The following is a 71,582-nucleotide window of genomic DNA, read 5'->3' on the forward strand; positions in this document are numbered from 1 at the left end:
CCAGAGGCCAACGGGAGCTGTTCGAAAGGTCGGCATGGCAGAACAGGGAGCCAGCAGGACCTGAAGACCAAGTGTGCCCATCTCACAGCTGTGCCTGGCACCGGCCTTCGGAGACAAGCAGGTGAAGTGCCTGCAGGCTTGTTAATGTGCCCAGTATCTTCAGGTCCCTTGCAAGTCCTGGGACTCGCTCAGATCTCATCAGGGTCTCAGTCTCAGGCTGGCGCCCAATGCCCTGATGTTTGCTTTCTCAGAGCCAGATTCCCTGAATCCCATTGGGCCCTTCCCCAGCTAATGTCCCGAAGAGCCTCTGGCCATGTAGGCCCCACTAGGCAGCTCCTCTCTCTCTCTCTGTCTCTGTCTCTCTCTCTCTCTTTCCAATGTGGAAAGAGACCTGGGCAAGGAGTCCAGGTTTAGTCAGGCCCAGGGACAAGCCAGCACCTGTGTCTGGGCTTCCATGTCCTCCATGAGGAAAATGGGAGGCATGGCCCTGCCTATGTCACAGGGTGCTTTCGGATGGAACGAGGTAAATGCACGGGAAAGCTCTTTGGAAACTTCCACATGTTGTGAAGGGTTATTTTGATTATTATTCATGTCTGATTTCGCCGCCTCCGTGGAGCCCCAGCTCAACTTTGTGCCTATGCGATGCCAAAAGAACCAGTCAAATCCATCAAAAAGTCACTCAATTGAGTGGGAAAAAATGCAGGCGGCTCTGATACATGCTATCGAAAAAAATAAAGCCACGAGCAGATCACTGGTGTTTTTGAGAACTGGCAGTGTGCTGTTCTAGGCGCTGTTTTTGAGTTTTTCTAGGGCTTTCACCTCCTGTGAACCAAAAAACTGATGACGGAAAAGACCAAGCCCCTCCATTGTTTCCCAGGAATGAGTACAGGTTCCGGATGCCAGGCTTAGGGGAGGGCGGGGAGACAGAAATCTTTGCAGGGGAGGGCCTGTGTCACTGCTGACCCCTCACGCATGCCAGGTCTTAGGCCAACGGACTGTCTTCTGTTGGCAAGGTCACCTTTTCCAGCTGAGAAGCAACTTTGAGAGGTCCCCACATTGGTTAGGGAGAAAGGAGATACCTGAACGGTTTGCAGAACCAGCAGAGGCTGAAGGAGCCGTGGCTCTGACCCCAGGGGCTGGCACCCAGACGAAGGAGACCGGGGGAGGAGGAGTTGGCATCCGGGGAGAGAGAAGATTCTGAGATAAGAAGATGTTTTTAAAACATAAATATCCCAAGAGAGTTGCTTCAGAGTGACAAGCAACTCAAGTCAGTTCGTTTTGCTCCATGCGAGCAGTTCCACTAAGCATTTTGCTGGGGGGGAAGATAAAATCTAATTTGAAGAAAAGCCTTGGCTATCAGCCGAGAGTTTTATTTATGTAGGCCTCCCCAGCACACCGTTCTCATCCGGAGGTATCTGCCTCTAAAATGAAGCTTCTGGATGGAAATGGGAATATATATGAGCAAAAAACAAAGGCACAGTCAGAATTTAAGGCTATCAATTAACAAGTCCTTCCCGAGCATCCATGCATTCCCAATCCCTTGCTAAAGACGGGTAGGAGGAGGGGAGGGGAGGGGGAGAGAAGTCTCAGGAAGAGCAAGCATGGGAAGGCTAAACCAGGGCTATGCTATGGGTGATAGGAGTTCAGGGTCAAGTGTGGGCTCCACGGACAAAGCAGGTCTTGAGATAATATTTGGAAAAGAGATTTGGGGACACATTAAAATATCTTTTGATGATTATTAGCATACTGTTTGAAATAGGACTTGAAAAATGGTTAATATAACAGATACTGTCAGTGCTCCACCTGTATCCCCTTGGGACCACTATTTCCATAACTTCCACCTGCCAGCATCTGCAACTCTCTTTTCCTGGGGGACCCCTTGGGCTGCTGGAGCTCTCCCTGCATGAGTAGGGGGCAAGCTACAAGGGACAGGGAATTAACACCCACCCCCAGCAGCTACAGCAAATGACTGATGGGAACAGGAGTATAGATACCCTACCTCCCTCCCCTCACTGATGGGATAACTCCGAGGTCCCTGTTCTTCACAGTCACCCAGAGCTGGCCAGTGGGGTCAAACCCCAGTTGCCCACAGTGGTAACTGGCTTGTTGTTAATCCACCTTTACTGGCTTCCTTGCCTTCTCTGTCTCACTTCCCTACTCCTCAACTAATGTTTCCTGGGATCACCTCCCAATCAACTACTTGTACTTGAATCGTTGTCTCAGGGTCTACTTCTGGGGGAACTCAAATTGAAATTCTACATATATTTTTGTCATCCTTTCAAGTTTAATCTTATATTTTTTAATCCCGTTTAATCCTCCAGCAGGCTTAGGAAGTAGAAATTATTCCCATTTTTCAGATGATGGAATTGAGACCCTGAAAGTTAAGATAACCAGCTGAAGATCACATAACAAGTAACTGATATACACCTTGGGTTGTATTTAACATCCAATTTTCTGACTCCTGTTCTGGTACTCTTTCCATCACACCCCACTGCCTCTGGTCATCCCCATCTCTAAATAAACTCTGCACAAAAGTTTAGCCTTAGAGTTCATGTCGGCAGTGTCCTTACAGGAGGGGTGTATGGAAGGATACATTTTCTAAAACTTTACATATTTAGGCTATAAAGAACATATTCCTGTTACTTTTACATATGAACACTTTGGGGAGCCAAGGATTCTTGGGTCACAATCCTAGAACTCTGCTGCTAAATAATTCCCAAAGTAGTGTATACAAGACACTTTTCTATGGATATTAATAGAGGCATAACATTTGTTGTTGGGAACTATGGGTAAACAAATATAAATAATTTATTTTTCACTAAATTAATGGGCTTTATAAATTTCGAAAGGAAGTATATAGTCTATAGCACTTCCCAAGCATGCGTCTTTCTTTCAGAGCATACCCATCCCAGTTTCCCAAGACAACGATGGACATAACATCTGCTTAAGAAATGATGCTGTTGCATTTACTCCACTTTCTTTATCAGGGAGAAATCTGAGTCCAGACTGAATTTCTTTTCTCAGTATACCTGAATATGGAATCTTCACCAGGATGCATTGAAATATCAGATTCTTTGTTATTATTTTTTTACTGAAACATGATTCAGCTCTTTTGATCGTCATCATTTCTCATCTTAGAAAAGCAATACTTAGTGCCTTTGATTATTGCTTCCATTCCATTTTTTTGATGGGCTCCATGGTTTCTCTTCAGAGTTGCCATCCTCTCTCTCATCAACTTCATCTCTTTGATCTGTTGTCAAGGCATTCCAGAAGATTTCCCTAAGTTTGCCCTCTCCGTCACTAATTTTATTTTCTGCAATGTCATTTAGGTTCTTTACTACTTTCAACATGTATTTTATGCTATTGAGTTTTTGTCTTGCTTGACTAGATAATACATGCACAGGATGCAAAGCTGAAAAGGGAAAATGGCAAACAGTGGAAAGTAGCTCTCCTTTCCAACCCTGCCCCTGAGGCGTTTCTCTCCACAAAGGCAAACATTGTTACCAGTTTCGTAGAACCCTGTTAGAGATAATCTATATGCAAGTGTATACACACAGACACATCTGTCTATCTGTCTATCTCTTTACATGTTTTTAGTGACAAACACCTATACAGTTGGTAATATGTCTGACAAATGAGTACATTTCCCAACCTCTTCCAGGCTCATAGTGTCAGTTATGACTCTCATGGATGCAAAAAAACAGATAGCCCAACTCACAATAGTATATAAGGACATTAATTGTTTCTCATGAGAACATGGCAGCTTTGGGACTGATCGACTCAGCAGCTTGCACAATCATCAAGAACCCAGACTCCTTCCATCTTTTTGTTCTGTCAGCCCCAGCGTATCAGCTTGTTAATGAGGCTTCATGGTCCCAAGATGGCTACAGGAGTTCCAAGAATTACACCAGAAACAATAACTTCTTGAAGCAGAAGAGTGGCTATCTTATCATTGTGTGATTCATGAAGAATGAGAAAATAATTCCCAGAAGACACCAGAAGATATCCTCTTGCTTCCCATTGGACACAACTGAGTCACATGCCTACATCTGAACCAAACTTTGGGTATGAAAACAGAATTTCCCTGATGGCTTTAACCAGTTAGGACCCACTCCCTAGGTCTAGGAAAGGGACGAGTGCAAGGCTTGAAGATAGATAGTGAAACCGCCTCAAGGCTCTTCTGGGAAGGAGAAATGGGAGCAGGGGGTTACAGCGGGGGATGGATGTTGGGTAATCAGCCAACCGTGTCTCTACACCACACATTCTTAATCATATCAGTTACCATCAGTCCTCCTGGCTCCCTCCCTGAGCTCCCAAGTCCTCAGCTCAAAGCCTCTCTGTGCTTTCCTTTCGGTGACGCAAACCACCACCTCCCTCCCCCCAAACACTTCCGGTTGTCCTCCCACCCCGTGAGAAGCACTCCTGCACTATGAAGCTCCTCTCAGGACATTCCACAAACCTCTTGCCTTACCGGAATCTAGCTGGCCCCTAGGACGCTCTTCCCTTTAGGCCCTCTCTAGTGGTCGCCTGTTTCACCGCTTATATCCCCAGAATCTCATTGCTAAGGACTGAATGTTTGTGTTCCCCCCCAAATTCCTAGGTTACAATCCTAATCCCCAATGTGATGGCATTAGAAGATGGGGCCTTTGGAGGTCATTAGGGGAAATGTAGAGCCCTCATGAATGGGATTAGTGCCCTTGTAAGAAGAGACACAGAGAGCTTGCTTCCTTTCCCTCTGCTCTCCACCATGTGACAATACAATGAGAAGCTGGCCATCTGCAAACCAGGAAGCAATCTCTCACCAGACACAAGGTCTGCTGGCACTGTGGTCTTGGATTCCCCAGCCTCCAGAACTATGAGAAAGAAGTGTTTGCTGTCACCAGTCTATGCGAATTGAACAGTAGTCCTCTATGCTTCCTGACCCTGATCTCCCCATTCTTGTTGAAACTCCAGATCCTTTGAGATTGATGTCATATGGCTTTGCCACCCTTGCCCACTCCTCACTGCTGCCGTCCATCAGCCTCCTAGTCACTCCTCTCATTTGCTAACAATTCTGGCATCTAATGACAGTCCTCCACTCGTTTCCAGTTCTGATTTCAACATCCACATGTATGGCCCCACTCAAAACCCTCATCTTAACTGTGACACTTTCTTCTCCTTCACGCCTCTTCACCCAACTCTCCCTAAGGTCACGCTCTGGACTTCGGCATCATGCAAATAATCTCTGAGAACTACCTATTTTTTTAAAAGCTGTCATCCGACAATACCGAGGAAAATTCATATACGCATTTACTTTCTGATGCAGCAATCTCACTTCTAGGAATCCCAACGCTGCACCAGCAAAAATATAAAAAGATTTATGAATAAAGCTAGTCATGGCAGCAGTATTATTTATAACATTAAAAGACTGGAAACAATCCAAAATCCAACAATAGGGAAGTGGTTAGATTAGTCAGAGTTCATCTGTACAGTGGACTGCTATGCCACTGTAAAAAGCAACTAGGAAGATCTCCATATACAATTAAAAGTGATCTTCAAAATATTTTAAGTTAAAAAAAGAAGCAAGGTATGAGATAATGTGTATAGTTTTCTTTCTATCTTTGTATAAGAAAGGAAACAAAGTGTGTGTGTGTGTGTGTGTGTGTACACGTGTGTGTGTGTTTGTCCAAAAGGAAGGAATCTTGGTTTGGACTGCCATAACAAAATACCATCGACTGGGTGGCTTAAGCAATGAACATTTATTTCTCATAGTTCTGGAGGCTGGAAAGCCCAAGATCAAGGCGCTGGCAGAGCCAGTGTCTGGTGAGAGCCCACTTCCTGGTTTGTAGACAGCTGCCCTCTTGCTGTCTCCTCACATGGCTGAGAGAGAGAGGAAGTAAGCTCTTGCAAGTCTCTTCTTATAAGAGCACTAACCCCATAGTGATAGCTCTGCCTCATGACCTCCCAAAGGCCCCATCTCCAAATATCATCACATTGGGGATTACGATTTCAATGCATGAATTTGAGGATAACTGAACATTCATAGCAGAAGGTAAACCAAAAACCAATTTTTACAATGGTCAACAGTAAGGGGAAAGAGAGAACTTGGGAGATGGAATGGAATTTGGGAATCATGTAAATGTTTCACATACTTTTTTGAAAAAAATAAGTAAGTTAATTCAAAAAGAAAACAAAAGCATCTCTAAAAGTAAAAAATAAGCTGAAATAAATGAGTTGAATATATATAAAGTTGGTGGAATAACCATACACAGGATAACTATTTCAAATGACTTAGAAACATAGTATTTTGACCATGCATGCCTGGTGAGTTATATTCTAAGGACAAAATGAACCACAGAGAAATGGTGGGCTGCACACAGTAGTCTTACTATGAGCAATAGTCACTGTACTTGTTTCCTATTGCTGCTGTAACAAGTAACCACAAATCTAGTGGTTTAAAACAACACAAATGTATAATCTTATACTTCTGGAGGTCAGAAGTCTGAAATGGGTCTCACTGGGTTAAAAGCAATGCGTTGGCAGGGTTGTGTTCATTTCTGAAGGCTCTAAGAAAGAATTTATTTTCTTATCTTTTCCAGCGTCTAGGGGCTGCCCATATTTCTTGGCTTGTGGGCCCCTTCCATCTTCAAAGCCAGCAATAAGCAGCCTAGTTTTTCTGCCGTCTCTCTTGCTCTGACTCTTCTGCCTTCCTCATCCCGGTTAAAGGATGCTTGGGATTGCATCAGTCCCACTTGGATAATCCAGGATACTCTCCTTGTTTTAAGGTCAGCTGATTAGCAAATTTAATTCTCCTCTGCAGACTTGATTTTCTTTTGCCATGTAATATATTTACAGGTTCTAGGGACAAGACATGGACATCTTTGGAGGGCCATTGTCCTGCCTACCACAGTCTGCACACTGGCCCCCAAATAGTCACATCTGTCTCACACGCAAAATGCATTCATTCCATCCCAAGGTCCCAAAAGTCTCGACTCATTATAGCATCAAGTCCAAAATTTCATCTCAGTCTCATTAGTCCAAAAATTCCAAATCTCATCTTCTAAATCAGATTTGGGTAAGGCTCTGGCAATAATGCATCTGAGACACAATTATCCTCCATCTGTGAACCTGTGAAACTCAAGAAACAAGTTATCTGCTCCCAAAGTACAATGGTGGGATAGGCATAGGATACTAATTATAGACATTTGGTTTAAAGAAGAAAATGGAAGTAAAAACTTTCAGCCAGGAAAATTCCATTTGGTTCCATAGTCTGGGAATAACCCTCTCTGGCTCAAGTCTCCATCCTTACAGGCATCCTCTCTTTCTTTTATGAAGTGTACCACACATTTGCATCTGAGTAGTTTTATCAGCTTGTTTCTTGCCTATAGAATTTTAGGGGTCCAGCAGCTTTCTTTCATTTTGTCCTCTCTCTGTACCTTTTGGTCCAAGCTGGCAGTGTTTCTGCTGGCATAAAGTTCCCAAGAGCCCTGTGGATCTCCTGTGTATATCTCAGGGATTCACTCCATTAGACAAGAGGCTCCCATACGGAAATTTTCTAGATAATCCCATCTCATGTGGCTTCTGCTGAGAAAGCTGAGGGATCCGTGAGTCACACACCTTTATAGAGCCCTTTATAAGACTAAATACTCTGAACTTTGATCCTTCCAAGGCACTAATGAAAGGTTATCCATCCACACTTTTAGATTTCTCTCCAGAGCATGCTTTCCTGACATTGAATCTCCTAATTTTAGCTTCTTTTGCAATCTGGATAAGCTAAGAATTTCACAAATCATCAAATTCTGGTTCCTTTTTACTTAACAATTCTTTCCTCAACCAATCTCTTTCTCTCACATTTTATTATAAGAAGCAAGAAGAAAACAGGCCACACAGTTAACACCTTGCTTGGAAATCTAAGCTAAATATCAAATTCATCATTTACAAGTTTTTCTTTCCACATAACTGCAGAACACAATTCAGTAAGCTTTCAGCTAATCTTTCCACCAGTTTCCAATAACATGTTTCTCATTTCCATCTGAGCCCTCCCCAGCAGTACTTCTAATGTCCAGATTTCTGTCAATAGTCTGTTCAGGATGATTTAAGTATCCTCTAAGGCAACTGAGGTTTCCTCCACCATGCTTCTCACTTCCTTCTGAGTCATCACAAAAAGAGTCATTAACATCCATATTTCTAACAATCTATTCAGCAATCTAGGTTTTTTTCTATCATGCTCCTAAAAATTCTTCCAGCCTGCTGTATTTGTTTCAGCAGCACCTTGCCTCCAGGCACCAAAATCTGTATTAGCTTCCTATTGCTGCTCTAACGAATTACTGCAAATTTAGCGGCTTAAAACAATGCAAATTTATTATCTTACAGTTCCGGAGGTCAGAAGTCCAAAATGGGCCTCATTGGATTTAAAACCAAGGCTTTGGCAGAGTTTCATTCCCTTCTAGAAGTTCTAGGGAGAATCTAGTTTCTTGAAATATCCAGCTTCTAGAAGTTGCCCACATTCCTTGACTCATGGGTCCCTTCCATCTTCACAGCCAGCAGTGGCCAGTCTAGTCTTTCTCATGATGCTGTCTCTCTGGCTGTGACTCTTCTGCCTCCCTCCTCACCATTTAAGGACTCTTGTGATTACATTGGGCCCATCTGGATAACCCAGGATGCTCTCCTTGGTTTAAGGTCAGTGGATTAGTAAACTTAACTCTTTCTAAAACTTTAATTTCCCTTTGCCATAAAACATAAAAAATTCACAGGTTCTCAGGATTAGGACATGGACGTCTTTGGAGGGTCATTATTCTGCCTAATGTAGTTGGTACTGTGGTTATGTAATTTACTCACACATACATATATATATATTACAATAAAGCAAATGAGTAATTATAAGGTTATAAGGAATCAAACTGATTTTCAGCATATGATAAAAGACGCACAAATATAAAATCACATAAAGTTAAGTAAAAACCTTGTAATCTCTAAATTGAATTGGAAGTGCTACATTAAACTTATGATTAATTTTCTCTTTCTAATGCATACATATGCATTTTCTAACTCTGTCTACTGCAAAGGCAGTATGGTGGTCTTAAAACATGTCCACAAGGTCTTGAGGGAATTACGTTAAGTGAAATAAGCCAGATAGAGAAGGACAATCTCTGTATGACTCCACTCATATGAGGAATTTAAACATGTGGACAAAAAGAACAGATTAGCGGCTACCGGGGAAAGGGGGGGTTGGGGGGCACAAAGGGTGAAGGGGTGCACCTACAACACGAGTGGCAACAATAATGTACAACTGAAATTTCACAAGATTGTAAACTACCATAAACTCAATAAAAATTAACTTAAAAACAAAAACAAAAACATGTCCACAAGGTAAATAAACGTCAAATTACTATGTTGTACACCTGAAACTAAAAAAAAAAAAAGTGTGCAAATTCCTTGACACTCCTTTCATCATGACACAGAGTTTATGTCCCCTCCCTTTGAACCTGGGTAGGGGGTGTGACTCTCTCCAAGAATAGAGTACAATGGAGGTGATGCTTCATGACTTTCAAGGCTAAGTTAGAAAATACCGTATAGCTTCTGCCCATTTCTCTTGGAACACCTGCTCTGGGATCCTTCAGTGACCATATAAGAAGTCCAGATATGCTGAGGCGGCCAGGTATAAAGAGCGCAGAGAGGGTGGGAAAGAGAGAGATGCCTGTGGAACCTCAGCCATTCTGACCCCCAGAAGTTTAAGTCATTCCAGTCCAGACATTGGACATGTAAGTGAACAAGTCTTTGACAAGCGCCCGGACACAGGAACTAACTGCAATCACATGAGAGACAGCCCCCTAAGTGGGAACTACCAGAGTCCGGGTCAACTGCTGGAACCATTATAAAAGGTAATAATAATAAATTATTGTTATTATTTTAAGCTTCAGCCTTGGGGTGGTTTGTTACACAGAAAAAGATAATCAGAACAAGCAGTTAGCACCTATACTGTGATCTTTAAAATTAAACCAAATCAAGATTCCTTGGAGAAACAGCTGAGCCCAGGGCTAAGGCTGGAAGCGTCCATGATGGTCCTGGGATATGTGGTGCTTGAAAGCTCCATAGGACTAAGCTGGCACAGGAGCCACTTAAACGATCCTCACAACTGGCCAAGGGGAGGACAATGACTGCAGCGGATTGAAACACACCAAAAACATAAAATTCCATGGGTACTTAAGGATTTTTTTTAAAAGGACTAATGGAATTGGATGGCACATCATCTCATTACTCTGAAAGCTGATAAAGTAAAAGAATGAAGCTTTGCATAAAGACACACAAACAGACCAATGAAATGGAATAGAGAGCCCAGAAATAAACCCTCACATATATGACCAAGTGATCTTCAACAAGGGTGTCAAGACCACTCAATGGGGGAAGGACAGTCTCTTCAATAAATAGTGTTGGGAAAACTGGGTATCCACATGCAAAAGGATGAAGTTGTACCCTTATATAACCCTATATATAAAAATTAACTCTTCTTCACAAAAATAGAACAAATAACAAATAATCATCCTAATGGGGATGGCTACTATTTTGAAAAGCCAGAAAATAACAAGTGTTTATGAGGATGTGGAGAAATTGGAACCCTTGTGCACCGTTGGTGGCATTGTAAAATGGTGCCACTACTATGAAAAACAGTATGGGGGTTTCCCAAAAAATTGAAAATTGAACTTCCATATGATCCAGCAATCCCACTTCTGGCACATATCCGAAAGAACTGAAAGCAGATCGTGAAGAAATATTTGCACACCCATGTTCATAGCAGCACTATTCACAATAGCTAAGAGTGAGAAGCTACCCAAATATCCATCAACAGATGAGTTGATAAACAAATGTAGTATATACATACAATGAATATTATTCAGCCTTTAAAAAAGAAGGAAATCCTGTCACACGCTACAACATGGATGAACCTTGAGGACACTATGTTAAATGAAATGAGACAGTCATAAGAATACAAATGCTACATAATTCTGTGTATATGAAGTTTCTAAAGTAGTCAAATTCATAGAAACAGAAAGTAGAATGGTGGTTACCAGCGGCTGGCGGCGGGAGGGAAGTGTAGTTGTTGTTTAATGAGTATAGAGTTTCAGATTTGCAAGATAAAAAGTCCTGGATTTCTGATTCAATGTGAATATACTTAACACTACTGAACTATGCACTAGCAAATGGTTAAGAAGGTAAAGTTTACATTGTGTGTTTATCACAATAAAAAAATTTTTAAGCATTAAGTTTCTATCCTTCTTTTCTTGTATAACTATATTTCAGAATAACTAAATAATTGATGAGGAAAGGTTCTTGAATCACAGCTAATGAATGCAGAATTAATGACAGATTTAGAAATTCACAATTTCACAACCACTGAAGAAATGATGAATCTAGGCAATAAATGGCTACACAAACCATTAAGTGGAGTTTGTGAGGAAGCTTTATAACAGAGAGACCAAGCTGACAACTCCTGAACCAATAATTTATTCTTAACATCCCCAAAATGTGACAACTACATGTTATAGAATTCCTAATGTGATGTGATAGGTAATATACGACACAACCTGCATCGTGCCCTCGCTAAAGAAAAGCAAAGAAAACAAAAACAGAAAAATAAAATAAAACAAAAATCTAAAAATATCCAGATGACTATGTTAAACAACATCATGAGGAGGTGGTATCAGCAAAAATGGCAGAGTAAGGATCTCTGAAAATTCTGTCCTTCATAAAAGCAAAAGTCAAGAGGATCAGCTTTTTCAGAACTCTGGAAGTTAATCAGTTTATTATTAACAGAGCATTTATTCAAAAAAAAGAAGAAAATGACTGAATCTCATTAAGAACAGCCATCTTTGTGGCATTTTAACTTGCTCTCATTCCATCCCCCACTCTCCAGCGCCACACTAGTCTTAAAAACAACTAGCCTACACTTGCAGTGAAAAGTAGCAGCCTGGCAGCCGCCGCAAGAAGCAGAACAGGACGGAACTCCTTCCAAACTACAATTCTAAAGAATTGTCATTATCTGACCTGTCTGGTGATTCCTTGAAAGATCCCACTTGCAAGACCATCTGTATTTGACCTGACTCAGTGCTTTCCCAGTATGATAAGCCCTGGGGGACATCAAAAACAATTAAAGGCAAATGTTTAACTTCACTACCTAAGTGACACCAGGTGGAGCAAACGTTAGACTAACCAAAAAGCTTAAGAGGAAAAGCTGAGGAATGTGATATCCATAGAGACTTTGAAAATCCTGGGAATCTAGAAGACCAGGTGCATGCGTAGGGCTGTGCACAGGCTCAGAAAAAGCCTGAGAAGGCCCTAAGCTCTCACCCATGACTGACTTCAAGGACGCACACAAGCAAGAGAAGGCTAGGGAAGGTGTGTCAGTTTCCTGGCTGAGTGTTGGGAATGTGCCCTAAGAGGAACACAGAGCCCCTTGGCAAGGACTGGGAGACTTACTGGTTCCAGGCACTAAAGGAAATCTCTGCTCATTCACTAGCTGCCAACTGAACTAACCAAGCAGACACTTCAGTGGCCACACGAGACAAAGAACACAGACTTTACAGAATTAGTTCAGAAAAGCCATTAAACAAACAAAAACAATATCTACAACAAACAGTAACAACAACAAACCCTGGAGTGATGGGGGGAAGAATCTGATTTCTAGACTTGCTATATTGCATTATTTTAAAATGTACAGATTTCAACAAAAAATTAAGAGACATGCAAAGAAACAGGAAAGTATGACCCACACATGGGAAAAAAAGCAATAAGTAGAAACTGTCCCCAAGAAACCCAGATGATGACCTAACTAGACAAAGACTTTAAATCAGCTGCTTCAAATGGAATGGAATAATATTCAGCCGTAAAAAGGAACGAAGTATTGAAACATGCTAAAACATGGATGAATCTTGAAAATGTTATGCTAAGTAAAAGAAGCCAGTCACAGAAGACCATAGATTATATGATTGCATTTATATGGAATGTCCAGAATAGGCAAATCTATAGAGATAGAAAGTAGATTAGTGATTGCCTAGGACTAGGGAGGGTGGGTGTGGGGGAATGGGGAGTGTCTGCTTATGGGTAGGGTTTTTTGGAGGAAAAGGGGATAATGAAAATGTTCTAAAAATGACTTTGGTGATGGTTGCACATATCTATGAATCCACTAAAAACCATTGAATTGTATTCATTAAATGAGTGAATTGTATGGTATATGAACTATGTCAGTAAAGCTGTAATTTAAAAAACAATAAAACTAGACCTAAGCAAAGAAGAACAGCCAGGTACGGCCATACGAGGAAGAGCCACTCCTTTGCCGAATGCTGCTCAGCCAGCTTCTCCACACTCAAAGAGACTCTAGAAGAAATTGTAATTACAGGCCCACGTCTACTTTAACTTTGCTCTTCAAGAAATTGACTGCTGGTGGCCACAATAAGCCTCTGCTCCCATTCCGTTTCAGCCTTGATGATTTAGATGCAGGTGTACTGAGAGGGGGTCACTCGCTGGCTTAAGCGCTGCATGGAATTAAAATGAGAACCAGCTAATATACATTTCTTTACTATGTATTTGTTGGACACTTGAAAACTCTTGCAACCAGGCCACAGGTGGAGTGGCGAGCTCATAGTCAGAGGAGTGGCCTCTACCTTGGATGGTCAGTAGGTCAGTGATGAGTGACCCAAGCCCAGAGTGGGGACCCAAGGATGAGCAGAACAGACACGTTCCTGCCCTCAGGGAGCCTCAAGTCTAGTGGGAGAGGCAACTATGAACCAAGTCATCAGCCCAGGTGAGGACCTGAAGGAAAGGTGACCATCCTGCAGGAGCTCCTAAGCAAGAGGCCACACCACGACCAGGTAGTTGAGAAGGTCCAGATGCACACTGGGAGTCTCCACTGGGACAAGAGTGGGGTAACATTCTGTTTCTTGGTTTGGGTGATGGTTACACAGGTGTATTTACTCTACGAAAATTCAGCAAGCTGCTTGCCTATGATTTGTGCATTTTTCTCTGTATATGTTATACTCTAATAAAAACTTTACTTGAAAATATTCCACTGTGTGGAATGTTTGAAATCAAACACAGACACCTTTCTGCATCTCTGTGCGGCCCCCAGCTTCCTATAGCTGTAATTCACACCCTCAGTCCATATTCTCTAGGCTCAAAACTCACCAGCCTTCATTTGGGGCCAGGAGTGCCGAGATTTTCCTGATCTAAGACTTTCCTACATGTTTTTATTTGGCCTGAGGTATGTGTGCCTGCTCTTCACAAACCTGGTATTTCTAAACCTCCAACCTCTATTGAAATGCCACCCTCTCCCGGAGGCCTGCCCTCACCACTCCGCCTGAGTTGCCTGGCGCCCTCCATGATCCTGTCACGGTGTTTGCGTTCATTGCACTAGATTCGCTGCACTTCTGTTTTTAAACATCTGTCTCCCATGATAGACTCTGAGATCCATGAAAGTCAAGGCTATGTCTTATGCCACATTTTATCCCCAGTGAGCAGCAAAGTGCTTGACACATAGTGTAGACTTGTAATACATTTCTGTGGAATGAATGAATGAAGAAATGGAAGGCAATGCTCAACCCCAAAGAGTTATATGGAGCAATAATGTGGCCTTTCAGGCATGGTGGCAAGACAGTGGGTGAGGTTTTATTGGCAGAATCTTGTGGCCCCCATTCAACCATCCTAGATAAGCAATAACTAAAGATTACAGATTATAATTACTCCCGAGCCAGTCTTTTAAGGAGAAGGAAATTCTTGGAACAGCACAATGAAAGGAACAAAGTCCCTATCATTCCTGCCATCTCCTCACCCCTACCAACCCAGGAGATCTGTAGTGTCACAGCATATTGATTCTTAAGACAATGGCACAGGGGTAGTTCTGGCTCCTCAAAGGATGTGACTATCAAAGCATCTTTGTGAGCAGGCGTGATGACGCTTTTCTCATGCAGCAGGGAGAGACTTCAGGCTGTAATTTTACCCGAGGCCCCTATTATCAAAGCCATACCACCTCCTCCCCAACCTTAGAATGTACCTAAAAGTACTCCCTCAAAGGTACCAGGTGCAGCTGGGGAAGGTCTGTTAGTGTCAAAGGAGATGTTAGGAAAGTAGGACGAGCTTAAATCAGAGCTGGTCAGAGATGGGGCCAGCATCACTGAGTCAGCCCTATGTTGGTAACCTACCCTCACAAAGAAGCCTCTGGCCAACCTCCTTGTCCTGCTCTGACCAGTCACCTGCCCACAGCCCAACCCCTCACCCGAGTACAGCCCAATGCTCACTCCAACCACAGCCTGACCCTCACTCTACCAATAGCCTTACCCCTCAGCCTGGCCTCAGATGGACCCCCTAATCCCAGGCATAACCACTCTTGTCCTTGAATGCACATCTTATGTCTTTACCCAGACAGTGAACTTTCTGGAGCAAGTCACCAATATCCTCTCGGAGACTGAATATACAAACGGACAATGGCCAGACCATATCTGACAATAGAACTCTGACCCACAATCTGTAGGAACCAACCAAGGAAGCCACAAGCCTGCAGCAATCAGCCCAGAATGGTCAGGAACTGGTCAATGACTTCCAGCTTCTTTATTTTTTGTACCTCCTTCCAACTCAGGACTAACCAGAGAAAGCCAAATATGCTTCCAACCAATCACAGAAGATGCCCCCCTTCTAGTCAGGCCCCCTCCCACATCCCAGGCAAAGAACCTCCAATCACAGCACACCTGGAGCCTCCCTTCCTTTTTTCACCGTAAAGTTTTCCCACTCCCCCTGCCTGCTTTGAGTCCCTCCCTGCCAAACATAAGCGATGGTGGCCGACTCCCGTGCTATAGCAGGCTCTAAATAAATAGCTTCTGTTTGTTCTTATTTGGGTGGTCTCCATTTATTTTCACAGCTTTCCTGGATGTCCCACTAAGATACAGTCTGCACTGTATCTTATCTTATCCATCGCTACAGACCCCAGCCTTTGGCCAGGTGCGTCATCTGTAGATGCTACATGAGCCCCTGTGCCTTGCTGCTCATGGCTCGTCAATCCACGCCAACGTGTAAGTCAGCACTGGGTCTGAACTTCCTTCCCTCTGCATTGAGTTCTTAGCTACTTATTAGCAGTTTAGTGCCCAGGCTTTGTTGTTGGTTCCCATTTGTTTGCATCCTTCGTGGAGTTAGGCCATTCCTTTTCATCTCTTTGGCTGACTTTGTGCTTCCATTTTGTGTCGTGCTGTCAAAACTGTTGTTTGTCACGAGAAGGAGAGTCACAGAGTAGAACACAGGCATAGGCCCTGTAGGCCTGTAGACGAAGCCAGCCTCGTAGAACAGCGAGTCTCTGGTTCTCACTGGACCAGGATCCATTCAGACAAACTTTGCTGTGCGTCACCAATAAAGCTGGATAATGTTCTTCTTCCATCCCAAGACTCTGTCCAGAGACAGCCTTCTCTCTGGTTTTTATAGGGAGCAAATTGTCAGGTCTGCTTTTGGAGACAGCCAACTGTCAGGCCGAGGGCCCAAGACACAAGGTGCCCAAGCGTCACATTTCTGCTGACCGTTGCCAGCTCTCACGGGGACATCCACATATAAGTCCTCTCCTCGTCCAGGAAAAACTCCTGCTTCTTATATACATTCTCATTGGAATCCTAATTCTCTCTCTAAACAGCCCAACTTCACCAACGGTCATTTGGACCTTCAATGGCCACTCTGGGGAGCATGTGACTTGAACAAAATTGTTCATTTGAGAGGTGCTTTAGAAAACAAAGAGAATGAGTTGTTTTGATCCGTATGCAGTCTAGACTCATTTTCCTAGTAAATCCTTTCCTTCCTTGTCCTCCAGTTACTTCCCTAGATCCAGTCCTGCCTCTTCCCCCTCCTCCTTCCAACTCCTCCCCCTCCACCCCTTCATTGACTCCTCCCTCCTCTTCCCCTGTCCAGTCCCCTCGCCTTTCCCAGCAACTCCTAAGATCCTTAAGTGCCAGTTGCCTCTAAAGATACATCGCTCCCACAAGGCAGAGATGCAGACAACTGCAGAATTTAAACCTTGGGGGCTGGCCCAGTAGTGCAGGAGTTAAGTTCACACATTCCGCTTCTCAGCAGCCCGCAGTTCACCAGTTCGGATCCCAGGTGTGGACATGGCACTTCTTGGCAAAAGCCATGCTGTGGTAGGCATCCCATGTATAAACTAGAGGAAGATGGGCACGAATGTTAGCTCAGGGCCAGTCTTCCTCAGCAAGAAGAGGAGGATTGGCAGTAGTTAGCTCAGGGCTAATCTTCCTCAAAAACAAAAAACCTTGGACCAGAGCTGAGCTAATAACTGTAATTAAGGATTTCCCTAAACCCTGACAAAACCAGCAACTGTTCATGGAGGAGTTTAGAATCCTTTTGGAGGACATGTGACCCAGGGTTACCTAACCTTATATCAATTTTACACATGCTGGTCAGAACCTCAGATGCTAAATCTTGGATGACAAAAGCTGATTGGATTGACCTGTATCTCTCTTTCCACAATAAAACTGAAGATCAGAAACAGGCCCAAAAAGTGGGGCAAAAATCTCCTAAAAGCCATACATGAAACATTTCTAATAAAAATCTATTGGACCATAATGCAATGATACAAAAGAAGAAGAGCTAAGCTATGGTGCCCTGTTGTTTGGTCAAACCCTAACCAGGATATTGCTGTGAAGGTATTTCGTAGATGTGATTAACATCTGTAATCAGTCAACCATAAACAAAGATTGCCCTCAATAACGTGGATGGGCCTCATCCAAGCAGTTGAAGGCCTCAGAAGCACAACTGAGGTTTCTTGAAGAAGGAATTCTGCCTCAAGACTGTACGATAGAAATCCTACCTGAGTTTCCAGGCTGCTGGCCTGCCCTACAGATTTCAGACTCAAGACTGCAATGTCAACTCTACCTGAATTTTCAGCCTGCACTACAGATTTTGGACTTGCCAACCCCCGGAACTGAGTCACCCAATTCCTTAAAATAAAACTTAAAAATATACATACATACATATATATATATATGTACATATATATACTCACACATACACATATCTCCTATTGGTTCTGTTTCTCTGGACAACCTGACTGGTACAGCCCTGCAGATCAAACAGCTAGATGGCTCCCTTCCCAACTGACCACCTTTATTAACAAGGACACACATAGATATTGTAAACAGAAGGCACACTGGTAAAAGATCATCCTATCTGACAAAAGAAAAACCAAGACGAAGAAAAGCCCCTCAATTTAGGTCAATGAGGGCACTCCAAGGAAGGAAAAAGCATTCAATATCCTGCCTTACCTGTACACCTCCAAGGTAAATTAACTATGAATATAAATTATCATCTTCATCAATTCCTCGTAGATATGGGTGCTGGTATTTCTACAATAACCCCCACTGTGTTCAACTTCTTCCTCGGAGTAAACATACCACACAGGTGACAGATATTTCAAATGGCACACAGAATTTCCCTCTCTCCCAGCCCATCACTTTAACCCTTGAGCCCTTGACTGAAAAACTTTCCTTCCTGCTCTGTGATACCACCCCTACCAATTTCAAAAGAAAAGACTGACTTCGCAAATGGGATTGTAATATTAAATGTACACCAGAGGGACTATTTTCTTGAGGTTCCAGAGGACTTTTCTATTCATAATGAAGTTGTGTCTGCTCTGCATATCCTTTCCCCTTCTCCATTATATTTGATCCATACACCAGAACAACTTCCTGACATCATTTGTGATTCTCTAAAAGAAATGCTTTGGCAGATATTTCACCAAGCGATCTCAGTGAAGGTGTGTTAGTTTCCTGTGGGTTCTGTAACAAATTAATACAATACCATAGCTCAAAACAACAGAAATCCATTCTCTCACAGTTCTGAGGCCACAAGTACAAAATTCAAGGCATTGGCAGGGACACACTCCCTCCAAAGGCTCTGGGGAGGGGGATCCATTCCTTGCCTCTTCCAGCTTCTGGTGGCTGCTGGCAATCCTTGGCTTGTAGTCACCTTATCCAGCCTCTGCCTCTGTCTTCACATTGCTTTCTCCTCTGCATGTCTGTGTCTCATCTCCCTCTGGCTCACTCTTCTAAGGATACTTGTTATTGCATTCAGGGTCCACCTGGATAATCTCCTCATCTCAAGATCCTCAACTTAATTACATCTGCAGAGACTCTTTTTCTAAATAATGTAACATTCACCGGTTCTAGGAGTTAGGGTGTGGACCTATCTTTTGGGGGCCACCATTCAACCCAGTACACAAAGTTATGATCCTAACCAAACCACCAGAGAATAGACCTCTGGAGGGATTCCAAGAGGCCATTATAAAACACCAACATTTAGCCTCTGATTTTGAAAAGGAAGGATGGAAAAAATCGGGTTGTAACCTTTACTCACATAATCTCTGGTACTCTGAAGGTGGCCAGTTGGTGGAACCAGATGATTTCAAATGGATATTAGTTGAACGAGTCAACAATGCTATACAGCTACAGACCCAGAGAAGCCTTCTTCCCAGATCAGAGCAGTCTCTGGGTCCTGCAGTGTCCAATGACCACCTTCCTTCAAAGGCCTGAGGCCCTAGACAACAGCCCAAGCCAAGAATTATAGGTACCTATTGGGCACATCCCAATCATGGGCCCTCCTTTTCCCTCACTGGGAGCAGGCGCATGTACCACTCTCATCCAGCTCCCTGGCGGTGCCTCTCAGAAGCACTCCTCCTAGGAGAAAGGTGCCCACTGCCACCCGGGACAGACCAGCCTCCCTGGAATGTGTGAAAGCCCTCCCTAGCCATCTCTCACAAAAAGCTGGCATTCTGAGACAGAGACATACTCTAACCCTCAGGAACACTTGGAGGCGCACGGTCCTTCATGCTTTCATCCATTCATTCATTCATGCATTTGTTGATTCATGCTTTCATCTATTGTCTCACAAACTTCCACTGAGCAACTTCAAGAAGGCCAGCACTAGCCTCTGAGCAAAAAGACAAATATGTCACAGTCACTGAAAAGCTCAAGAAGGTCACTATCTCCAGATACCACAGGTAAATAATGAAACTACAAAACACTACTCTACAAAGGAATAAATCAAAGACAATGGGGACCCAGAGAAGGAGGTAAATGGGATTTTTGCAAACCGTCCCCATGTGGGACAGAGTTATTAGCACTATTTTACACTTACGGAGAAACGGAGGATCAGAGAAAGTACGTGACTAGTCTGCAGAGAAGAGAGGAAGGGAGAAGGCATGAGAACACTAAAGTAGGGGAAGCCAGTCTTGCTTCCTAATTTTTTTCCTGATACTTGGGATTTTTTGCTTCCTCCATCTTTCCATTCCTCCAGGGTTCATTATCAAGGGAAATCCCCCTTTCTTCACTGTCTTCTCCAGAGATTGAATCTTGGCCAAGGAGAAAGGAAATGGAAAATGGCGTTGGGCCATCTTATTTGTGAGCTGGAAGGTTGACATCCCAGCAGAAATTGTCTCTGCCTCCCTAACTGGGATTGGAGTCATGCAGCCCTGCCTGGCCTCTCAAATTGATCATAGGCCACTTCCTCTGAGTTGACTGGCCTGTTTTAATTCGTTGTTAGGAAATATCCCTTATTAGCACGTTATTGCTCCATTTAGGAGTGAGAATTTGTCAGGGTAGCAAAGTTTATCCCCGGAACTTTCTCATCTTCCTTTTCATGACCATAGAATATCCCTATGGAACGTCTTCCCCACTCCTCCCATGACCCACAATGGGTAATCAGATCTCAGGGCTGGAGATAGTAACCTTGTATGTCACTTCTACTAGGAAGTAAAAAGAATTTGTGATGTAATGAGAAACACTGGTTCTTGGAGTTGGAAGACCAGACTATAAGGGTGGAATTCCAGGCACTGATAAAAGAAGGTGAGACATTCTACTAGAGACAGATTGCTTACTCTCCATGAAGGTTAAAGTAATGCTAGCTGAGTCCCCGCTGCCCACCTTAATTTTCCTTTTGCATTCCCAGGGCAGAATGAGTTGGAATTGTCACTATCATCAACTCATTCCAAAATGGCATTGCCAACTCTAACCCTTTTTTAGTAAGCCGTGTGGAAATGTGCGTGTTGGGCCTGGTCTAGAAGGAATAGCCAGATAAAAAGTCACAAAAGTGTCCAGTGGGCCTCAAAGAGTGTTAGCTGGGGGTTCAGAGCAGCCAATCTATCTGCTCTTTTCACAATTCATCCATCGGGCATTGCCTAGATAATACCCAAATCGAGTCTTTCTGGGGCTCTTGCTGTCCTGTAGCATAGACAGTCTGGATGGTCATTAAATCCGTTTCCTTTTCCTGGTCATTTGGCTGAACCACATTTCTCCCTTGAATCTAAGTGGGGCCATGGGCTTGGACACAAGACCTAAAATGTCCACGTTAGCCCCCACACTCCCTCTTTGTTCTTTGGGCAGCTGGATGTAGACAATCTAGAAGAGATCTCCAGGACCTTGGAGAATTCCCAGGCTCTAGGAAACATTGGAGCTACGCATTGGAAGGAGCCTGGATCCCTGAGTCTCCCCATGGTGATCTGTCCATGAGAGCTGCCCAGCCAAGTACGTTCACATTGCACAGAGAGTAAAAGAGAAATAAAGTTTCACTGTGCTAAGCCACTGAAATTTGGGGGTTGTTGATTACAGCTTTTAACCTACTGTAATTAGTCTCTGCCCCACTGAGAATTTTCCACCCTCGTGAATCTTCCAACTTTGTCCAATACCCTGCTTCCCAGCTTATTTCCTCTCCCGAAGAAAATTAAAAGAAACAAAAGAATATCTCTTAAGAGCAGAAGCAAACACAGCTGCAAAGCAAACAGCCACCCCAAGCGTCCCCAGAGCAGTGGGCTGCTTGCCAGGCTCCGAATAGGAATATCATTCCATTGCCGCCCACCCCCACCCTCTACCATGTCCACTGTGATGGGAGATGTCGCTAATTTCCAACTTCATTAATTTTAGGCAAGTATTAGCATAAATAGTCAAATCATAACTGGCCTCAAGCCCCTGCAGCCTCTGTTGACACAGGGATGGGCTGGGAGGATGCGTTACTCAGTATTTCCTTCCTGCAGAAACAACATCCTTTCCCCAGATACTCCCTAACCCATCACCACTGAGAGGTGGCCAGTCCTGAGCACCAAACTCTGCTGTTGTGAGGGTGGGAGAGGGTGACACTGAGCCCTCAGCTCTTCACCCAGTGCCCCTGCTGACCACAGTATGTACCTGGGGTGAATGACACAATTAGGAGGATCAGGAAGGCTTAGGTTGTGGACCAGTCAGCATTACGGGTCAGCGTGTAGCCAGGAGTAGGGCCAAGCCATGGTAAGCTTAAAGGACAGCCCAGTGCTAGAGATCCATTTGGAGCTGACAAATAGAATGGATGTCCATGTTGTTCATAGGACCGATCCCAAGAAGTGGCAGCTTCAGCCAAGTCTTCCAATGACATGCATGCATTTGCACTCTTATAGGCTCCCATGCTATTCTGAACTGGGGAAGTTTTGGAAAAGAGCGCCATTGAATTTGTATTTTCTTTGAAGATTTAAATGAAAAGAGTCTCCAGGACCCAGATATCAAACCCAGAGAAAACTTTTGTCCGTAGCAATGGCAAAGCTCTCCCCCTAACTCTTCTGGGTAGCACTTTCTGCCATTGACTGTAAGCCCCAGGATGGCAGGGACTTTGCTTTATTCATCATCTTATCCCCAGTGCCAGGAACAGTTCCTGGAATATAGCTGGTGATTAGTTAACTTGTGTTGAATGAACGAAAAAGATTGCCCAGGCTTGGTGGGGTGGGAGGGAACTGGAGGTTGACTGGCCAGTCCCCACAAACAGGGTATCTGTCAGAAATATGGCTTCTCCATCAGCATTCTCTCCCATTCAGCATCCTGACTCTGAAAGTGATAATCACCCTGCACCATCTTCATGAAAGAGGGGTAGGTCCAGATCTCCTCAAACCATTCATGACCTCTTGTAGAGTTCCTTCAAGATGCCTCTTTAGGGGCTAGAGTCCAGGTTTATCGGCCCAGGGGTTAACTTCTCAGTTGTGAGATGAACCTTTCCTTTTTCTTTATTCTCATAAAGGAGCAGAGATAAACACAGGTGCTTAGGTTTCCATCTTAAATAGAAGCCCTGCCGCTGGATTACAAAGAACCCAAGGGCAAGCAGGGTCTCCAGGTCTCACTGCTCCAGCAATTTGAAGCCTTCCTATATTTGAGCATCTGATGAGCTGGTAGAGGAAACTCACAGACAATCTCACAATTCCTGCCCTTCCACATTCTTTTCCTTAGAGCTCTGGAATCTCTGAAATCCTCTTGCAGACCTTCTGAGGCCTGCCAAACTCTGAAATGGGGAGAGCCTGCCCCATCTTCTTCTAGGCATCCTATCCCACAATTCCTCATCACCAGTACTTGCCAGCAAGTCCAGCTGGCCTTCTTTCGGCTTTAGATCAGTATCAGGCACAGAATGTGACACCTGTCAAGTAGCACCCTACCACCCCAGCCCCAGCTTAAGTTTAACCGTTTCCTATTCCCAGTCATCCTTGAAAACTGAGCAAGCCTAGAATCAGATGTACTCTACACGGTTACCCCATCCCACAGTGTGAGACGGCAGCCAGTCATGGACACAGAGCCTGCTATCCAATACTCCCAGGTGAGGAGCTCCTGGTCTGTCCTTCCAGAGCCCTCTGCCCCTTTCCTTCAAAGAAGAAGCCCAAACCCAAGATTTTGCTTTTGGTCAGCTGCCAAGTCATCCTTACAAACCACCTTGCTTTCATTTCATCTCTCCATGGTAAGTTCCCAAAGATCCAAGTAAAAGATGGAAGATGTGAGGGGAAAGCTGAGGGCCTTAGAAGAGTTGTTTCTAAGCTATGACTATAACAGCTTTGATTTCCTGGGCTGGAGAGAGGGGTGTGAGTGGAGGTTATCCATCTCAGCATTTCTCCCATGTTCTGCTTCTTCTCCAAAGCACCTTCTCATCTAGGACCCCGAGACATCCAGCCCCTATGTCATTCACAGTCAGTGGGCACCAAGGCCATGAGTTCTCTGCCCCCTCCCAGACATCTCTCCAAACAGGCCCTAATCTCCTTGGCATGGCTCAAGACTTCCTCATGCCACACCTATATGGTGGCATCAGCCTCCCTGCTATCCCTCCTTTCTCTGCCACCCAGTGTCCAGCATGGTGTCTGCCACGTGACAGCAGCCTGGTTACTATTTCCATGTTGGCCAAATGAATGCTCTTTTTCTCTCTCCCTACCCAGGCCTGCTGGTCTGCAAGAGGCTCCTCAAACCCTCCCATCCACCTGTGTCCCCAGTTTCACACCTGGTCTGCTCTCTTTCCTCCTGGTTCAAATCCTGCCCTGCCAAGCCCCAGTCAGCTAACAAAAGCAGGCACTGCTCTGGGGCCTCAACACATGTAACTCATCTAGCCTTCATGCCACTAGGTAGACACTACTCTTAGCCTCGTTTTATGAGGAGGAACTGAGGCACAAAGAAGTCAATCAGCTAATACCGGGTGGAGTCTAGCCTTGGAGCCACACTGTCTGCCCCCGGCCTTAACTATCCCAGCCAAAGGGCCTTTCCCACCCTCCAGCACTTAAAAAAACCTCCCTCCCCAGAACAAGGCCACTTATTTAGTGCGGTAGGGAAGTTTTATTCCGACATCTGATATGGAGAATATGCAGTAACAGTGCAGAAGTCGGTGTATGCAAACCTATGTGTCGTGGGGAGGGTCCCAAGGCTGTAACCACATCCTGTCTTGTCCCTTCGCCCATCACAGGCCAGCTCAGGCATCTGACCCCTTCCAGGGCTCTCTCCACGCCACCGCATGGAACAGAGGTGTTTGAGACCCTCCTCTGGCCAGTGGCCTGAGAGAAGGAAGAAGTTGCTGCAGATCCATCCAGGCAGTCCCAGGAGCCGACCCGCCGCGGCACTGCGCGGTCCAGTCCGCAGTCCGCAGATCCCAGGCGCTTGCTGCTCTCTGGCGGCCAGAGCCAGGAGCCCGGGGACCCGGAGATCGCGCCTTCTACGCTCCGCGCACCCAAGGGCACCAGCGAGTGACCCAGAGGCTGGGGAAAGGGCGGGAGGAAGGGGGACGCAGCTGAAGGAAAAGGGAGAGGGGGCCCGGGAGGGGAGCGGGAAGGAGCGCGGAGCGGACCGCGAAGGGAGAGGGCGGCCGTGGGCACCCGCGGCGAGGCAAGGGTGGCTGCCGTGGGACCGGAGTGCGCTCCAGTGCCGCGGCCCCTCCATACCTCGGAACGCCCGCTTGCCGGCGCGCAGAGCCCCTTCTCCCAGCCAGGGTGGCGCCCCCTCCCTCGGCGCTGGTCGCCCCCTCCTCCTTCCCGGCGCTGCCCCTCCTCCGTCCCGCCCCCCGCGCCCAGTTGAGAGCGCCGCAGTGGCCGCTGCCTGCACCGCCCGGTCCCGAGCCGCCGCTTTGCCCGCTCGCCCGGGCACACTCAGAGAGCGGCGCGCGTCGCCGGCCCCAGCTCTTCGGGCCGACTCCACGGCCGGCCTCCGGGAGCCCCTGCAGCCGCCCCGGCCAGCCGCGCTCGGCTCGCGGGCAGCCGCGCTCCGCGTCATAGGAACTTGAGCAGGACCCCGACGGGACCAGCGCGCAGGGCTGTCCCCGGAGCTCCGCGGCTATGCCCAGTGCCCCTCTCCCTGCCAGTGGCTCGTCCAGCGCCCGGGCCCGGCCCCCGACGGCCGCGCTTTGAGATGACTTTCCGAGACCTCCTAAGCGTCAGTTTCGAGGGACCCCGCCCGGACTGCAGCGCCGGGGGCTCCAGCGCGGGCGGCGGCGGGGGCGGCCCGGGCGGCCCGGCCGCCTCGGAGGGCCCGGCGGTGGGCGGCGTGCCGGGGGCCGCGGGCGGCGGCGGCGGCGTGGTGGGCGCGGGCAGCGGCGAGGAGAACCGGAGCTCCGCCGGGGAGCCGGGGGGCGCGGGCACTGGCGGCGAAGTGAATGGCACGGCGGCCGTCGAGGGGCTGGTGGTGAGCGCGCAGGGCGTGGGCGTGGGCGTCTTCCTGGCCGCCTTCATCCTAACGGCCGTGGCGGGCAACTTGCTTGTCATCCTCTCGGTGGCCTGCAACCGCCACCTGCAGACGGTCACCAACTATTTCATTGTGAACCTGGCCGTAGCCGACCTGCTGCTGAGCGCCACGGTGCTGCCGTTCTCGGCCACCATGGAGGTTCTAGGCTTCTGGGCCTTCGGCCGGGCCTTCTGTGACGTGTGGGCCGCCGTGGACGTGCTGTGCTGCACGGCCTCCATCCTCAGCCTCTGCACCATCTCGGTGGACCGGTACGTGGGCGTGCGCCACTCGCTAAAGTACCCTGCCATCATGACGGAGCGCAAGGCGGCCGCCATCCTGGCGCTGCTCTGGGCCGTAGCCCTCGTGGTGTCCGTCGGGCCGCTGCTGGGCTGGAAGGAGCCGGTGCCCCCTGACGAACGCTTCTGCGGCATCACAGAGGAGGCGGGCTATGCCGTCTTCTCCTCCGTGTGCTCTTTCTACCTGCCCATGGCCGTCATCGTGGTCATGTACTGCCGCGTGTACGTCGTGGCGCGAAGCACCACGCGCAGCCTCGAGGCGGGCGTCAAGCGCGAGCGGGGCAAGGCCTCCGAGGTGGTGCTGCGCATCCACTGTCGCGGAGCCAGCCTGGGCGCAGACGGGGCACACGGGATGCGCAGCGCCAAGGGCCACACCTTCCGCAGCTCACTGTCCGTGCGCCTGCTCAAGTTCTCGCGCGAGAAGAAGGCGGCCAAGACGCTGGCCATCGTCGTGGGTGTCTTCGTGCTCTGCTGGTTCCCCTTCTTCTTCGTCCTGCCCCTCGGTGAGTGACCCCTCTCCCACCAGCCCCGTCCCTTCCTTCCTGACCTTGTGGCTGTGCCTTCCTGGCACGCGGGCTTGGATGGCCCTCCCAGGTGGAGGGTGACTCTCCACCTGAACATAGAAGGTTGACTTAGTGACCTCCCTGGCCTCTTAGGCAGGTGTGCGTGCGCCACTTCGCGCGGGACAGACCAGGGGTTCTCCATGCTTGCGGGATTTGTTTTACAGGCTTCTAACTTTTCTGTCCTTCCTCCTTTTCATTACCATTACGAGCCCCAGGCTTGTTTTAGGCTCCTGACCCTTCTAAATATAAAATGTCTGGAAATCTGTGTGCCCATGGTATGTGGTCAGCAGTGTATGTGCTGTCTACATAGTACCCCGTCCTGAGCCCCTAGATATAAACGCCAACCCCCAGAGGTCGGTGCAGAGAGTGGGTGGGCCTCCATTCGTTCTTGGCCTGCAAGCCCCGGCCTGTGAACATGCACATCGGCAGACATCAGGGGCCCGGCCAGCTTTCTCCCAGCACTCATTCAGTTTGGAAGCCACCCCAACTCGGAGACCCTCCCCAGTCGGTATCTGTAAATGCCCTGGGCTCTCAGTTCTGAAATCTCCTCTTGGAGGTGGGGGACTCTGTGGCGACAAGAAGGAAAGGGATGGGGCAAATTATCAAATGGACAGTTAATACTGTTCCTCGTCGTTTCTTAAATTTACCGAGTCCTCTAGCTCTTCTGGTGAACTCTTCTATTTCTTTTACAAGCATCCCCGCAGTGCTGGGAGGGGGGCAGCTGTTCTCAGGGGCTTCCTCCCACCCCTTGAGGCCCCTCCTGGATGCCTTGGGGCTGGGTCAGCACAGGGAGGTGAAGGGGGACAGCATCTCTAGGGACGCATTTGCCCTGAGTCACTTCACCCACGGCTGCAACCTTAGCAGGGCCGAGCTGGGTCCTCCCCTGCCTTTCCCAGGCCTCGCTGCTTCTACACTCTGCGGCTGAGTCAGAAAAGAGACAATAGCCTCCCTCCTGCGCCCCTGCAGGCCCTCTCCACGCGGCAGCCAGAGTGACCTTTATACATTATAAATTCGAGTGTCACTCTCTGCGAAAACCCCTCAATGCTTTCCCCCTGCCCTGGGAGCAAAGTCCAGACTCTCCTCCATGGCCTGTGAGAGGGTCACCTTCAAATTTGTTATGGTCTAAACCAAAATGAGACACCGTGAATATTTATGCTGGGACCACAGGCACAAACCAGGACAGTGGGGCAAACCTGACATGTGGTCCCCTTCCTGTAAGGAGGGCCCTAAGTGACCTGTAAGGCCCTGAGTGACCTGTAAGGAGGCCTCCTCCCCTCTGGCCTCATGGCCTTGCTGCCCTCCCCGTTGCTCACTGCTCGGGCCCTTCTGAGCCTCTTCTGGTCCCTTGTCCACCCCAAGCTCAGGCCCTTGCCCTCGCTCTCCCCTCTCTCTGGCCAGCTCCCCCCCCCCCATCCCCCACTAGCTAACTCCCCATCCTTTAGGTCTCGGTTTAAACGTCCCCTCTCCAGAGAGGCCTTCCCTTCTGCCTCAGTCTCAGTGTGTCTTTCCCTGCTTTTTCTCCCCCGGGGGACAGGCTCTCTTCCTTTACTGGCTCCTTATCTGTAATGTGGTGTCCTTATCAAATGTGGGTGTCACTTGGTTTGGTGTCTGATTTCCCCCACCAGCCAGGAAGCTCTGCTAGGGCAAGGCTGTGTTGTCCCAGAATCCACAGTGCCTGGCATATGAGGAGCAATAGAACACAGCAGGAGGACCCCAGGCTCTGGCACCAGATAGCCTAGGTTCGAATCCCACCTCCACCCCTTACTAGCTGTGTAACTGCCAGCAAATTCCTGACCCTCCCTGTGCCTCTGTTTCCTCATCTATAAAATGGGGATGGCGGTGATGATAATCATGCCCACCCGTAGGGCTGTCATGAGACTGCAGGGAGGCATTATATGTGACTATAACTGTGGCCCGTGGTGAGTGCCGTGTGAGCTCTTGCTTATATAGTAGATGCTCAACAGGAGGTAAGGAATGAATAGATCACGGGCTTGAAAATCGTTCAGCTGGAGGCTGCTGCGGGGGCCAGCGGAGAGATGGAGGGGGTAGGGGACAGCCAATAGGCTGGCAGGAGGAAGTCAGCGTGCCCCCCTTTAGAAGCCCACCCACCCAGGATTTAGAATCCCCAAGCCCACCACCCAGGCTCCTTTCCCCACCAACCATCCCCTGCCGTGGCCTGGCCCAGCTGTGCCCAGTCCCAGGTGCCCTCATGGCCACCCCCCTCCCCCGCCCCCTGGTTCACCCTGGTCCCCTGTGGGGAATGATCAACCTCTGTGTAGAATGCCACCTCCCTGTGTGGTCTTTCAACTTCTTTTAAGATTTCTAGTTACAGAATAATGCACAGATAAGGAGAAAATAATATAACAAGTGCCATGGACCCTAATTCCCCATGTTAAACAGATGTTAACATTTTGCCACATTCGCCTCAGGTCCCTTCCTCTTTTCAGTAGAACACAGCCGAAACTAAGCTGCCTCCTCCTGTGCTTCCTCCTTTTCTCCCTCCCTCCCCGGAGGAGAATCTGGTGTTTGTCACTCCCATTCATATGTTTATACTCTTACCACAAACATCTGTATCCATAATAATATATAGTACTGTTTTATGTGTCTTTAGGATTGATATAAATGGCACCATGCTGTGCATATCAGTCTTCAATTTGCCTTTTGCCTCCAGCGTTTTGGGTTGAGATTGCCCCATGCCGGTTCATTCTAGCAACAGTATCATGTTCTATTTGAGAGGCTCATGGGGAGCATTGATGCGGTCTCCTGCTGGACGTTCGATTTTTCTAATTTTTCACTGTTACAGTCGAGACTGCGAAAGGCTGCTGTTGTACTGAGGTCCAGAGCACATGCCCTCCTCTTCCAGGAAGTCATCCCTAACTTCCCATGGCCTTTGCCCCTTGCTGGCACACACTGCTCTTTCTCAATCCCTGCATCTCTGCTGCTCCTCCTCATACCTGGCCTGGGGACCAGGGGGTGCCCTTGCCTCCTCCTTCCTGGCAGTCTGTGCTGTGCCCAGCCTCCCAGGGCACCTCATCAAGCCCCGGAACAGAGCCCAAGGCCACTGGTGGAGCTGAATTGAGTGAAATCTGGCAATAATGAGTAAGCAGGACAGAGGCCAAGCAGGGAAACAATATTCTGATCTGACGTGATGTGGTGTGGAGGCCAGGACAGCAAAGAGAACAGGAGGGCAGAGCCTGCAATGGGGGCAGGAGGGGCCTGAGGGCTGTGCAGAATGGAAGAGAGCCAAGAGATCCTGACACCTCACAGCCCTTGGCCCAGGCCTAGGAGGAGGGAGGTTCCTTTGAAGGAACAAGGAACATTCTAAGCGGCAACTTTTTGGGTGAATGTGGAATCCAAGGGGCCGGCATATCATGGTAGGAGGTGCCTGTATGTGGTGGGGGGTGGAGGCCATTGGACCTTAGATAAGAGGGCCAAGGATGGCGCTGTTGCAGAAGCAGGAGCGTGGGGTTCAGTCTCTCAGAAAGAAGATGGAGGAACAAAGAGAAGAGAGGGGCTGGGGATGGAGCCTTGGGACCACCCACTTTGAAAGAAGCAGAGGAGGCAGAGAAGTGGGCAAGCAAGAGGAGTGGCACCTCCCTCCTCCCAGCCCTGGTCCCCACGCCAGCTGTGAGGAGCATCAACGGTGGAGGGATTGAGAAAGAGCTGTGTGTGCCAGCAAGGGCCATAGGCCATGGAAATGAAGGCACCCAGTAGGGCCACAACTTGCAGGTTGTGGAGCAGACCCGGCTGCCCCTCACCCACACCTCTGTACACAAAGCCGGGTGGAAGAAGCAGCCTCAGACGCTGCAGGGACACAGCCAGTGAGCAACTCCAACAGCCCAGAGGGCATCTAGAGCCTTAGGAAGGGGGCCCAGGACCCCAGAGGGACTTTGGCACAGGGGGCTGGGGACTGCCTTCTATAAACTTGAAATGCTGTGGGTCAGGCCAGAGTGGCAGCAGAGAGAGACATAGATGGGGTGTCCTGAACCGTGAGACCTCTGGGGGCCCAGGTCGCTGGCCAGGAGAGACTAGGACACGGATGCCACCCACTTAAAACCTTTAGGGGCCCAGAGAGAGGCTGTGGATCATCCGCACACCTCCGGCTGCCCCCTTTCTCCTTGAGGAGCAACTGCAGGGCCTGTGGCAGGCAGGCAGAGGGCCAGCTCAATGAACCCAAGATGTCACGTGTCCGACCCAGCGATTCCTGGTAGCAAGGCCAGGGAGGTCAGCGCCGACTCCTCCAGGGCACCCGGGGAGTCACATGTGGACACAGGAAGTGCCATTTGCCCCCGTGAGAAGGCGCCCACCTGCCTGACGTTTTTCTGTGCTGATGCCCCGCTGAGCCGCCTGCTCCGTGCAGAGTGACCGTGCATCCTGGTTTGCCCAGGACGGGCCCAGTTTATGCCTGTTGACCAGCGTGGTTGCTAGGAGTGCTTCCTTTACTCTCAGAGGTGTTCCAGTCTGGATGATAGAGTATATGGTCACCAATCCTTGGTGCCTTTGGAGGAGGGGCTCTTGGCAGCCCTGCCCATGACAGATACGTGCCGTACCCCGTGTTCTCACCCCCACAAGCTGGCACCGTTCCGGGTGCCTTGGAAAATCACAAGACATTATGTAAAGGTCCCTCCCTACAGGGGTCCTTTAGCCCCATGTCTAGAGGAGTCCAAACTTGCAGAGTGCGTATGGGAGGGGCCGTAGTTAGGGCCTGCTGCCTGAAGCCTTTTGTGGAGAACCCCTGAGCAAGGGGACACTGCACAGGGTGGACCCAGCTGGAAATCGCCTGATTAAAACTCTGCCCCCCGACACTTAGTACAAGAGTCCCCTCACCCCCAGAGGTCTTGGCTGGCCATTTGGTGTAGAAATGCCAGTCTCCCTCCCTGTGGGCAAGATGGGGAGAGAAGGACTGGAGAAACCCTGCCCCAGGCAGCGCGCATCTGCAGGAGAGCTCCCTTCCTCTCCCAGGCGCCTCCAAGGCCACTTCTCTCGTTGATGTTCTCATGGCAGCAGCACCTCACTGCGTCTGGCTTTGGCAGACCTGGCAAGTGCCCCCCCGAGCCGTGCCCAGAGATCAACCTGTCCACTGAGACCTACACACACATACACACACACACAAGACAGCCCCACCCCTGTCATTCCTAACGACTACAGGCAGACCCCTGACTCCTGGCCTGCACTCCTCGTTCTCTTTTGTTGGGCAGTCACCAAGCCTCTGTGGCCTCCAAGTCGGCCTCCAAATGTGTCAGTAACACAAAGCAACGACAGAGGCTCAGAGACCACAGGCCCCTCCCAAGTACACCTCAAGGTGGGCAAGCTGTCCAGAGGTTCTGATATCGGAAGTCCCAGGACAGTCCAGCCAGCGTCCCAGGCCCCCACCTCCAGCCATCTGTGAGCCATACCTGGGCCTCCTTCTCATACTTTTAGCCTAGTGACATTGCTCTGTGACATTGCTGCCTCCCTGCTCCCCACACACTGTGCACATACCTTTATCACAATGCACTGTAATCATCAGTATTCCTACACTTACTGTAAAGTGTGGGGGTAGAGGAAACTGTACATATGTAGCCATGGAAGAGTGGAGGTGTTTGTGGGTGCCCTGTGGTTTGGGAGACCTGGAACGGAGAGTCTGTGAGAGGAGGGGTCACAAGATGAGGCAAGACTTTTATCCATCGATAGGAAAATGGATAAATAAATCATAGTGTATTCATCGACTGGAATACTATACAGCTAGGAAAAATAACAAACTTGATGCCCACAACGTGGATGAATTTCATGGACATTATGCTGGGCAAAATAAGCCAAATCTGAAATTAAAAGCATCCATAGCATATGATTCTGTGCATGTAAAGTTCAAAAACAGGCAAAAATAATCAATGATGAAAAAATCAGGATGGTGGGTATGTCTGTGTGTCTGTGTATGTGTGTAGTGGGTGGTATGGCCTGGAAGAGAGTGCAAAAAAACCTTCCACAGGGCTGGAATGTCCTATATCTTGATCTCGGCAGTGACTACATTGGCGTATGACATATAAAGTCATCAATCTGTACTCTTGAGGTGTACGTACTTTATGAACTTGACTGTCAGTGTCTTACACATTAGTGAGAGAGAAAGAGAGAGAGAGAGAGAAGGCAAGAGGAGGCAGGAGGAGGCCGTGAGCCACGCTGAGGCAGTGGTGTCCAGGTGAGAAGGCACATTGGGCAAGTGGGTGTGACCAGTAAGTTCAGCATGTGCATCTAAGTGTTGGCCTAGGGCCGAAGGCCTCATCTGCACAGGCTCCCTGAGGTCGTGCAGGGGCCCAAAGATGCGGGGGAAGAAGTGCGAGGTGCTTTGTGGCAGGTCCTCAGTAATGGCATCGCTGTGCCTTGGCCCAGAAGCCTGAAGAAGAGGCTGACATTACGTCTCCTCTCTGTCTTTGTGGCACCTGGCACGTAGCCCAGAAGATGTGTGTAGAGGGAGGAAGCAGTGGAGCCCTGGCCGCTTCACGTCCTGCCGCCAGGGTCTGGGTGGCAAAGCACAGACCTCTGTCTTGTGTGTGTGCTAAGAACCCTTAACATAAGATCTACCCTCTTAACAAATTTTCAAGTATCCAATACAACATTGTTAACTGTAGGCACAATGTTGTACGGCAGATCTCTAGAACTTACTCGTCTTGCTTAACTGAAACTTCATGCCTGTTGATTAGCAAGTCCACATTTCCCCCTCCCCCAGCCCCTGGGACCACCATTGCACTCTTTGATCCTGTGAATTTGACTATTTTAGACACCTCAAATAAGTGGAATCACGCAGTCTTTCTGAGACTGGCTTATTTCACTTAGCATAATGGCCTTCTATTTAAAGCCAACTGTCCTTGCTAGTGATGGGTTGGGGGTGGCCTAACCTAAAAGAGCCCATTTATGTGGTCTAAAAAATGTTTTAAATAAAACAATGCACATTTATTGAGTGATTACTATAAATAAGCAATGAGCTAGGTTTTGGTTTTGGGTTTGGGTTTTCTTTTCATTTTTTTTAATGGAAAGTTTCAAGCACGTATGTAAGTAGACAGAACAGTATGGTGATCCCCAGGTACCCGTGACCCAGCTTCAATAAGCATCAACCCAAGGCTAATCTTGCTTCATCCCAACCCCCACCCACTTTCCCACTAACTGTGGATTATTTTGAGGAAAATCCCAGATACCATTATCAGTTCATCTGTAAATTCTTCAATATGTATTTCTAGAAGATAAGAGCTTTTTTGAAAAAATAACCACAATCCAGGCCAGCCCCAGTGGCCTGTTAGTTAAGTTTGGTATGTTCCATGTCGGCGGTCTGGGTTCAGTTCCCAGGCATGGATCTACACCACTCATCTATCAGTGGCCATGCTGTGGTGGCAGCTCACATACAAAAAGAGGAAGGTTTTCAGCGTATGTTAGCTCAGGGCAAATCTTCCTCAGCAAAAAAATTAAAAATAACCACAATCCATTATAACACGTAAAAATAATTGTTTAATATCATTGAATATCTACTTAATGTTCAAATGTTGCCTGTTTCCTCATAAATTTTTAGTTAGTTTGTTTGAATCAGGATCCAAAAATAGTATATACAATGCATGTCATTGATTTGCCTCCTGGGTTTCTTTAATCGATAAGATTCCCCTTTGTCCTAAGGAGTAGCCCACAGTCTGGAGTTTGCATCTGCATAGTGCCCTTTTGTGTATCCCTCTGTTCCCTGCACTTCCTGTAAACTGGCTTGATCAGATTCAGCTTCAGCGTTTTGGGCAAGAATTCTTCTCTTTTGTGATGTTAAGATTGATCAGGAGTTCAGGTGTGGTCGGCCTGATCTTCCATTGTAAAGTGTCTCATCAGCCTCTCCCCTGCTGGTTTTAGCAGCCATTGTCCATGGCCTGGACCCATAATATAACTGGGACTTAAAGTGGTGATATCTGAATTCTGTCATTCCTTCTGCATTTATTGGCTAGAGTTCTGAAAAGAATTCGCCACCAGCTGTTTGGTTACTTGAAATAGCTGCTTGGTCTGCACAGGAGAAGCAGGAGAGCTGCTCAATGCTCCCCTTTCTCAGAAGAGTCGGTTCTCTAGCAGTCTTTGCAAAGAGAACCAATAGGTTTTTTAGTACCACGATAAAGTGATTTTTAAATCTTCACGCATTAAAGACATCGCTGTTTGGGGTTGGCCAGCGGGCGACCTTTCAAGTGGTTCCTGAGACCTTTGGCACCGTCCAGAGTCTTGAGCACTTCCTGCTTTCTAGTCTGATGAGATGTTCCAGGCTCAGCTTGTGCTTTTTTTTGGCCCTGGACCTGGAAGCAGCCATTTTTCAAAAGAGCCCTGTCCTCTTTTAGTGGAAAATGATCCTATCAAGACCACAAACTGAGCTCTCGGCTATTCATTGATACTGAGTTGGTCACTGATTCACTGAATAAAGCTAGGGAAAAAATTTTGTTTGTTTGTGAAAGAAATATATACCACTGATGGGGATGGACTTTTGACCTTGAGCACAGATCCCTCCTGCCCGGAGAGTCTTATCTTCTGCCCAACTCCTGCTGCTATGTTTGTCCTAAACATTTGATGCACTGTTGATCACTCCGCCTCATTCATTAAAGACTTGGGTATTGGGGCCACATGCTTTCTCTCCCACTGTCATCCCTACCCTGGTCATTGGGGTAACTCCCATGCTGACACCCTGGCCTAGAGATTAGTGATGTCCCCCTCCTCTCTTCCTCCCAGGGCCATCCCCTGCCCATGTGTCTACCTCGATCTACTTCCTCTCAAATCCTCAGTGAATCTCCACCGCCTGAGTCCATCTGTTCATTGGCTTCCATTACACCTGCTCATTGGCCCCAACCTTGACCAAGCCTTCACCTCCCTGCCCCTCACCTTGTCCTCCAGTCAGTTAGGCATCCCTTCCCTGGCCAGCTCGTCCCATGATCCATCACTTCACGCTCTCTTGCCATCTTTAACTCCCTCACCTCCACCTAGTTCTTTGAGCCCCAAACTCTGAATCAGGCCATTCCTCTGTGTGGTACACAGTGGTGTACTGATGAATGTTTAACAAGTGCCTCTGGGATGAGGGCTGATTTGTGTGTCTGCCCATTACCACGGTGTACGTATTCCCACCATGGTCCATTTCGAGCTACCGAAGAGACATCAACAGGCTTGCAAAATCCTGAAAATTTAACAGTCAGCTCTTGTGAGCCAGTGCAAACCGGAGTCTAGCCGAGCACTCGCTAAAGAAAAGTCACCCTTCCATAGTCAGGCCTCCTCCCCAGGGCAGCCCTCAGGGTGTCCCTGGTCAGTTCTGAATCTCTCTCCACCCCCTTTCCTTCCTAAGGGATCTCACTCTGTGGGTTCCTGCTCAGCCCTCCCCTCTCCTCTGCCCACACACGGCGTGCAGATGTGTCCACAGCTTCTCTCGAAGATGATTCGCCCTCAGCCCTGTGGCCCCTTCACCCTCATCCCCTCCCCTGCCTTCTCACTGTAATCTTTCCTCCTTTTCACCTTCTTGCAAGAATACCCCTTGCTATTTACTTCTTTTAAAAAATATTCTGATATTAATCTTAATCCTAAATACCAGAGTTGGGATTGGAACCCAAGAGTTCTGGCTCCAGAGTCCTTGTTACTTCCTCCCTGGGTCAGAGGTCAGGCTGGGGCCACGGTAAAGGGTCAGTTGGCAGCCATGTTTTACGCTGTCAATCTCACCAAATGCCTCAGCCCCCACACACATCCCCCAGGCTCGGTTCCATGCTTCTTTCTGCCCCAGATCCTGGCCTCGAGGGGGTCCTGAGCATTGCCATGGGACACAACCACTTCCTGTGTGGGCTGAGCCTCTCACAGACCCTGGCAGACCCCCAGAGGCCTGAGCCCTGCCCCAACCTGCTCCATGAGCTAACTGCCTGCCACAAAGGTCCCCTGTCACAGCTGAAGGATTTGCCTGCCCTCGCTTCGGCGGTGGTGACCCGGCAAAACAGGGTCCTGGGCCCCTCAGAGCGGCATGGTGCCTGGCAGGCGGTGCCCAGGCAGCTCCCTGCTGGAACTCCCGGATGGCAGCCACTGCTGGGGACCTTCTCTCGTCTGCACAGCACTGATCTGCTCAGACCCAGGAGCCGTTTGTCACTGCAGCCCCAGAGCAGAGGCTCAGCTCAGATCCAGGTCCAGTTCAGCTGAGCACAAGGGCCATTTGGCAGGGACTTCAGCCTCAGAACTTTGGGTGTGGCCACTCGAAGGCCACAGATCAGGGAATAAGTGAGTTAAGAAGTGACAACAAAGAGCAGAAAGAAGAGGGAGAAAGAGGGGAGGCTGAAAGAGAGCAAAGGGAGGAGAGGAAGAGGAGTTGAAGGGAAATGAGTGGGGCCCGGTATAGGACCCAGGCAGGTCTGTCACTCATCTCTCTACCTTGGGCCCCACCAGGCAGCCTCTGTGGCTCTAGGAGCTGCCCCTGCCCCCCAGCCCCACAGCCGCAGAAGGGTGTCCAGGGCCAGACCAGTGGTTCTCTGTCAGCCCCACAGAGCTCAAGGGACTTGAGACAAACCTGGGGGCACAGAAGGACTTCTCATCTGTTCCTGGCCCATCTTGAGCCAGAAAACCCGCCAGTTCCCTCTCACCATGGAATTTGGCAGTGCAAGGAATTCAAGAGATTTGGCTTAGCACAGCAGGCCCCACAGTGCCCTCAACTTACCCCTCCATATCTTTATAATCCATCTGAGACCTGGACCCTATCCAAGCCACCTCTTCCTTACAGCCTTCCATGATTGTTTCTGCTTCAAAATGGCCTTGTCTCTTACCCCTCTCCATTTTCCCTTCTCTGTTCCAGTTATCCTAACTTCTTGGTTGTCCTTCAACTTTCAAGAGTTCCCTGCTGCCTCAGGGCCTTTGCATGTGCCCTTTCCTCTGTCTAGAATTCTCTTTCCTCAGAGCTGCATGGCTCACTCCCCCACGGGGTCTTCAGGTCTCAGCTCACCTGTGCCTTATTAGAGAGGCTTGTCTGATCCTTTAGAATATAGCAGAGAGGCCTGCTGTGGGCAGAGGTCCCAGCCTCTCTAGGAGAGGGAGCTTTTGAGCTCCAGAGTCTGAGCCACTGAGTGAGCAGCTGAGAGAACTGTGAGAGAAGAAAGGAGTCTGGGGCTGAGAATTCCCTTTCTCCTAGCCCTGCTGGCAGGAAGAGACCTGAATATCTAGGAGGATGTGGTATTTTTAACTCCTCTAAATCTTTCTGGCCAGAGGGAATGGCCGCCTGTGGTTAGAAAAGTCACTGATGATGGAGCGGGTGGGAAGGGGGATATTTCCTGCCTGATATTTCATGGTCAGCTGCAAGTTATAAGCAAGGCTGGCTGTGACTTCTGATGTTCTGCCAAGAACAAGTTCCCTTCTGGTGATGCCAAAGGAGGCGGTTGATCACACAGTCCGCCCCTTGGCTTCTGAGCTGTCACTCCTTGGCGAGGCTTGGCCAGAGTGGCCAGCTCCAGCCTTAACTGGCATCTCAGTGGCAATTCCTGGGCCTGGCTGTTGCTGTTCCTTAGGAGAGGGGCCTGGCCTGTGATAATCCAGGCTGCAAATCCCCCCCCCCAACTTCACAGGCTGCCTCCATTTCCCCAACAATGTGTAGGCCAGGCTGGCCCAGCCAACATTCCAGAGAGTGGGCCTACCTGGTGACACAAGAGAGGCCCTGCCTCTTCTGACCAATGGCACCTCTGGATATTAGCTCAGACTCCAGACAGAGGTGCCCCAACATAGGGAATGGGGGAAGGCAGGTGGGAGCAAGCTTGATGGAGACTCACGTGAGCAAAAGTCAAGAAGCAGAGAGCAGCAGGCAAGAGTTGTGTCCGTGGCCATCCCCCACCTGCATCCCTACCGCCTCTCCATTTCTAGGCCGGTAGACGCGTCCACTGCCCCACTCCAAGCTGCCTGTTGAGTGGGGGAAACGGACACGGATGTGCACACTCATGCCCTGCCTTTCCCAGCAGGGGGCAGAAGAGTTGAGACAGCAGCCAAGGGATAATCCCTGATCAGAGATTAGGGACCAAGCAAAAGAGCATGAAGACACGCCCACAGAAAGAGTGTCTTGGGCCGGGTTCCTAGACAGGGGTTCTTATGCATGTGATGGACTGAGGGAAAGGGAGGGAGCCAAGGGGAAGTAGGATGGGGTAGGAAAGAGCTAACCCCAGCATGTGGTCCTGCCTGGAGCCCTGGAGCCAGAGCAGCAGCACAGGATCGCGCCACCTTGAGGTGAGGGGCCTGGCCTTTTCCATCCCCATATCAGTCTGTCACTAGCTATGAGCTGCCCGCTGGGTGGGGAGGTGTCTTCTCCCAGTTGCAGCAGGTCCCATTGGCTGAGGGAATTTCTCCAGAGAAAGGGCAACTAGGAGTCATTAGTAGGCAACTGGGCGATGGGGCCACCTGGACGGGGCACCAACACCATTGCCTTCAGACCTTAAAGGTGACTTTTGAGTAAAGCCTTGAAGGAGGGGAAGGAAATGGCCAGGCGGCTCTCTAGGGCTCCTCCCAGGGGGATGGGGTCTGTTTGACGCTCTCTCCTGAGACAAGGCTCCAGCAAACAGGCAGCAGCCCAGCCCTTCTGACTGTTCTGGATGGACATACATGCACAGGAGCCAACCCTGACGTGACAGGCCCCACAGGGCACCCTGGAGGCCACAGAGAAGGCCAACAAACGCCACCTAGCCTGGTGGTGGCAGAATTAAGAGGTGCTCAAGGCGCACACACTCCAGAAACCACTGTTACCTCCCCAGACTCCCCCCAACGCGCCTCCCAGCCCCGCCACTGGGAAGTCGAGTTAATCACAGAAACACTCCCAGAGAAGGTGGTTCCAGGCCTGAGGCTGGAGAAGGGGGAGACCAGTATGGGGAGAGGAGGGAGGTTGTGCAGAAGGCCAGAGGTGGGGATGGGCACGCTGCCCATGGGGCAGCTGCCGGAAGGAATACAGCGAGTGTTTGAGGCTCCTGACCCCCAGCACCCCCGGAAGACCAGGGCAAGTTCTATTTCTATCTTTACGTGATGTTGCAGGAAGACCAAGCGCTTTTGGGCTAGACCAACTCAAGTTCAAATCCTGACCCTGCCACCTGCCCTCCAGAGATAACTAGAATCCTTCTGCACAGTGGGATGCCAGTGCCATGAGAATTAAATAAGTACAACATACAAGACCCCGCCTGGACCCAGGGGGCACTGATCACTCGGAAGGCATTAGCTCCCATTTCCTTCCTGCTCACTTCAGAGGCCATCTACCCAAACACCATTATTCATTCATTCAACAAATATTTTATGGCCCCTGCTCCGGGTCAGGCACTTGTCTTAGAGGCTGGGATGAAAAGAACAATTGATCCCATCCCTGCCGTCAAGGAATCTAGAGCCTAGGACAGTAGATAGAGCAGTAACAAATTTTATTAAAATGCAGGCATGCATGAAAAGCCACTGACCCCAGGCTTGGGGGGTGGACGCCTGGCACGAGGCCGCAGGGGTGGGTGGGAGGAAGCATAAAGCATTGTGGGACCATAGGGCCAGGGCTGAGCAGAAAGGCAGAGGAGCCCAGCCCATGAGCAGACCTGCTGTAGCTTCCTGTGGCCGAACTTGGAGGGAGACAGGATGAAGACAGCGCTGGGTCCTAGAAAGCCTTGCATGCAACAGAAGACAGTGTGGGCTTACTCCTGAGAACCAACGGAAGCTACTCACAGTGTTCAGAGGGGAAAGGAGAGAAACCAGTTTTTCAGAAAAAGCCTCCAGCAGTTATGTGCAGATTGGAGAGGACAGGGGACCACTGGGGGCTGTCAGAGCCATGTAAACGAAATGAGATGCCACACGAAGCAAAGGCTTCAGGAAGGAGGAGAAGGGGGGACCCAGTAGAGAGAAAGTCAAATGCACTGGATGTGGTGACCAGTTGGACATGTAGGGTAGAGAAGAGGGACTCATTCAGCAAACTCAGCAAGAGTTGAGCACCTACTGTATGCTCAGTGTGCTCATGAGGTCTTCTGGACGATGGGAGGGCAGCACCAAGCAAAACAGCCACAAGTCCTGCCCCATGGACTTCCGCTGCAGGGAGAAAGATGACGGACACAACGGAGAGTAACTCAGATCGAATGGGAGAAGGTGCTAAGTGCCACAGAGGACAGTAGGGCCAGTTGAGGGGGCTGGGGAGCGCCGGGTCAGGGGACATTGCAATTGTAAATGGGAGGTCAGAGAGACCTCACTGCCAAGGTGAGGTCATGAGCCATGTGGCTATCTAGGGGAAGATTCTGGGGAAGAGCAAGGGCAAAGGCCCAGGGTGGGAGTGTGTCTGGCATGTCCAAGAAGCAACAAGGAGGGCAGTATGGCTGGAACCAAGTCGGGGTGTAGGAGAAGAGGCTGTGAGAGGGGTTTGGGGGCCACATGTGAGCCGTGTAGGTCAGGCTCTTGCCAGAGGGAGAAGGGCAGCTCTGGGAGGGTTTTGAACCTGAGGAGTGATGTAATTGTTTATATTTTTAAAGAACCACTCTAGCTGCTGGGTTGAGGATGGATGGCAGAGGGCAAGGGTGCAAGCAAGAGACAGTGGGGAGGTGCTCACTTACTCAAGAGGAGAGATGATGGTGTCTCAGACAGGGTGGAGGGCAGTGGTGAGTTCCGACCTCATCACCTTCCTCTCTGCCCTCGGTCACTCCATTCCATCCACACCAGCCTCGTCATTGTTCTGTACACGTACCAGGGCCACCTCAGGGCCTTTGTACTTGCTGTTCCCTCAGCCTGGAATGCTTTTCCCCTAGATGTCCACATGCCTCATTCAGCTCTTTACTCAAACGTCACATTCTCAGCAGGCCTTCCCTGGCCACCTTATCCAAAATTTATACAACCACCCCCAGCACCTGCACGCATGCACACAGACACACACCTCCCATCTTCCTTCTCTGCTTTACTTTTTCTTCTTAGCATGTTTTATTATCTGATATGTTTGCATTTTCCTTGTTGATCCTATGTATTGCCAGTCTCGGCCAGTGAAATGTTACTTTCATGAGGGCAGGATAAGTGTGAGATGTGAGTCGGCACCCACGTGGAGATGTCTGGGAGGCAGTGGGATCTATGAGTCTGGAATTTGGGAGAGCAGTCTGAGCTGGAGATAGAATTGTGGGCCCTATCAGCCTAAGACAGTATTTAAAATCATGCACCTGGATGAAACTGCCAGGAGAAAGCAAAGAGAAGAGATTACAAGACTCTTCTCAAAGGGCACTCCTACATTTAGCATGGGGACGTGAGGGAGAAGCAGCAAAGGAAACTGACACAGAGTAGAAAATCCAGGAGCGGCGCCATGGGAGCCACAGCGAGATGAGACAAGAGCAGCATCCGCAGGTTGGGGGCCTGGGTGGGGTGGAGCAGAGCAATGGAGTGAAGAGCGAAAAGCAGATGCGAAGAGGAGACCGCAGGTGTGGACGGAAAGGGTGGGAGGAATGAGGGCGCAGCTGTGACAGAGGCAAGCTCCCCCGTGACTGGCAGATCGAGAGCTCCAGAACAGAAGCAGGGACGCTAACCTCGGGTGGTAAGAAAGGTCTTACCAAGGAGGAAGGCAGGTGGGGAAGGTCTGAGCGAAAGCCCAGCTTCTTTGGCTTCTGTTTTCTCTGTGAAACAGAAAGCGAGATCAGCTGCTCTGGAGAAGGCGAAGGGGCGGCCACAAGGCTTGGAGAGGAGTAAAGGCTCACGGGAGCCGGTGCCAGAGCAGGGGAGAGTGGGCTGAGGATAGGCAGTGCGATTGCTGGAAACCCAGGACACCCAGCTGAGGTGGGAGCCCAGGGAGTAGGCAAATGGCTCCAGAGTTAGGATCTGTCTGGATAAGTACAACCCAAGTCCAGAAGGACGCGGACGTGGGAGGATTGAGAAGAGAACAGCTCAGGTGTGAGCGAGTAGGAGTTTCAGCTGAGCAGAGAGGACAGGAGAAATCCAAGGGGCTGGCAGAAGGTCAAAGCACAGATGAGAGAGAGAGAGAGGGAACAGGAAGCTGCAGTCAGCAATGGAAAATGAGTTTTAAGTGAAAAAATGAGAGGCTCAGGTTTATGTTTTAAAAGGATGCCCCCAGTTGCTGTGTGGGGAGCAGGGTGCAGGGGCACAGGGAGCAGGGAGCCCACTTAGAAGGCACCGCAGGTAGATGATGGTGGGAGCTGGGAGCTGGGGTGGTAACAGGGGGTGGTGCACAGTGGGGGGATTCCGGGACCAATAAGGATTAGTGATGGATAGGATGCAGAGTATCATAGAAAGAGAGGGGTCAGGATGTAGTAAGCACCTACGATGTGCCATACGTGATGTGGGGAGCTTACCACTTAAGGATAAGACAGTTACCTGCAATGTTCTTGACACTTAGAAGGGAGTAGATGTGCTGGAGGGGAGGACGGAGTACAACTAACTGCTGGGTCGGGAGGGGGTGGTATAAGGAAGGCTTCCAGGAGGAGGTGCCACTGGAGCTGGCACTACCTGGTGGAGAGAGGAAGGGCGCTCTAGGATGAGCATGCGCAAAAGTTCAGAGGCAAGATGGGGAGCCTGCTGCGGCCAGAGAGCAGCGAGAAGTCAGTGTGGCCACTTAGCTGATGCACTTGATGAGAGAAGTAAGACTACAGAGAGAAGCAGGAGCCACAAGAGAAAGGAGAGCGAGAGGGTGATGCTGGGGCCTGGGTGGAGAGGTGGGAGGGCATCCCACGACGGCCTCTGTTTCCACTGACATCTGCCAAGCTGAGTTAGCACCACTGGGCTTCATCCCCACAAGAAAGGCTGTGAATGATGGTGAGGAGTGAGAGAGGGAGCCAGCTTGAGGCAGAGAAGCGAGCTGCCAGGTACTGAGACAGTGGCCTTGTCTCAGAGCCCCCACCTGCCCATTGAGGCTTTCCTGTAGCTGGGCTACTGGGGGGCTGGCAAAGGCGTGTGCCAGGCAGCTGGAGAGGGATGAGAATGCAAGACAGGGGAGGCAACTAGTCAACCTGAGTAGCCATCACTCAGCGTGGCTGGGGGAGGAAAAAGCTGGGAGTGGCTGAGAAGGGACTTGTTCACTGATGCCCCTACAGCAGGAAGCATTGCAGAACAATGCCCGTGAGCCAAGTGCCCACTGTCAGGGGTCTCAGGGCAGTTACCCATCTCATCTGTGGCATGCAAAGGGGAGGGAAATGCCCACAACCCCCTGTGACCCCAGAGATCCTTGCAAGAGGCTGTGGGCTGGTGAGAGAGTGCTGAGGGCGGCAGGAAGAGGGAGGCAGGGTGCGGGGAGGCGTCAGGGGTAGACTGCAGTGCTCTGGGCAGAGGTGGGTGTGAGCTCAGAACTGCCATCTGCGAGAGGAACAAAGTAGCTGCTGCCTGTGGAAGCTGCAGCCCAAGGCACAGACATCTGTATTTTCCAGGCAAGATGTCCACACCCAGTGGGCAGAGAGGAGATGAAACAAGGCTGTGGCAGATGCTGTCAGTTCCCCGTCCATCTCCCCTGCACATGGGTCACCTTCCATCCGAGCACCTGCCTGCATCTCTTTGCCCAGAGGCTTTCTCTGACCACCAGGATCCTCACCGTCCGCCCAGGCAGTAGGCAGGATGTTAGGAAAATTAACACCCGAGGGAGCAGCCCAACCAATGACTGTTGGGAACAGGTGTATGGATGCCCACCTCCCTCACCCCACTGGGGGGATAACTGAGGTTCCTGTTCTCCAGTCTCCCAGAGCTCCCAGTAGGATACGCCCCAGCTGCCCACAGTGGTGACTAACTTGATAACTCACCTTTTATTGGCTTCCTTCTCTTCCCTGTTTCTTTTTCCCACTCCACTTCTGGTGTTTCGTTTACCGCCCAAATTAACAACTCGAATTTGAATTCGTGTCTCCAGGCCTGCTTCCAGGAGAGCCAAAGTAAGACAGAACCTCATCAGGACACAGTAGGAAAAGCTTGGGGCTGAAAGGCTGAGTTTGAATCCGAGCTCCTTTGTATGTAAGGAGTTCTCAGCTCGCAGCGGGCTTCTGCACAGGTCGGTTGAGCATAAATTAGAGTATTAATATTTACAACAAGGCCCAGGCCACACTACGATATGCCGTGGCGCCCACCCATCTGAATCAAAACCACGCTGATAACAATGCCCTTTGGCCAGCTTCAGGCTCGCTGCTGAAAGCATAGTCCACTGATTTGTCATCCTGGGCTAAATATAAAAGAATTGTGGCCTGAGTCAGAAAGTTATTTTCAGCACTCTGTCTTACTGTGCAGCCACTGAGGGATGCTGCTCCGAGGGCCACCTTCCTGGAGGCTGAGGTCAACCCTGGTGGCCCCCACATTCCAGGGACAACTGCCCTTGGAGTTGTCTCCTTGACACACCCTGACACACCACATCCTCTCACAAAAGCCACAGAAATAGGGAGGGGGGAGTGAATAGACACCAGTACTTGTTAAGAGCCTACTAAGTGCTGGGCCCTGCAATTTATGAATCTTCACAAAATCCCTTCCAGGGAAATATTATTGCCCATATTTCAAGGAAAGGAAATTGAGACTTAGATGGCCAAAACACTTGCTCAGGGCTGCATGACCAGGGTTTGAAGGGCCTGTTCCCTGCGATGCTCTGTGACCTCCTCTTTCTCCACAGTGTCTCTTAGCACCAGGAACTCTCTAGATGGTGGGAGGTTGGTGATAAGCAAGGGCCCCCAGGTCAGAAAGGGGGGCATGGCGCCCCCTCCGTAGGGGACCTTGCTCTTAGTTCTTTTGAGGCAAGGGGAAGAGAGAGCAGGTCCCATGATTTGTCAAGGACCCTACCCCTGGCTCACTCAGCCTGTCACCTGCAGCTTCTGCCCAGGATGGGACGTCCCTGCCATCTACCCCTTGCCCCTGCTACTGCTGAGGATGAGTGAGGATGACAGAGTGAGCTCTGCTTCCTGGATCTTTGCATTTTGTCAGGTGCCTTTTGGAAACATGACTCCTTCGGTCTGTGGGAGGGATGCCAGGGGAGAGGTTTGTGGGGAGGAGGGTCTTCCTGGAACAGCTCAGACCCCAGCGCCCCCACCCCTCCTGCTTGGCACTCTGCCCCGTCAAATCTATCCCAGAAGCTTCCCTGACCACCTCCATTGAGACAGCCCCACTGTCCTGCATTCGACAGCCCATGGGCATTGTGCTTATTGAGGCTTAATTCTAGGCTCGCTCTCTCACCTGCTTAAAAACGTCCACGGCTCCTAACTACCCACAAAGTGAAAGTTGAACTTCCCAGCGTTTAAGGCCCTTCACCATTTGTCCCAAATGAAGTTTTCTGAGCGAATCCTACAGGTCATTCCCAGGCCCCAGATCTTCTTGCCCACCTGTCCCCACCTGCCCCTTCCACTCCTAACACCCTCTGCCTCTCCTCATCCTGGCTGGCTCCTGTGAGACCCCTGGAAGCCCCCTATCTGACACTCACATCCTAAGCACCACCATCACCCCACCTGCGTTCCCATGATATTTTATCCACATTGCTACCAAGGGCGCAAGGCCATGTTTGATGTGAGCCCAGCCCAGGGCCAGGCATGGGGCAAGCCTTGGGCACATTTAATTCAGAGGTTCTTAACGCTTTAGGTGCTAGGGACTGTCTAGGCATCTGGAGAAGCCTGTGGGGCCCTTCTCAGAGTCACATTTTCAAATGCACACGAAGGATTCAGATGAAACCAATTTCACTGACAACCTTGTCAAAATATTTTTACGTGAAATTTGTGATGTGGTAATAAATACGCTCCTACAATAAGGCAGTAAATAAGATCTAGTGGTGCGTTCTAATGACTGTCATTCCCAAATAGGGAGGAGCATAGAGAATATTTCAGAATATCGGCAACAACTGAATGTGACAGGAAAATATCTAAAGACCTGTTCACATTAGGCTGAACCATATGAAACTGCCGACATGGCACCAGTTTTGAGCTACTAAAAGGGCGATTTCATATGGTCTCATCTAACCCTACTCCAGTCCGCCGCTTACACTCATCATTAAGGGAAATGCTCAATTTCAGGTAGATGTGAGTGGAACTGAAGATGATTATTTTTCCTCAGCCAAGTTCATGGATCCTCGAATTGTATCAGGGACCCCTTTGGGGAGAGAGACTTTGAGAGCCCCTAGTTGATGGCTCAGCCAGGGTCCCTGGAGGGTGGGGAGGGTCGCCCCTTTGGGCCCAGGGGCTGCCTGCGCCCCCCTCTGCTGGAGCCTCTAACCGGCGTCAGTCTCTGCTCCCCACAGGCTCCCTGTTCCCGCACCTGAAGCCCTCCGAGGGCGTCTTCAAGGTTATCTTCTGGCTCGGCTACTTCAACAGCTGCGTGAACCCGCTCATCTACCCCTGCTCCAGCCGCGAGTTCAAGCGCGCCTTCCTCCGCCTCCTGCGCTGCCAGTGCCATCGTCGCCGGCGCCGCCGCCCCCTCTGGCGCGTCTACGGCCACCACTGGCGGGCCTCGACCGGCGGGCTGGGCCCCGACTGCGCCCCCGGCCCTGGCGCCGCGCCCCCCGGGGCACCGCTGGCCCTCACCGCGCCCTCGGCCCCCGGCTCTCCGGGCACGTCCGAGGCGCAGGCTCCGGTCGCCGGCCGTCGAAAGCCGCCTTGCGCCTTCCACGAGTGGAGGCTGCTCGGGCCGTTCCGGAGACCCACCACCCAGCTGCGAGCCAAGGTCTCCAGCCTGTCGCACAAGATCCGCGCCGGGAGCGCGCAGCGCGCAGAGGCCGCGTGCGCCCTGCGTTCGGAGGTGGAAGCCGTGTCCCTAGGCGTCCCCCACGACGTGGCCGAGGGCGCCACCTGCCAGGCCTACGAATTGGCCGACTGCAGCAACCTCCGAGAGACTGATATTTAAGGACCCCCACCGTCCCTGAGCTAGGCTGGGGAGCGCGCTGGGGGAGGGGAAGAGGTGGGGGTGGGGGGGGGGGGACATGGAGAGGGAGGCTGGCTTTGTTCAAGAGGCCGCGCGGATCAGGGCCTGGGAAATGGATCAGGGCGGCTGCACTGTGGCATCCCTGAGGAACTGAGGAGGGGCTGGGGCCCCCGAAGGGTGGAAAGATATGAGCTGCTCCTGCACACAGGTGTCCCAAGCTCCTTTCCGAGGAAGGGGCTGCGGGCTCCGCAGGGCCATTTGCTCCCAAACCCTGTTTGAGAAACACTGCCCCATCCATGCCTTGATCGCTGGATAGACGAATCCAAGTATGGACAGGCGCCTGCCCCTCCTCTTGGGGAGGAGAGAGCACAGAGGCCCTGCCTGGCTGCCCCAGTGCTTCCCCAGGGGAAAAGTCAGTGGGGCCAGGGCTTCTCAATGGACACAATTTCTCCCTACTGCCGACTGGAGGAACCCGTGGACCTGCCACCGCCACCCACAAGCTTTGGTGGCAGATTGGATGACTGTCCTACCAGGCTGTTGTATTTACCCATGGGCCCACTCTCCCTACCAAGCCCCTCTGCGCACACCCCTGGACCTGCCTCCATCACCTCCCCCAAGGGCCTTACTGTTTACACTCTGTACATAGCTCGTGTGCCTGTGCCCATCACTTCTCGCTGGGATCCAGAGCCATCAAATGGGGAGAGCTTTATGTGTCATTTTGAGACATATTTATTGGTAAGAGTACTTTATTTTGTCCAAACTGTGCAAACTGTCCCTCTTTAGCTTATAACCCATAAAGAACTACTTTGGTTTTTTTCTAAAATCTTTCAAGTACTAAAGGCCCACAACAGGATAGATTGGGTCTGTGTTCACCTTTCTAGTTTCAACTTAATTGTCTCTTTAACTGATAGCTGCTGTCCTTTGAGACTTCTAGCATGATCAAAGGACTCAGGGGTTTTGTTGGGTTTTAAAATTCACATGATTAGTTTTGGGAACCAACCATAATCATAAGCACAAATTTTCACTTTGTCAGTCTCCCCAGATCTATTTGTGATGCTCTGAGGGCCTCAGTGAGGAAGGTGGCCATCAGTTAAATGGGTGAAACATTACATGAAAGAATATACAAGTCCAAGTAGACAAGTGTACATGGTGAGTGAGAGAACACCTACCTAGGACCTGTGCTTGTTAGCTTTGAATAAAATGTCCAACGCTTATGGTAGTCCCAAGAGATTGCAGGTAGTTCAGTCTTTAGCTAGATAATATCAGTGGCATGTATCCAAGCCTGACAGTGATGACTATGGGCCACTGGACCCTTGGAAGGAGAGCTGGTTAGACAATACCCTGGGGTGTCTGGAGTGGGATTGTTCTAAAACTGGAAGAGCCAGCTGTTGGGCCCAACATGGACCAGTATTTTGAGCCAAAAGTCTCCATCGTGTACTGGGAGGTCATCTGAGAGGTCACCAGAATTTCAGACTGCTCCCCCCAGTTTTACAAGGTCAAAAGGCAGTCAGTGTCTGGGCTCAGGAGCAGACATTCCACACCGTGGGTCTAGGCTTTTCAGGTTTCAGCAGGTTCTAGATTTTCAGGCCTGGCAGTCCCCTGAGGCACAGGAAGGGCAGTTCAAGGCAGGTGCGGAGAGCATGCTGCACACATCAAAGAGGGCCCTGCTTTTCAGCCCTAAAGCTGGGGGCATTGGGGGACAGCCCCCACAGTCTTCTCCCAGAGGTGGGGGCTGTCCATCAAATCAGGGGTCAGCGAGGGCGCAGACCCCAGTGTCAGAGGATTGAACACTGGGCTCCCAGGCAGGGATTCAGTGACAGGGGAGGGTCTCCGAGCAGGGTGAACACTGGTTCCCATGAGCCAGAGCATTGAGCCCACAGGAGGTCAACAGGGGGGGCAAGGGAGCGGGGTGGGAGGGAGCCTTCACCACGAGGATCTAGAGGGGCCTCCCTGCCCTGGATAACCCGCTGGGAGTGGAGGCCGGCAGGGCTGGCAGCTGGCCCAGTACCTTCTCTGTGCACAATGATCGATCAGCAAAACATGTCTAGTATCAAGCCCCTCTTGGGCACACCAGCCTTCTGCATATAACTGCCTCCTCCTGTGCCCCCCCACACCGGGGACCAAGGCTTCAGGAGATGGGGGAGGGCTGCAGAGCCCCCGAGGGGCCATGCCACAGCACAGGCATCTAGGGACTTGTTCTCATCGCCCATAAAGTGCGGAGCTGCTGACCTTGGTCTCAGGACATGGCAAAGGGTCACAAAGTGGCCAAGAGGAATGGAGGGAGTAGCAACAGCCCTTCTGGAGGAGGGAGCCTCTGGCTAGAGATTTTGGGACATCAAAATAAGCACGTTCACTACACCGCTTCCTAGGTCCTCAGGTTCCACAGCCCCCTGGCCTGGCCCACATATCTGATTAGAGAGACTGCCCCGGAGAGATGTGTGATAAATGGGGCCATTGTCTCCAGGAGGCCCCTAGGAAATGTCAAGATGAGTGGGGGAGTTGGGAGGGCTCTCAGGACCCACTACAGTGGGCGTAGGAGTTCCTTTCCACAATCCTCAAGGGACAGGGTGAGGCCTGAAGGAGTTTGTGAGTGGGAAGGGGATGGTCCTGTGAGATATGACAGGGACAGAGCAAGCCTCCAAGGACACTGGCATTCGCCCAAGCCCCTCTGCCCCCACCATCCTTAGAAAGTCGCATTCCTACTTCCCCCCAGGGTCCCTGGCCAGGCTGCCCGCTGCCCTCTCAGCTGGGCTCTTGCCACTCATCTTGCCTTGCTTCCCACACTCTTTCAGGGGCCTCTGTCCCCAGCATCCCCTAGGGCTGCTTTCACAGGTCACCTGGGGCCTTCTCGTTCCCCATCTCCTCCCCTCTGTCTCTGCGGCAGTCCACACTAGCTAGTGGCTGCCCCCTGCTTCCTGAATGTTCTCCCTGCCTGAGCCACACCCTCCGGGATCTCTTCCGGTCCCCTGACCACACTCACTCTCTCTGCCTCCTGCGCAGGCGCCTCTCTCTGCCCTGAAGTATCCCCCAGGGTTTTCTTTTTCCTTTTCTCAACTCAAGTCACCCAATCTCGTCCACTCCAGATCATGTCAGTGACTGCTTGCACATAAATGGCTCCCAGGGGTCTGACTCTGGCTCCAGATGTGTATGTTCGCCGTCCCCCTGGATGACCTCCAGACAGCCCAAATGCAAGCCCACTCGCCTCCTGCAGAGCCGTCCCCTCTGCTCCATGTGGGCATGACAGGGCTGCTGGTGCTGAGGCTTCAGGCCTGAGCTCTCCACTCTCCATCAAGACCTCCTTCCCAGATTCCCTGCTCAGAACTAAGCCCTGAGTGTCCCTCAGCCTCCGTGGTAGCTCACACTAAGGTCATTCTGGCTTAGAGGCCACTGATACAATCCATATCTGCATCCACCATAGGGGAGAGGGCTCTCTGTCTCCGGGGCTGCTCAGGACTGGGCGTTGAGTGTTTATTAAATACTAGACCTGTGGAGTTAGCCCCCTGACTCTTTCCTGGGACACTGCCCTGTTGCCCACCTGGTGGCCGGCTCGATGTCACCATCTTTGCAAGACCTTCACCCCAGCTGGTCCCACCAGTCCTCAAGGAGCTAGAGCCTGCATCCTCCCTGAGCCAGAGAGCCAGCTCACCCTGGGCTTCTGCAGGAACACCTGCTCCAGCACCCTCCAGCCCACCAACCCTCCCACCTGGAGCCCCACCCTCCCCTGCAGGCCACTTGCCACCACCACCCCACAAGCCCTTAGTTCCTCCTGCTCCAGGCGCTGACAGGTCCTGGGGAAAAGTTCGGGACCTCAGTCGCCCTTTCCTCCGTGATCCGTCAGAGCTCTGGCTCCTCAGTGCCCCCCTGACCCTGTTTCTGTTCCCATCCTGTTACACCCCCAGGGGGTTACATGTTCACCGTCCGCTTGGAAAGAATTTCCTTTTTTTTCTTCTTCTTCTTGGGGCTCCAGTGAAGCACAAAACCAGATGCTCGTAAAGGCTAAATGGGTCCCGCAGCCTCTCTGCCCTGAGTAGCTCTCTGGGGAGCCTGGTGGACCAGGTGGTGCTGGGAGGAGCTCCTTTGTGAAGGGGGGCTACCCTCGGCTCTCCTGCCAGTCTGGGCTGGAATTTCTTCTTTTCTCCCACCAACCCCTTGGCGGGAGCAGGGAAACAATGAGAATGCTGAACAGGACCCCGGCCTACATTCTCAAATTGCTTTGGTGTGGGGACAAAGGAAGTGGGAATCGCAGGATGCATTTGGAATTAAGAAGAAATCCAGGAACTGGAGCCACGGCAGGCTGAACTTTCAGAGCCAGAAGCCGGAGGGAAGGATGCGCTGGAGGCAGCTCCAGGGACCTCACCCGTGACATTTGTGGACGTTCCTCCCGGGGGTTCACCATTCACATGACTCCACCATGCTGTTTGCATCCACTTCTTTCTGTCCTGCCAGAAACCAAAGAAGTCCCAGTTCCCATACCTGAGAGAGAGAGACCTAGATTGGTCCCGCTCATCTTTTGAGCCAAGCCAGAGGGGTCATGGGTCACTGGCCAGCCTATGGATTGGCTAATTTGAGGTCAAGTCTGAACAGCTGGGCAGGCAGATGGTAGTGGGACAGGTCATGTGCTACAAAACACAGCTGTCTGGGTACCAGTGTCTGTAGGTGGTACTTCTCCTAGATGGGGGAGGGGCGGGGCAGATTGTGATTGACATCTCTAGCCCACCAGATCAGTTAGGAACACAGCTGCAAGGAATAAGGAAGCTGATCAATAGCTGCTTAAACGTGGGCCATTATTTTTCTCACTTGACAAGTTACAAGGTAGGTGGTTGTTGGCATTGTCATTCACACAGCCAAGCTCTTTCTATCTTTGCTTCATAATCTTTGGTGTGTTGGCTTTTCTCCTCTCTATTGCCTCATCATGATCAATGGCTCCATAACACATTCTTATTCAAGGCAGACAAAAACGGAGAAGGGCCTGGACTGTGGCATCTGCCTCCTTTTATCAAAATAATAAAAGCTTGCCCAGAACCACCCCTCCCCTAGCACACCTCCACTAGGTCTTATGGGCCAGAACTGGGTCCCTTTGTGGGGTCACAAAGGAGACTGGTAAAGTACCAAACAGGATGAAGTCACTGGTTTAGAGCAGTGGTCCACAAAGCGGGCCAAATTCAGCCCACGAACTAAGAATGAGTTTTACATTGTTAAATCGTTGGGGAAAAAAATCAAAAGACTATTTCATGATACGTGAAAATTAGATGATAGTTACCTCTTGGCCCACAAAGCCTTAATTTTACTATGTTGCCCTTTACAGGAAAAGGTTGTTGCTTTAGGGCAAGAAAGATACTGCCTCTGGTTGGGCCCACTGCTGTCTGAACACAATCGGGATTCTGGCGCCGGAAGAAGCAGAGAGCGGGTATCAGGCAGGCAGCTCTCAGTGTCTGCTACGTACGCCAGTCAACACATTCCAAGCCTGCATCGAATTATCTAATCCACAGCAGCATAAGCTAAGATGCCCCATCTCACCAGGAACCTGACACAGAGGGGTTTTGGGGAAGCCCTCTGCCTCGAGGACATCTTCCCAGACTGACTGAATGTGTAGGATGTTGAAGGTGACCTGTGGAAAGGAAAGGGGGCCACCAGGAAATGTCTGGCTGGTTGTGCCCCAAAAGGCTCAGTGAGGTATTCTTTGCTCAAGGAACTTACCCCCAGCCAAGGTACTGGTCCTCCGTATTACAGGTCTAGGAAATGGGTCTGGTCAGTGTTCCACAGTTACCAGTGTCATATAAGCTGACACGGATGGCCTAACTCATTAGCACATGAAGGTCAAAGGCCCAAGGCCAACATTCTAATTTTGAATGGGACATACAGCTTGACTATCACACACGCCAATGTCCTCATGATGATAAATGAACTTGATGGGAAGCCAAACTGAGGTCTGAAAGCCCCTTAGAGAGATCAGAGGCAAAGCCAGGAAGCTAATGGGAAGAGCCATTTACTTAATGCACCAGGCATGAGGATCTGTCCCCAGGCCAGGGTTCCACCTCCCTGTGCATCCTGCCTCTGTTTCCATGATACAGCCCTCTCCATCCTCCCATCTAAATGACTCATGCTTCAGTCCCAGCCTTTTCTCTTACTCTGTGCCTTTAAGTTCACTTAACTTGTCCCTAATCATCATGGGTCCATTTCAGAGTGGAACCCTCAGAAGCCAGTCTTGAGAGCTTTTATGTCTAAGCTTTAAGGAGCATCTAGTAGTCACCTTAGTGGGTCACCCTTACAGATTAGGAAGTTGGCGTTTCTCTAATCCCGGGTGTGAACTGCACATGCCCAGGTGGGGCCTAGGTGTCCTCTGACACCTTTCAGCCAGCCAGTACCCTCCAGCCAATAACAAATGGCCAGGCAACGGTCATTGAACACTGCATGCATTTGATGATATTTACTGAGCACTTACTCTGTGCCCAGGAGGTGGGGATATATCAGTGTACAAAAGAGAAAAAACTCTCTGCCTCCATGGAGTTCTCGTTTCAGGAGAGACAGGAGTGATAGTAATAATCAACATAAACAAAATATACAGTAGATGGCAATAGCAAAAGAAATATCACAGAGAAAGAGAAGAGGAAGTGTTGGGGACTGGGGAGATTGCATTTCTAGATCAAGCACCCGGAGAAGTTCAGGTGGAAGGCGATGTCTGAGAAAAAGCCTGAAGATGGTGGGGAAGTGAGCCATGCAGATCTCTAAGGAACAGCATTACAGGCAGAGGGAACAGCATGTGCAAAGTCCTGGCTTAGGAGGAGACCTGGTGTGTTCAAAGATCAGCGAGGAGGGCAGTGTAGCCAGAGCAGATCAGACAAAGGAGGGGAGTAGGAGATGAAGATGCCAGATCCCAGTAGGTGACAGGCACCAAGTCACACAAGGCTGTGTAAGTCAGAGCAGGACTCTGGCTTTCCCTCTGAGTGAGGTGGGGCCTTAGGAGGGCTTGAGGACAGAAGTGACAGGACCTGATTTTGGGGCAACAGGGTCCCTCTGGCTGTTGTGTTGGGGCAAAAAGAGACAGAGAGGCCAGAGCAGAAGCAGGAGGCCAGTTAGAGAGTGGTGACTGCAACAATCCAGGCAAGAGATGGTGGCAGCTTGGCCACTGGCCAGAGGGATGGAGGTGAATGATGAGAAGAGGTAGATTCTGGAGGTTTTCAAGATGGCATGTCCGTGTGCCACACCCACACTCAGCACATCCTTCCCAAGCTACCATCTAGACCTTCCTGCCTTGTTAGGAGCCCTTAACACCCCAGGAAAGATTTTTCTTTAATCAGGCACAGACACTTCCAACATAAGGTGGCATCTTGTCAAGTCCTTTATAGGATCCCTTCCCTAAAAAGAGGATATTAATTCAAAACAAGTCTGAATTGTAAGGATGTCAGCCAAGCATTTGCAAACAGTGGGGACTCCAGAGCTGAGGAAGCTGAATTGAAAGACAGACTCAGGGGCCCTTGCCAGAGTTTTGCCCTTTGCATCAAAGGCACCACTGGCCAGGAGTGAGTAAGGGAAACTCTGCCCTCTCCACTGCGTACCCCCCACACTCCCCACCCCTAACTCCAAGAAGAGCCTGGCCAGTCATCTAACCTGCAGCCACTGTCCTACTGCCCAAGAACTGCTCTCTGAGTGAGGACACAGTAATGATCCCCCATCCGCCTGATCCCCTGCAGGAACTTTCTACCTTCCGCAAGGACTTCATGCTCATTAGACTGAACAGGCTTGTGGGTCTGGGGTCAGAAGGGACCTTGAGAGCAGAGTTGGACAGTATAGTTTCTCAGGTGCTCCATTTGGTGGAAGAGGAGGAGCCAGCAGCTCTGAACTTTTAGAACAAACTTCTTCCTCGTCAGCTGAGAACTGGGCAGTGGGCTTAGAGGAAGATCCTTCCTCAGTCTGCTAGGACAGCACTAAGAGAAGGCCCACTGGCTTCTACCTCCTCCGGCTCTTTGAGCCAGAGTCAAGCCATGCAATGCGTGCTCCAGGGAGCTGAATCCCTGGGCCCATTCCTGCCAGGCCCCTTTGCTGGGACTGAGCCACCTTGTACCCTGGGTGGCTTCCCAGTCTATGGGCCCATTGCTCACTCTGTCACTGGTGCCTAGAAATATTCCTCTTGGGTTGAGTGATTTCCCCAAAGAGAGGTGTATCAGTCAGCTGTTGCCACAATAATGCTGAAAAATAAGTCACCCCTAAATTCACAGTTTACAAGAGCAGGCATTTGTTTTTCTTGCTTCTGTGTCTGTCTACAGGTTCTAGGTTTGGTTCCAAGCTCCTGTGGACTCAGATCTGTTCCCCTTTTCTCCATATTCTTCTTGAAACATCAGTTGTTGGGGACATGTTCTTCTCAAGACAAACGGCAAGGACACGAGAGGCCAAATCCAACTGCACAAGCATGGCAAAGCTTCTGCTCATATCGCATCATGCCCATTCACATTCCATTGGCCAAAACAAGTCACATGGCCAAGCCCAAAGTCAATGGGGCAGGAAGATATACTCTGCTCGCAGATGGAGAGGAAAGGGATTGAATATGTGCTGAATAATTTTCCAGTCTATCACAGGGAGCTGAGTTAGGACTTAAACGTGAGTTTGGGGGGAACACCATTCAACCCATAACAACCTCTTTAGTGGGAGGAGATGCAAGGTCTCATGGCAAAGCGTGTGGTCACAGGGAGAAGAACTGAAGTCACTTTTGCCGTCAACTCCCACAAGGGGCAACACCAATCTGGCTCTCTCCCTGAGCAAGAACAAGCACAGGCTGGACCACCCACCCCTGCCGCCTGGAGCAAGGACCCCAGCCTGCAAGCCGTAGGTTCCCTCCCCTGTCACTGGGGCTCTCACACCTTTTTATGTGAGACCCTAAAGAGATCCTGTTGTACACATGCTTTGAAGAGCAGAGGGAGCTATAAGGAGAGACAGTGGTTTTCTAAGCTAAATAGGGTATCATTCGGGCATAAAAGCAACAGGCAGGCATTTCCAAACACAAATGAACTTTCTTTTAAAAAAGTACCTCTGACAAAGCCTGGTCAATGGAAATACAGTGAAAAAGCGCAACTCTGAAACAAAAACGGGATATAACTAAAGTGACAAAAGAGAATATCATGAACAGTTTTAGACCAGTAAATGTTTAAGCCAACATGAAAAGGTCAATTTTCCAAGAAAATAGAAATTGCCAAAATTGTGTCTCCCCCCAAAAAGCAGACAATCTTAACAGAACATTAACCATAAAAGAAATTAAAACAGTAGTCAAAGATGTACTTCCAAAAAAAACACACACACACACACACACTAACTCCAGCCAGTTTTACAAGTAACGTCTTTTTTTCTTTTAAAGATTGGCACCTGAGCTAACAACTGTTGCCAATGTTTTTTTTTTTTTTGCTTTATCTCCCCATACCCCCCAGTACATAGTTGTATATCTTAGTCGTGGGTCGTTCTAGTTGTGGCACGTGGGACGCCACCTCAACGTGACCTGACAAGCAGTGCCATGTCCACACCCAGGATCCGAACCCTGGGCCACCGCAGCAGAGCGCACAAACTTAACCACTCAGCCACGGGCCCGGCCCCACAAGTAACGTCTTTAAATCATCAGGAAACAGATAATTAACATTTTATACATACTTTCCCAATGTATATAGTGAAAAGATGTAAAGCTACTCAAATTATTTTGAAAGCCCAAGAAATAAAAGAAAAAAGCCCTGGAAAGCCCCAAAAAAAGATCTTAGGTCACTTGTGAATATAGATGCAAAAGCCTAAATAAATATTTGCACAGGAAATCCAACAACATATTAAAACAATAATATATTATGACCAGTGTGGTAGGTTGTATTATTGTCAAAACATGCGCTGGCCCAAGCTGCTGGGCACTTTTCTGCAGGAAGATTATATGTCTATTCCCTGACATCAAGCTCTGCCACTGACTTGCTTTGACCAATGAAATATGAAGTTTCTGAGCAGAAAGCTCGAGATGTTCCAGTATCTCTCTTTTCCATCTACCATGGGATGCTCCGTCAACCTGGGTCCTAGAATTAACAAGACATGAAATCAATCTTCAGTGCTCATGTGACATGAGCAAGAAATAAACTTCTGTTGGAATTCAGTAAGATTCGGGGGTTGTTTGGTACCAGAGCAGAACTTAGCCTAAGCTGACTAATACAACAAGGTAAAGACTGTCCCAAAAATACAAGTAAAACATTAGAAATTTTATCAATGTAATTAATACATTAACAGATAAAAGGAGAAAACTCCTTTGAGAATCTCAATAGAGGCCGAAAAAGCATTTGATACAATTCAATATTGATTCATAATAAAACACTTACAAACTCGATGCAGAAGGAAATTTCTTTAACCTGATAAAAGGTACCCACCAGAAACCTAGAGCTAATAGCATACTTTTTGGAAACTTTAGAAGCTCTCCCATTAAAGTCAGGAACAAGGCTTTGGTCCCCATACCGCTCTGTTACTGAACAGCGTACCAGGAGCTACATTTGTTTCTTATTAAGCATTTAGTAAGTATTTATTTTACTAGTAAGTATTTATCTTACTAGTATTTATTTCTTATTAAGTATTTCTTAATGCAGCAAGAAAAGGGTAAGGAAATATGACTATCGAAATTTGTAGGTAATACGATCTACCTAGAAAACTGACTGATAAATAACTCTAACTAATAAAGGAGTTTGCAATTTGGCCAAGTGTAAGTCAATATTCAAAACGTAGTCACCTTCCTATCCCCCAGCAATGATCATTACGTGACATTTGAAATCAGCAGGGAAAGGATGGATAGTCCAACCAGTTGTATTGGGATAACAGCCAACAATGAGGAATAAGCATGAACCTGGAGCCCTGCCTCAGACTACAAGTCCACTAAATGGACAAAATAAAAACTTAAGAAATATTAAAAACCAAAGAATACTACCTTTATTGGTTGAGATAGAAATGCGTACTTTTGTGTGTGTCTTCTTCTTTTCCCCAAAGTCCCCCAGTACATAGTTGTATATTCCAGTTGTAGGTCCTCCTGGTTCTGCTATGTGGGACGCCACCTCAGCATGGTCTGATGAGCGGTGCCATATCCGCTCCCAGGATCCGAACCGGTGAAACCCTGGGCCACCCAAGCAGAGCATGCAAACTTAACCACTCAGCCACAGGGCCGGCCCCTGCATATTCTTAGTTACAAAAAGGACACGCCATAAGAGCAAAGATTAAGTTTGCTCATTTCTGAATTCAAAAGACCCCATAAGTAAAGCAGCTGTCTGGGGGAAAACATTTGCAATTCATATCACAGACAAGAAGACTATTATCCTTAATATGTTTTTTTAAACTCCTACAAATCACTAAGGAAAAGACAACATAGAAATGTGGGCTAAGGGAAAGAACAGAAAATCCCCAGGGGAAAAAAAACAAATGGCTAAGAATCATAAGAAAAAATATCACTGATGCAGGCTCAGTGAGCCAAGGAGTTGAAAGAAAGATTGCTTGGACTCTCAAGGTCTGGTAGTAGTGCTCCTTTATTCAGAGAATAGCGTGGGGACAGGACCCAGGGGCAGCGAAGAGCTGCAATGTGTTGAGGGTTAGGGCTAAATTTATAAGGCATGGGTACACGACCTATTTGTACTAGATAAAGGAAAGCTGATGTAGAAAGTCATTAAATGGTATCAGTGCAGGTGGGGTCTGGTTATTGTGTGGTCGTATAACTTTAGCTGTGAATTGGGTCATATAGATCGGCATATAAGCCAGGACACTTTGGGCTTCTCTCCCTGGGGCAGCCTTGATCCACACCATAAAATCCCCCCGAACCCATTTGGCCCCGAAATCCTTTGGGGATACAGACGATGGTCAATCTTCTGTAACTACTTCCAGCTGTACAAGGTCGTAGAGCTGTCCCTAAATGGGGCCATAGGGATACAGGCAGGAAGTTCAGTAGACCGGAAGATTGCACCCATGGAGTCCAAGGCAGACAAGGTATACAGGTGCCCTGGATATGGCAGAATCATTTGACGAGAAGTGGTCCAGGAGGTGAAACGTCGTTGACATGTGGAAGGCAAACAACGAAATAGACAATGAGTTATAATAAGAAATACAAGCAATACGATTAACCCAAAAAATAAAGCTTTGATAGTAGTGCAGAGACCTGGACCTCACCAGGAGTCCAACCAGTCATTTAGGGACAGGGTAGGGGTCAGACATGGATTTAATTTCGTGACTCATATCAGATAGGAAATTTGTTTAGGGTTTCCATGTGCCAGATGACACTTTGATTCCTAATTGGGGAAAGAAGATTGAGGCAAGGTGATCATACCAGTGGAAGACAGAACAGGTCCAATGTTGTTATAGGTTGGGTAGGTTAGCAGGAGGAGATATAGTAAATGTAGTTCTACCTTGCATCCAGATGAAACCTAGGGTGCATTGTCCAAGCCATCCAGACAGCAGCCAAGGCCATAAGTTGGAGCCACATAACCACTGAGTGCCATTAGGGGCTATGCAACGTATGCTGGGCAGTCTATGCCAGTCAGTCCCAAACAAATCAGTTTTTTTTTAAGGCTATGATATGAGAACACATATAAGGGGGAATTTGACCCATAGGTCGGGTGCTATTAGGCCACGTATCACAAGTGTGGTTGGTTCGTTCCCGACACAGAGAGGCCTTTTGACTGAGTTCACCACTAGTAAGAGTAAGCCAAACATATTCGTCCCAAAGTTGATATAGCCAAAGTTATTTCTTGATTTGTATAAATAGAACTAATAAGGCCCAAAGTGGGAGGAATGGGGAGTAAGCTTAAAAGATTACTTTAGCTGCCCGTTTAGCCTCCCAGCCAGTGAAATTATTACCCTTGCTCTCAAGGGATAAATCTTTCTGATGTCCCTGGCAATGGACCACAGCCACTTGCTTTGGAAGATGCACAGAGTTCAGCCTTTTGGGCAGACGTATTGGCTGGAAGGGCTTGTGCCTCGATGACATGCGAGGCATTTACTATAGCATTGCCTGCTTTGCATATGCCCTGTTCTATGAAGCTACTGCCATCTATAAACCAGGTGTCATCTGCATTACCTATAAGGGAATCTAGCTGGTCAGGCCTGCTAGAGTATGCTTGTTCTATGACTTCAGAGCATGTATGCTCCAAATCCTGCACTGGGTAGTCAGGACTAGGCATAAGGTCTGCCAGACTAATCATTTGACACCTTAAGGATGACCTCAGGGGTGTCTAGGAGGACGGCCTGATATTTAGTTGAATGTCCTCCAGTCATCCATTGATGTCATAATCTCCATTTGGCTTCTTTATAGGCAAGATAGGAGTATTATAGGGAGATTGACATCGTTTAAGGAGGCTGTGACTGAGGAATTTTAATATAAGGGGTTGTAATCCTTCAATTGCCTCTGGTTTTAAAGGGTATTGCTTCTTATAGGGTACAAGAGAAGAGTCCTGCAGGGTAATAGAGACTGGCTGTGCTGTTAGAGCTCTTCCCGGAAGGGAGCAGTGCCAAACCTGGGGGTCAATTTCTTCCTGTATATCTGGTGGAATACTAGAGGGTATCTGGGCAACAACAGAGCTTGGAGAGAGAGCAGCAAACAAGCCGTCCTCCTCAAGTGTTAGAATAAGTTGGCCTCCTAATTTTTCATCGTCTCATCCTAGTAATGGAGTAGGACAAGTAGCTAGGACTAGGAAAGTATGGGAAAACATCCGAGTCCAGTATTGGCAAGATAAAGGAAGAGTCTGATAACAAAACTTAGAGTTGCCGTCTATTCCAACAATTTTTTGATGGGACTTAGGAGTTGGGCCAGAGTGGCAAACAAGGACGGAGTAAGCAGCTCCTGTATCAGTAAGAAAGTTGATTTGCTTACCTTCCACATCCAGAGTAACCCAGGGCTCAGTCTGTTCGATGGTGATGGGAGCCAGACTGGCCTCTGGGCCCCATCAGGCAGAGTCTTCAGGATTGCGTCTCAGGGCAGGGAAGTGTGTTCTGGGCCCCTCCTCGCTCTGGAGGTGAGGACAATCACGCTTCCAGTATCCCCCTCACTTCCAGAAAGGACAAGCCCCAGGAGGAAGATCCTTTGTTGGGCACTGTTTGTTCCAGTGTCCAAGTTGATGGCAACGGTAACAAGAGGACTTACCCCCGGCCTCTGGCATTGGTAGTTTGAGACTTGGGCCCCTGGTTAGCCTGTTTCTGTGGCGTGTCTGCAATGGCAGCTGCTAAAATGTGAGCCTGTACCTTACCCTGTAATTTTGCCCTTCTGTCCTTATCCTGTTTAAGAGTCAAATTCCGATCATTAAACACCTGAGTAGCAACCTCTAAAAGTCTCTGTACAGGTGTTTGAGGACCCAAGGCCAATTTAGCCAATTTTTGGCTTGTGTCTGGAGCAGATTGACTAATGAAGTGCATGTTTAGAATAGTCATCCCTTCCAGAGAAGTAGGGTCTAGATTAGTGTATTTTCGAATAGCTTCAGCTAATCTCCCTTGAGAAATAGCAGGGTTTTCCTCTTTTCCCTGAGTTATTTCTGGGAGTTTGTCAAAATTGACTGGCTTTGTATAGACACACATACACAGAGCCTCCATAGCTATTGTTTTCAAAATTACTGCCATGAATCAGGTACTGTAATACAAAGCTCACTAGTTATGAATCCAATTTTTGTTTTGAGCCTTTTTACTAATATTTGTCGAGAAGACATTTAAGATGCTAGATTTTTTGGTAAGGGCACTCTATGGCTGTTTTTTTCCTTTTTTTTTTTATTTCTTCAGTCTTAGGAATTAGTGATGGGCTAGATAATAGATCCTGAAGAGGGGAGATAATAATCCTTTTTGAGATAAAGGAACTGGGTGGAATCTGAACTGCCTCTAGAGCTGTATTTCCAGTCTTGGGAGGATTTTCTAAGGACAGTTGCTCTTGATTTCCCAGAAACTGGGTTGTAATTTGAATGACATTATAGGTTGATCTACCTGTCCAACTACATCATAAAGAGACAGAGAAACCACTCAAGTTTTCTCCAAGATGGAGTTTCTGGGGCATATCCCATCCAATTGAAAGTGTTTCCAATTAGTTAGAACGTACCTGAGGGGTGAGTCTCCGGGGATGCTTGGGGCATTCCCCATGGCGATGAAGCACCGTCAAAGATTTCTTTGTTTCTCAGTTGCAAACCTCAAAAGGAGACCAAAATGGCCACCTTAACTTCAAGAGAGATGAAAGAAAAGGGTCCATTACCTTGAAAATCCTCCCTGAACCCAGGGCAGCGTCCTACCCATTGTTCCTCCTGTGGGCTTCCTATAGCAAGGGATGATGGGGGCATCCCCCAGCATTGCATCCCTTGTATACCTTCTCTATTATGCCTGGCAGTAATAGGTGCCTGGTGAATGGTCCCAGAGGTAAAAGAATAGAGAAAAACAGGGAAGAATTTTCCACTGGTCTGGGGGACATTCTACCCAATTGCATCCTGGAGCCATTCTCCCAAGAAGGGGTCCCCATACTCATCCAAAGCTTAGGATTTGGTACTTCTCTTGAACTAAAGTCCCGGTTGGGACTTTCCTGAGGTTCAAAGTGTGGTCAGGAGCCATAGGGAGGGATCCCAATCCACCCTTAGGAAAAGAAACCTGCCATGGGAGTCTTGGAGATTGGCGACTGTCCTACTGACTTAAGTGGTCGACCTGCACCCATGTAAAATTTATATGTTAGAGACAGGATTAGGAAGGAAGGGATTAAGTCATTCTTCATCACCCTTAGGCTTAAGGTACTGATTCTCTTCAGGTTGAATGCCAAGATTTACCCCATAGAGTAGCCATGGGCAGCAAACGTGGATTCATACAGCTGTCCAAGAAGGTTCCTGATGAATAAGTGAATTTAGATCCATCCTTGAAAAAGAAGAAGGCACAAGGAAGGAAAGGGCGCTTACCAGAACTTAAGCTCACAAGCCCATGAAGCAAGCTCCCCGTATGGGCCACCAGAAGAAATGATGCAGGCTCAGTGAGCCAAGGAGTCAAAAGAAAGATTTCTGGGACTCTCAAGGTCTGGTAGTAGTGCTCCTTTATTCAGAGAATAGCATGGGGACAGGACCCATGGGCAGTGAAGAGCTGCAATGTGTTGAGGGTTAGGGCTAAGTTTATAAGGCATGGGTACATGACTTACTTTTACTAGATAGAGGAAAGCTGATGTAAAAAGTCATTAAATGGTATCAGTGCAGGTGGGGTCTGGTGATTGTGTGGTCGTATAACTTTAGATATGAATTGGGTCATATGGATCGGCTTGTAGGCCCGGATGCCCTGGCCTTCTCTCCCTGGGGCAGCCCTGATCCACACCATAAAATCCATCGGGTCATATAGATCGGCATGTAGGCCAGGACACTTTGGGCTTCTCTACCTGGGGCAGCCTTGATCCACATCATCACTAGTTGGGAAATGCAAATTGAAACAAAAATGAGACACTCATTTCACCTACCTGGTGACAAAGAAACATCGATTTTTCTTTACATTGAGTGATGGCAAAGTTGCATAAATACTGGTGCTCTCACACCTTATTGGGAGGAGTGTAAATTGGTAAACCTCTTTTCAGGAAAATTTGACAGTGTCTTCCAAAACTGAAAATAATGATGCCCCATGATACAGGGACCTTCACACACAGGCACACACAGGCATTGTCTGTGGTTATTGCGGCATTGTTGGTAATAACGAACACTTAGAAACAACAAAAGTCCATCTTTAGCAAAGTGGATACTTGAATGAAGTATGGTCATACAATGAAATTCTGTCTCTCATTTAAAAGGAATACACGAGATCCATGACTTAAACACAGAGAGTATTCTTCCTGTTGCATGAACAAAAGCAGATTGAAAGAGAATACGGACAGGGCGATTCCATTTATCTAAAAAGACACATGCACACAAGATACTATGTAATTTCTACAGGATGTATGTCGAAATACTCTTTAATATTTTGGGAGGACAAACGCCAAACTCGTCAGGAGACAGGGAGGGATCAGAATTCAGGAAGGTGATCACAGGAAACACTAGCTTTATCTGTAAAGTCCTTTTCTTTTTTTTTTTTAGGAGATTGTGTCATTAAAAATTAATCTTTTAAAAATATTAGAAGTTCCACCAATTATTCTATTGCCTTCATCCACGTAATAAACACTTTTTGCACCCCTATCATATACCTGGACACTATGGGGATACAAAGATGCAATCCCTGTGAGCCACGCAAGACACCTGGGCTCATGATTAGCAAACAAGGCCAAAACGACGAGGTGGTAAGAAGCAAAGCGAAGGGCTTAGGGAATTCAGAGGACAGAAAATTGCTTCTCGAGGGGGCAGGGAGAGGTAGATAGGGCAGTAACATCACAAGAAAGTTTCATTAAAAGGAATTACCTGGATGCTGAGTCTGAAAGCTTTGGCAACTTGAGACAAAATCTTGAGAGAAGCAAGAGAGAAATGACACCTTACTATGGGAACACAACTCTAAAGACAGCAGATGTCTCATCAGAAATCATGGAGGCCAGAAGAAAGACACAACATTTAAGTGCTGAAGGAAAAGAAGTGCCAACCAGAAATCTAGCTCCAGTGAAAATATCCTTCAGGAATGAAGGGGATGGGAGGAGGCTAGAATGATCCATGTGGTAATGGATTAGAATTGGAGTCATCAGTAAGAACTCACACTTAATATGGATACAGATAGTTACACTTAATATAGAAATATCTATAGACATGTACATATGTACATGGGTTAGTATACACACAGATCTGTCAGCTGAGAGGGCCCAGAAACAATGACACCCCTGTAGCAACAAGCACACCCAGTGCCCAGATCTTGGTGTCTAATACCATTCTCCATTAAAAGGAACCAGGGCTCCTTGGAGAAATGGCTGTTTCTAGGACTGGGGTGGGACAGATACAAGATGAGCCTGGAGAATCTTGTAGTGCCAGAAAGTAAGGAAGTGCTCAAAAAAGAAAAAGAAAAAAAAAGAACACATAGAGGGGGGTATATCAAAGGGACATAAGAGCCAATTGAAAGAGCTCCCAATGGCCAAAGCTGGAACGATTTAACAACAAAATATAGTAGTATCGGATAATCCAAAGTATAAAGTAAATATCCATGAGTCCATTCTGATACAAATAAACAACTGAATAAATTAATAAAGGGCAGGTGAAGGGAGATAAGGGATAATTCTGCTGTGCAGAAGAATTCCAAATAAATTAACGTAGATACTCTACTCTGGAGGAGGGGAGCATATCTCCTTAAGTGTGGCTGCCCATAGTGACTTCCTGCCAAAGAAGACAGTATGGCAAGGGGGGGAGGGGGGATGTAACTTTACAGTGGGGAAACCTGACAGACACGACCTAAGCCAGGTGATCAAGGTCAACATTGACAGTCATAAATCATGTTAACAGTATGTATTCTTGAGATGATGAGATGAGATGCACTTTACCTCCGTGATTTTCCTCCCAAAAACCTGTAACTCCAGTCTAGTCATGAGAAAAATATCAAATTCCAATAGAGGGGCATCCTACAATATACCTAACTGTACTCCTCGAAACTGTCAAGATCATCAAAAACAGGGAGAGTCTGAGAAAAGGTCACAACCAAGAGGAACCTAAGGAAATACGATGACTAAATATAACGTGGTATCTGGATGGAATTCTGGAACAGAAAAAAGGTCTTTAGGTAAAAGCTAAAGAAATCTGAACAAACTATGGACTTTAGTTAATAACAATATACCAGTATTGGTACATTAGTTGTAACAAATGTATCACATTAATGTAAGACGTTAATTGTAGGGAAAATGGTGGGGGGGACTCTAGATGCTTCCTTTTTCTGTAAGTCTAAAAAAAAGTCTATGGATACAAAAAAACTGATAGAACTGAAAGGATAAACAAAAACACAGTTATAGTTAGACACTTTAACACTATTTTCTCAAGAGTTGATAGAACAAGACAGAAAATCACCAAGGATATGGAGGAAATTAACACTATCAACCAAAAAGACGTAATCAACATCTATGGACACTCCACCCAGCAGTAGCAGAACACACATCCTCTGCAAGAGCCATAGGTCATATACCAAGCTAGACCATATCCTGGGCCATAAAACAAACCTTAACAACTTTAAAATAATTGAAATCATACAGTCCATCTTCACTTGGGGAACAAAATAAGTTCACATTTCTTGTTGACTGATTTATTTAATAAACGTATTTATTGAAGCATAATTAAACCTTTTTAGCATAGAGGTTGGCATACAAAAGGAAATCACTTATAGTCTAGTGGATGAACAAAAGAATGAATGAATCGGCGAATGAACACAAAAGAAATGATCTCAACTTGGGGGCTAACAACGCCTCTTTTTACTGTTGAGAATGAAAAATCACTGATACTCTAGAATAAGTTGCAGTCTTATTTTATTCACGCACGCAACATTAAGTAAAGACACTTTGTGTGATTTATTGGGTTTGGGGGTTTTTTTACAATTCAGAAAAGCTCACAGAGAATCTAGGACACACGGGTTCCCTGGGCAGCAAGAAGGCTGTAGCCCCACAGGGCCAGCAGATGGCGCCAGAGGACGCGCTTCAGCCCATGATGTTAGCCTTGCTTCCAGAGTCCCTGGAGGCGCCAGGCCCCCTCAACCTCTCCCACCCTTGGTGAGAAGGTGAGCCGGCCCAGCCCTTCCTGGGTGAGGATAACGAGGATGCAGAGACAGCAAGCATAGAAACCCTAAAGCTTGACTGAAAGGGAGGCAAGGGAAGGTGGTAGCAAGAGGAGTTGGGTGATGGGAAAGATAGAGCACACAGAAATGTGGGTGGGAAGGATGGAGTCCAGTGAAGGGGAGAGGAAAGGAAGAGGCAAGGTCCCCAAGTCTGGGACATGGGATGTACAAGTGGAGGTCACACACTTCCTTTATGTCGGGGGAGGTCAAAAAAGATGGCTATTCGTAGATTTGGTGAAGAAGTTGCCTCAAGTGGCTTCTATTTTGTCTATGAAACAGGAGACCATTTTGCCTGTTGACAGTGAAGAGGCAGGGGGTCTGAAGGTGAAGGGGAGACAGCTGACAAGGGACATCCAGGAGGGTTGCCAGCCAACACTAAGGGTGGGTCTAGGGTTGGCACCATTCAGTTTGGCCTCTTCATTCACTTGTTCATTCATTCTGCAAATATTTGATAACCTACTATTACACCAGCCACTGTTTTGGACACTGTAACTTACATTTGGGGGGAGGGAGGTAGACAAATAAATAAACATACAAACAAACACAAAAATGACAGAGAATGAGAAGGACTATGAAGAAACAGGCAAGGGGAGAGAACAGCGGGTGCCGGGAGGGCTGTGAAAATGGGGGCTTAGGGAAGTCTTCCTGGAGAAGGGACAGCTGAGCAGAGATCTGAATGCAGCCAGGGAAGGACTTGCAAGTATCTGGGGCATACGTTCCTGATAAAGGGGATGACCAGGACCAAGCGCAGGGGGCAGTGGCAGGAAGTGAGAACCAGGGGACAGATCACACAGGGCGTTAGAAATCACCTTTTCTGCTCAGTGTTATGGCAGTCATTGGAAACCAGGGAAGGGCATGACTGGATCTTATTTTTAAAGGATCACACTGCTGCTGGGTGGAGAACAGGCTAAAAGGGGCAGGCGTGGAAGACGGAACACCACGCAGGAGGCTACTGCAGCCTCCGGGGCAGGGAGGAGAGGAGCAGTGGAGGAGGTATGAAGGCATCAGATCCAAGATGTGTCCTGTAGGTGGAGCCAACAAGATTTGCTGATGGCAAATCTGATGATCAGATATGGGGTACGAAAGAAAAAGGAGTCAATGATGACTCAGGTGTTCGCGCTGAGCCAAATGGTGGTGCCAGTTATTCAAATCGAATAGATTAGATTTGGGAAGGAACAGATCGAGAGTTCTGCTTTGGACATGTTAAGTCCCTGGAAAGATCCTGTAGGCGGTGTTGTGTTGTTTGCTTTGCTTTGCTGCGTTTTCACCGGCAGGCGTGGCTCTGTGTTTTTCTCTAGCTGTAGTTATTGGTGACCCAGACACAACTATGGAGAAAGCAGACAAGTGATCCACGACTGAGATTATGTTGATCGGCTTTAACAGAACAAATGGCAAGAGAGTTAAGGAGATTGGAAAGAGACTGAGTGAAATGATAGATAATTGAAATCCCCACTCCTTGAACCAATTTTAATTAGTCAGGACCAATCACAAGCGGTGGAAACCTAACCCACACTAGCGAAGCAAAAGGGGAACCAATGGTCCGTGTGGCTGGATAGGGCATTGAAGTAGCTCACAAATGGGAAGGAAGAGCTATAAGACATGGTCTTGGTCGTGGCCTTGAACTGGGCGTGGACAGATGACTGTGTGACCCCGTGTGCCCCACATGTGAGAGGGGGAAAGTGACAGATCCAAGACAAAAAGGATGAATGGGCTCTGCAGTGAAGGAGAGGGAACGCCCAATCCAGCAGATCAAAATCGCTCAAACACTGAGCTCCCTGAAATAAAGTACACCTGACATTTTCCTCCCCTGACAGAGACGCAGTGTTCCTGCAAAATCAGTGTTCAACAACCACCTTTAGGATCATGGGAGACGAGAACAGCTTTGCGTCCATCAGCTCCAGTTAAATAGCACGAAGCAGGGCTGTGACCAAGCCCTTCCTTTTTTGTATGAAACACCTAAGATGAGCGTAGATGTCCTAGATGCCGCCTTAGGAGGGCCACAACTCCTCCTGTTTGCTGAGATTTGTTGACCCTGCACAAATCAGGAGCAGCCGCCACAAACAGCCCAGCCAGTCATTATGAGAAAACACAGCCTCATGGAACTCTACCATTACGTTTGGCAGACCATTCATTAGACAGGCAGTTCTCTAGAAGTGAACCAGCAGCCCACCTCACTCTGCACCTCGGGCTCATCCCAACAGGCCCAAGTAAATGCACGGTGACTCAAACCAGAGGCGCTTCACTCCCACATTTGTCTGTGGGCAGGCAGACATTCCAAGTGGCTCCCATGAAGTGGGAGGCAACATGCTGCTCACCTGTTCCAGCAGCAAGGGTGGGAAGAGACAGTACCTGCTGAGGACCCCAGGCCCCTTGAAGGAACATTTCCGAGGCTTCCACAAAGCCACAACTGAACAGCTTGCTTGTGGATGCCCTGATGCCCACAGCACAAGAAATCATGCAGCCAGTTCTACGTGGAATCCAGTACCAGGAAAGAACTTTCCTCTCAAGTGACCTTCTACAGGCGATAGAATTGTATAGCGGGCATTTGCGTGGGTTGGCCCAAGCATGCCACATTTGCCACCCCTGATAGAGTCCTCTGGGTTCAGTCGATGTCAAGCCTGCTTCAGAAACCTAGTCACAGCAAGAAACTTGTGCTGGGCCCCTGGTTCATCCAGTCTCTCCTTGCTTCTGAATAGCTCTTGCTTTTATCTGCCTCGAATCTGTTTGGGGAGCTGCAAATCATAAGTGCTGCCCACATTATGCAATTATTTGATGTAGAGGCAGCACACTGCAGGACTGACTGCTTTGGTAAATTCTTCAGGGCCACCCCTCCCACATCTGTCCCCACCTGTGTGTCCCCGAAGCTCCCCCCACCTGCCTCCCAGGGTTGCTCCCTTCCCTTTGAGATGGCATCCTCTCCAAGCTGCATCGCCTTGCACAGCCCCACGCAAATCCCCCTGGGAACCTCGATTTCCTTGGCTGTAATACAATCCCCATCTCCCTTATGTGGCTGCAGATGCCCAGATGAGGGGACACAGGCGAGGAGTCTGCTAACGGTGACATCCTATGTAAACACAAGGCCAGTCCTTATCACCGGGCAGCCAGAGGGGCATAAGTAGCTCCTTCCTCCCTTTATCTGCTCTCAGGATGCGTCATCTCTGCTGCATGGAGGAAGTTCGCTGGGCCAACACCACCATATGTTTTGGGATGGGAGGGTGGGGGGAAGGGCGTCCTCAGAACTTTTTAAATTGAGTTATATCATACATATAGAAAAGTGTATAAGCCAATGCATTTTTGCCAATGTATATACTCATGCAACCACCACCCAGATCAAGATATGGAACATTTCTGTAACCCAGAAAGTACCCCATACTCCCTCCCAGGCACCTGCCATCCCCTCATTTCTAACACCATAGATTAGTTTTTCAGGTTCTTCAACTTCATATAAAAGAAATCATACAGCATATAGCTTTGTGTCTGGCTTCTTTCACTCAACATGTTTTTGAGGTTAATCAATGTTGTTGCAAATAGCTCATTTTATTCTGTTGGTACATGCTATTCCATTGTATGAATGTCTGCAGTTTGTCCATTCTACTATTGATGGACAGCTGGGCTGTTTCCAGTTTTTAGCTATGATGCACTATGTTGCTATGAACATTCTGGTAAGTATTTTTGTTAGGCATACACACTCATTTCCCTTGGGTGTGCACCCAGCAGTGGAAATGCTGGTGGGCACATGGCCAGCTTCGGTAGAATCTGCCACACAGTCTCCTAGTGTGGCCGTCCCCATTTCCACTCTCTGCAGCAATGACCTCAGAATGTTTTGTTTTGTTTTGTTTTTTTGATGGCACCAGCCTCTTCTCTTCATCGTGCAATAAAGAGAATGAGCCTGCACTGTGGAGTAAGACCTCAGCTCACGTCTCGGCATCACCACCTGCCTGAGTGACCTTGAGTGTGTTACTTAACTCTCGGAGGTTTGGTTTCCCCCCCAAGGGTAAACTGCCCTCCCCAGCCTGACTTGGCATCCATGTCAAATAAAGAGACCAGACCATACGCTCAGCATTTACAATTGACACCCTGCCTGGCAGGCGGTCCGCACCACGTGAAAATTCTCTCCCTCCCTCTTGCCCACACCTGAAGCTCCCCATCCTGCAATCACGGACTACTAGGCCCTTTTACCCTCGTGGAGCCCTTTCAAATGCCTACACCTGTGATTCTGGGAATGTGCTTATTACCGTCTTCCCCCACACTTACGTGCCGGGTGCTTCTGT

At 48.8% G+C, this 71,582-nt stretch overlaps 1 protein-coding gene and 1 long non-coding RNA gene across 2 annotated transcripts; both read left to right on the forward strand.

The window, feature by feature from the left end:
- The first annotated feature begins 13,678 nt into the window (after window positions 1-13,678).
- Window positions 13,679-21,596, forward strand: LOC111769901 (uncharacterized). Its single transcript, XR_002802736.2, has 3 exons — window positions 13,679-13,844; window positions 15,884-16,034; window positions 21,393-21,596. It is a non-coding gene; the product is annotated as an uncharacterized lncRNA (long non-coding RNA).
- Window positions 21,597-25,668: 4,072 nt separating this feature from the next.
- Window positions 25,669-48,848, forward strand: ADRA1D (adrenoceptor alpha 1D). Its single transcript, XM_023626161.2, has 2 exons — window positions 25,669-26,784; window positions 47,003-48,848. Exons 1-2 carry the CDS (start codon window positions 25,674-25,676, stop codon window positions 47,602-47,604), a joined length of 1,713 nt encoding a protein of 570 aa, XP_023481929.1. The 5' UTR covers window positions 25,669-25,673; the 3' UTR covers window positions 47,605-48,848.
- The last annotated feature ends 22,734 nt before the right edge of the window (window positions 48,849-71,582 follow it).

Source organism: Equus caballus, chromosome 22 (genome assembly GCF_041296265.1).
Source record: "Equus caballus isolate H_3958 breed thoroughbred chromosome 22, TB-T2T, whole genome shotgun sequence".
Lineage (NCBI taxonomy): Eukaryota > Metazoa > Chordata > Mammalia > Perissodactyla > Equidae > Equus > Equus caballus.

Bases quoted from the DNA above. Each gene is read 5' to 3' on its own strand.
- ADRA1D (XM_023626161.2), top strand. From the start codon at position 25,674: ATGACTTTCCGAGACCTCCTAAGCGTCAGTTTCGAGGGACCCCGCCCG. The intron at 26,785-47,002 runs GTGAGTGACCCC...TGCTCCCCACAG, and splicing joins CTTCTTCGTCCTGCCCCTCG to GCTCCCTGTTCCCGCACCTG.